At 60.4% G+C, this 55,302-nt stretch overlaps 1 protein-coding gene across 1 annotated transcript; it reads right to left on the bottom strand.

Moving 5' to 3' along the window:
- Positions 1-4,990: 4,990 nt before the first annotated feature.
- SHANK3 (SH3 and multiple ankyrin repeat domains 3) lies at positions 4,991-54,656 on the bottom strand. Its single transcript, XM_052639484.1, has 22 exons — positions 54,372-54,656; positions 53,848-54,051; positions 52,964-53,035; positions 50,945-51,053; positions 50,718-50,869; positions 50,458-50,625; positions 50,265-50,381; positions 49,853-49,930; positions 49,010-49,076; positions 43,076-43,343; positions 39,986-40,188; positions 38,860-38,973; positions 33,808-33,883; positions 33,517-33,599; positions 33,030-33,154; positions 32,805-32,937; positions 31,827-31,907; positions 28,000-28,023; positions 24,291-24,421; positions 23,502-23,586; positions 16,929-19,185; positions 4,991-7,443 (listed from the first exon to the last, which is right to left on the bottom strand). The coding sequence occupies exons 1-22, from the start codon at positions 54,654-54,656 to the stop codon at positions 6,849-6,851; spliced, it is 5,427 nt and encodes a 1,808-aa protein (XP_052495444.1). The 3' UTR covers positions 4,991-6,848.
- Positions 54,657-55,302: the final 646 nt, after the last annotated feature.

Below are 55,302 nucleotides of genomic sequence, written 5' to 3'. Positions count from 1 at the left end.
CCTGGAAAATCCCATGGATGGAGGAGCCTGGTAGGCTGCAGCGCATGGGATCACGAAGAGTCGGACATGACTGAGCGACTTCACTTTCACTTTCCCCTTTCATGCATTGGAGAAGGAAATGGCAGCCCACTCCAGTGTTCTTGCCTGGAGAATCCCAGGGACGGGGGAGTCTGGTGGGCTGCCATCTCTGGGGTCGCACAGAGTCGGACATGACTGAAGCGACTTAGCAGCAGCAGCAGCAGCTTAGAACTATGAAGCCCACTTTTCTGTCCACAAAGTCTCGCATCTTCTGCCCGGATGTCTCCAGGTCTCCTTTCTGGGACCTACGCAACGCAGAAAGTTGTCTTCTGTACCCGAGTGGCAGGAATTCTCAGCACAGATACCTGAATGTCATGAAATAATGCTGCTTCTGCTTGTCAGGAGACAGCATCTCGTGTCCCGGAACAGAAAAACGCTCCACTCACCTGCCTGGATGGTAAGAAGTTCTACCTCCCCTACAAGCGTGTGCTGAGGTCACATCTCTACCTGCTGGAGGAGCAGCCTCAGCACCTGTACCCGGGCACAAGGTCTCAGCTGGCCTGTCCGAATGGCCAGGAGTCACTCGTCACTTACGTGACGGTCACGAGGCACCACCTACCTCTCCTGCCCAAGTGTCAGGACACCTCCTGTCCTCTTTCCAGGTGTGAAGCGCTTCAGATATTCAGATGACCCCACTTCTCCTGCCTGAGCATCTTCTCTAACTGAATGTTCTAATTGCGAGGTGGGCGGATGGCATCACCAACTTGATGGACATGAGTTTGAACAAGCTCCGGGAGTTGGTGATGGACAGGGAGACCAGGTGTGCTGGGGAGTCCACGGGGTCGCCAAGAGTCAGACACGACTGAGCGACTGAACTAACTGAATTTCTCATCTCCTGTGACCTTCGTGTCACACCCCCCTCAACTGAACGCCCAGTAGGTCGCTCATATCTTACTTGCTGATGGAAGCTATCATCTCCTCCCCCTGACTGTGGGGATCTCTCTTTTCTTCCAGCTCAGGCCCGAAGACCTCAGACGGGAGAGTGACTTTGTCCCATCTTCTCTACCTGAGAACCGAAAGGTCTCACGGCCGCGGAGTGTCAGGAGGCTGCGTCTCACCTCTGTGAGTGCTCTGCACCTTCAACTGACACACTGAAGTGCTGGGGCTCCCGAGTCTCCACCTGACTGCCAGGCCGTCCCCTGGCTCCTGCTGGAGGAGGTCCTGGTCCCCCTGTCGGAATCCTAAGCTTCCATCTTCTCCACCTGAGCACCTCGAGGTCTCCTCTCCTCTACGTAAGGGTCCGAATCTCCCAACTCCACCCCGTCTGAAGTCTTTCCTGCCCTTCCTGAGTGTCTTGAGGTCTCATCTCCACTATCTGAGGGCCATGAAATCTCGTATCTCCCATTTGAGCACAAGCAGGTCTTACAGGCCCTGAGTGTCGGGGGGTCTTGTCTCCACCTGACATGCCTCATCTCTTCTGCTCTGTATCTGGAGGCCCTGCCTCTTCTCTCTGAGTGACCAAGGGGTCTCCTCTCCTGCTGTAGCACAAGCACACCTCATCTTCCCTCTGTGAGCCCTCCTCATCCCTGGGCATCAGGCATCTCCGTCTCTCCTATCTAATCGTCAGGACATCTCATTTCCTCTCCAGAGTCCAGAGACATCCTCTCATGCACTTCGTTGTCAGGAAGTTACCACTTTCTCTACATGACTGTCCCTAAATCTACTCTCCCTGCAGGCCAGAAGGTCTTGTCTCTCTTATTACAAAGCCAGAACACGCCTTTCATTTTATTTACTAGGAAGTGACAAGGACTTATCCCCCTGGTGAGAAGCAGGGTGATTTAATTTCCTTACTTGAGTTCAGTCTTCATTATTTCCCTTCCTGTCAGGCAAGAGGTTTTATTTCCCTGAGAAGAATGCAATCGGATCTCAGGAGCACCAGCTATCTGAGGGGCACAAGGTCTTTATCCCTGCCGCTGCGTGTCAAGGTCTCCTTCTCCGCACCCTGAGTGTGGGGGGATTTGCCCCCCTTCCACCGGCCTCGCTCTTAGGCACCGTGTCTGCTGGGGGTCTCTAACTTCCCATGCCTGAGTGTCACAAGACTTGTTTCTGCTACTTGAGTTTCAGGAGGACTCTTCTCCCATACATAAGTTTCCAAGGTGTCTTTCTGTCTCTCTCTCATGGCAGGTGGCCTCACCTCCTCTATCTGAAGGCCTGCAAGGTCCTATTTCACCTACCTGAGAACTTGCTTGTTTTAACTCAGTAACAGATTGTGCCTAATTAAGTAATCAGAAAAGACTTTGAAAATATAGTTCAAGAAATGGCAGCAGGAATTCAATAAGTGATGTTACAGTTTCGACTGTTAAAGATTATCCAGGTGTTTTTACAAGATTCTGATGGGCATAAAATTGAAATGGAATTTAGATTCCTGTGAATCATGTAACAGAATGATGTCACCATTGATTTTAAATGTTAATATGTACAATTTTCTGGAAGTCATAATGTTTGCAAGCTTGTTTACAAGCTTTTTAAAATATGAGATGAAAATGTAAAATAAAAGCTTTAAAACGGAAAGGGGTACCCGGATTTTCAAAACACTTAGGGCTTATGGAATAACCAAGTTTGAAGATCCGGTGTCTAGATTTTAGAAGAAAACTATTGTGTGGCTCTGCAGAGCAGCAGCCACTCCTGACGCTTAAACAGGTTCCAGCCCCTGCTCGCAGACACAGTCATACGCTGAGGGTCACACACACCGACCAGCAGGTTTAGCTGTGCCATTAAATCTAACGGGAGAGTGACTTCGTTTGCCTTCTCCACACTGTCCTGAAGAGCAAAGGAGAGACAGGAAGGTACAGGACAGTTAGGCTTCTGGGAACACAGGATGGGGTCTCCATGGCTCCTGGTGGCTTCGCTCAGGCCAAGGTGGAGCTCCCAGCACGGGGGGCAGGACAAGGGGTCCCCCCTCCTGAGGCTCCTTCTCCCCGTTCTCGAGCCCCAGCCCCGCGAGCCCCTCTCGCTTCCCCAGCCTCCTTCCCGCCCTGGCTCCCTCTGCATGCCCCCACCTGGGCCGTCCTGTGCCCACCCCCGGCCCAGCCCCAGCAGGCTCCCGCCTCACTTTTCCCAGCCTGCTAACTCCCACCCACCCGGTTATTCTCCAGCATATGGTGCTCCCTTGCAGAGCAGGACCTTCCTCGTGTGTTCAGCCTCAGTGCCCAGAGCTGCCCACAGGACCTGTAGGGTGGTCAGCGGTGAGGGCCACCCGCCAAGCGCTCCCTGCTCCATGCTGCAGACAGCGTGCTGGTGAGATGCTTAGGGCCCCTGAGGGGATAAAGCTGGGACATTCTGAGGCCGTGAGGGGGCAGGAGGAGGCAGGGAGTCCACCGCCTGAGTGAGAAAGTGTCTGCCCAGAGGCGCCGGGAGGCTGCAGCTCACTCAGCGCCACGACCCTCTGCCATCCCACCACCTGCTCCTCTGACCAAGGCTTCTCTCGCCAAGTCCCGCTCTTGAAGGCTCTGACTCACTTTCTGAGGCACTGAGGTGTCTTCTGACCCGTGGGAGATCCATCTTCTCCCCAGGACCCAGGGTCAGTATGGCAATGCCATTTCCACGCCATGATCCCACTGCCACGCCTGCTGGACGGGCCCCCAGGTCCGGGCCCGGTTCCAGCTGGACGCAGGGTCCCACGCGCGGCCAAGAGGAGGCCAACCCGCGGCTGCCGCAGCGCTTGAGCTCAGGGGACTCAGAGAGCCCCCTGTGCCTCCACATTCAGACCCTCCCAGGTCCCCACTTCCTTCTAGGCCACTTCTGTGGGACGACCACAGTTTCCAACTTGAAAATGAAGCCAAAAATGCGAAAATATGAAACTTAGAAATTGTGGGGCCTTCTAGACAGAGGGCAAGCCTCTCTCAAGGTCCCACTGCCAGTGGTCACCATCTCAGCCTCAAAAGGGCCTTTGCCTTCCCGAGCAGGCCTTCCAGACATCCACCTGCTTCTCAGAGCTGCTCTGCCTTCCTGCCCGCCCCGGGTAAAGACACCTGAGTTCACTCCCTTTCTGCACACGAGGCTTCACTCCATTCACCATTCTTATCCTTCCCGGCATCGTCTTGCTTCCCTGGAGGCATCGCCCAGGCCCCATCCTGAGTGGAGGTCTACATTTGCCATGTGTGATGTTCACGCCCCACCTTGACCTCAGCACGGCGTGGCTCTGCACACACTGCCCTCCTAGAACCCCACCAGGTGCCCAGCTGGTCTGATGGCCCGCGTCCACGGCTTCCGGCCGTCAGACCTCAGCGACGCAGCCTCCACCTCCCACGGCTCCCTCTGGGTCTCTTTTGTCCACTCGCCTGACTACACCACCCCCTTCGCTCTTTGAGGTGCCCCTGCCCGTCCTGGGAGCTACCACCCTCCCCACCAGGTCCCATACAGGCTTGGCCCCATCAGTGGCTGGTGGCAGCCAGCTCAAGGGGAAGACCTGAACTTGGGCAGGAGCTGTTGGGGCAGGAGGACACAGGCGGACAGGAGAGGGCTCGAAGACAGGAGCAGCAGAATCTAGGGGCAGCTGGACACTAGCGGGAAGAGTGGACAGAGGCCACGGAGGATGCCCAGACTTCTAGCTCAGGAGGGGTCATTCACTGGGCTGGTGAGCAGAAAGAGAAGCTTCCCGTTCAGGAAGCACGGGCTCAGGGCCAGCACAACTCAGAGAGGGCGAGCCACAAAGAAGCCAGGCACGCGGGCATGGAGGTCAGCAAAGAGACCGGGTCAGAGACAGGATCCGTAGGTCATCAGTGTAGGCGGCCAGATGCCTGCTGAGGGCCAGGGAGGTTTGTGTGACCTGTCCATAGGAGGGCAGAGTCTGTGCTTCCAGTATCTCCTCAAGTAGGCAACTGAGAAATGGTTTCATTTCTTATAAATTTATTACATAATAATATTATAATTATTATCAATAATAATAATATAAGAAACATAGATCTCTGTGGGGTGTATCACAACATCAGGGTCAGGAGGCCTCGGGGCTGGAGCAGGGGCAGAAACCCCCCAGGTGGAGCTCCGTACAAAAGGAGGGGAGAAGCGGAACTGACCCTGTAAAGTTAAAAACCCAAACTGAACGGAACCAAAACCCACAGGTGAGTGAGACGAGTGTGTATGCGGCAGCCTGTTACGGTGACTGCTGCATGGGTGTGACCTGGTCTGTTGGTGAAAGGGTTACTGGGTGTGAATCTGCCCAGGGCATGGGGCCGGTGGGCCGGGGCGGGGCGGGTGGGCACAGACCGGCGTGCCAAGCCCCTGGGCTGTGAAAACTTTTGTTTTCTGGGTTTTTTAATTTTTATTAAAAAAAGCTAGAAATATAAACAGAAACTCGTGAGTGACGTGGATGGAGCTTAGTCCAGACTCCAAACCCTAGGTTTAAAAACGTCCCGGGCCCCCCACCCCACAGGTCATTGCTGAGTGTGAGGAGTCACAGTAAGGGGGGCTGGGGCGCCCACTGGGGTCTTTGCCTCTCCCCAAGGCTCGCAGGGGCCTGACTCTAGGGGTGCCCCTATGACCCCCCCCTAGAAGCCCAGCGGGGGCGGAGCACTGCCTCCAAGGGCCCTTGGGGGCCTCTCCCAAGCAGCAAGGCTTCACCAAGAAGGCCCACTCAAGGCTCCGCGAGGCTCTGGAGGGACAGGCTACGGCAACAGCAGGTCCCAGGGTGCAAGGCGACCTCTGACTCTCTTTGGGAGTGGAGACGGGGCGCTTCCACAGCACACACCCATGCACGCACCCTGTGCAAGCTTCTGAAGCCCCCACACTAGTCCAGAGTGGCCCCCTGGGGCCACCCTCCACTCAGGCACACAAGGGGCTCCAACGCACTCAGTCGCACCCCGAGTTTCACACACTCGCACATGTGCGCACACACACACAGGGCGGAACTGGCGACTCCAGGTCTGAGGCAGGGAGGCTTCTCTGCTGTAGTCGCCCAGCAGCGCGGAGAGGAGGCTAGACCCCTGCTTGGGGTGGGGGGGGGACCCTGTGAGGGAGTCGGCCGGGGGCAGGGGCCAGGGCCCTGCGCCCACACCCGCCCCGGGCGGCGCTCCCAGGCCGCGTGACCGAGCGAGGGCCCACAGGAGTCGCCGCCTGCCGCCCCTCCTCCACGCAGCACCTGAAGGGTCGGTGGGGAACACCATAGCTCAGCGAGGGGAGGGGGCCCAGCGGGGCCCCGGGGCGGGTACGAGGACCCTGGCCAACCCCAGACCAGCTGGAGCGTCCCCTGCCCCATGTGGGGCGGCAGTGGCAGTTGAGGGGCCAGAGATGGAAGACTGGGCAGCCGCAGCGGAACCGGGGGCTGGAGGGGAGGGGAAGGGAAGCTATTAAGGACAGAGATATTTGTTCCTTTTCTTGTTCCAAATATAGAGTGGATTAAAATATGCAAAACAGGGGGCTCCTTGGCCCCCAACCGAGAACCCCAATGTCTTCCCCCCTCCCCCCAGTCACCAAGGTGTGTCTTGACCTCGCATGCTGGACTAGGTTACCCCCTCTGGGAAAGTAGCCACCAGGAGCTCAGCGGGAGATGGTCAGGCTGGAGCACCCCGCCCCCGACCCCCTCCCGCTCCAGCCCCCCCACGGCCCGCGCCCTTCCTGACCGTGTGCTGGGTGGCGCTCGACGGCCTGGGAGGGCGCTAAGCAATGTACAGGGCACGTCTCCGAGCGACAGCGAACAGGACGATTCATGCAACATTCCTGGCCCGGGCGCCGGTAGGGTGGGGGCTGGGGAGTGGGCCGAGCCCGCAGCCCGGGGCGGAGGGGGGCCCTGCCCGCAGGGCGCGGCCGGGGCGTGGGGAGGGGGCCGGGGGGCGTCAGCTGCCGTCCAGCTGCCTGAGCGCGCGCTCGATGTTCATGCGGTGGCCCACGCGCGTGACGCCCAGCTCCACGAAGTCGTCCTTGGTGAGCGCCGGCAGGTGCGCGCCCTCGATCTCGTGGTCCTCGAAGCGGTCGCGGTGCTCACCCAAGTGGATGCTCTCCAGCCAGTCGCCCACGTCGAACTTGCTCCAGAGTTGCAGGGGCTTCTGCTGGAAGGGCCGGCGGGGGCTGGGGGCCCCGGAGCCCGGGCCGGGCGCGGGCGAGGGCAGCGGCGAAGGCGAGGGCGAGCGGCTGCGCGCGCTCACGCTGCGCACCACGAACCGCACCTCCTTCGGCTCATGCGGGATGGAGAGGCTGGACGACTTGAGGATGGTGGGGGGCGCCAGGCCGAAGGGCCGCCCCGCGCCGCCCGCCCCCGCCCCCAGCCCCTCCACCCGCTCCAGCGACGCGGGCTTCACCGGGCTCGGGGCGCGCCGCGCCACAGGGTAGCGGCCGCCGGGCCGCACCGGGTAGGAGGCCCCGCCGCCCGGGCCCCCAGGGCTGCGCTGCTGCGCTGAGATGGTGCTCAGCTCACCGAGGCTGCTGAAGAGCCTGCGGAGGGAGAGGGGGTCAAGGCCAGGTGAGGGGTACCAGGCAAGGTGGGGCCGGGCGGAGGGGCGCGGGGCCAGCGGCCAGGAGGACGCTGGGGGCGGGGACGGGGCGGGGGCGGGTAGCCTTAGGGCCAGAGGGAGAAAGGAGGGTAGGATCCTGGGGCTCCTCTGGCCTGGCCCCCAGAGTCAGTCAGTGCCCTGCTGGGGGGATGGGGAGCCCTCGGCCGCATGGAGTGCGAGCCGCCCGGGCCCCCCTCCTCCCCCGGGGCTCCGAGAGCAGGCTGCCTGAGCAGGGACAGCCTCTGGGGCAGAGGGCTGACCCCGGTTCCTGACAGCCTGCGACACCGGCTCTGGACGCCGGCCCATCCACCCATACCACAGACAGTAGGACTGGCAATACCCCTCAGCACTTCCCGCTGTTATCATGAGGCCCAGAGAGACCTGGGCCGGCTGCAGGCCTGGCTGGGCCCTGATAAAGGCTGGTGGCGCCGCAAGACTGGACTGTCCATGAGGCCTGAGACAGACAGCAGGCGGCGTTCACACCCGCACGGAGCAGCAGCATGTGCAGGCAAGCACGCAGCGGCAGCAGCCACGTGTGTCGCGCACATGCAGTGGCGGCAGCCACGTGTGTTGCATACACGCGGCGGCAGCAGCCACATGTTACATACACGCAGCAGCAAGGGCAGCAGCAGCCACGTACGTTACATACACGCAGCGGCCACATGTTACATACACGCAGCAGCGGCGGCCACATATGTTACATACACGCAGCGGCAGCCACGGACGTTACATACACGCGGCGGCGGCGGCCACATATGTTACATACACGCAGCAGCAACGGCAGCGGCAGCCACGGACGTTACCTACACGCAGCGGCGGCGGCAGGAGCGGCAGTGGCCTGCCCACGACAGTGACAAGCAGCACATGTGCAGAAGCAGCACACACTCAGACACACGCGCGCAGATGGTGTTCACTCCCCAGCGTCAGCTGACCGGACCGGCCTTCAGCCCCTCTACCCCCCAGCATGGCCTCGGTGGGAGGCCCGACAGGGAGGCTCCTCCAGAGGAGAGCCGCGCCTGTATCCCACATCGCCCCCGCCCAGTCTCTCCCTATGCCCCTGCTGTGGCCAAGTGGAGCCTTGGGGGCCGTGGCACCGGAGCCCCACGAGGCCAAGCACAGCAGAGGTCCAGGCGGGCAGCGCGCGGACGGTGAGAGGCATGGGATGGGCATGCTCACTTACACAGCCGGCGCTCGGGACCACCGCGCAGCTAGACAGAGCAGCCACATGCAGATGGGCAGGAGAGAGCAATGAGAGAGAGAGTTAGCGCCAGCCCTGAGCGAGCAAGGCCCCAGCAGGACCACAGTGCGCAGCCAGGTGGGGGCCTGCTGGCCCACACCCAGGAGGAGGCTCGGAGGCAGTGGGCCGCTGCCATGGGAGGGAGCATGCCGGAGCTGCAGGGCGAGGGGAAGTGCAGGCCAGACGAGGCGGGTCTGGGTGGGCCGCTGGCCCACCTGTGCCCTGTTCTCCGCTTTGTGGCCCTCATCCACAGGCTTCACTCGGAGCCCTGTGTGCCAGATGCTCCGCAGACACCCGGCCCTGGGGGTGCTTGTGGCCTTGTGCTGCCGCTGGCCCAAGGGCTTCCCTCCAGCTGCTGGCCCGCCTCCCTGTCTCCGCCCTTGCCTGAACTGGGCTAAGGACCCCGCCCCTGGGCTCCCCCACTTTGGTGCCGTCCTGCCTGGCGCCTCCCCCACATCGCGGAGGGCGTCCTGAGCATCACTCGCCCCTGAAAGCAGGCCTGTCTGCTCCTCCCTCACCAGTGCAGGGCCAGCATCTCCCAGGAGACCCAGCTCTGTCCTACTCGACCTGGTTTCCGCTGCCTGGCTCCCTCTCCTCAGCCTCTGTCCCCGCTGCCTCGCCCAGTTGCTCAGATCCAGAGCAGAGCCTCTTGAAGAGGCCAGACCATGCTCTCCCCACCCCAGCAGAGAGGGGCTCCAGGAGCACCTGGGTGATGGCTCAGGGAACAAGCACCAATCATTAGAAGAAACCCTCTTCTCCCCCACATCTGGCCTCCGTGGTACCACCTGGATTTCGGGGCAAAGTAGGGCGGCAGTGGCGAGTGGGGTAGACCCCCAGGGGCTGGAGGGAGCCCAAGCGGTGGAGATTGCCAGGCAGGGCAGGGGGGCGGAGCTGGGGACAGCGCTCCTGTCCCCGCGCCCAGGCCCCCACACATCCCACCTGGGCCCGGGGACCTGCGCCTCAGGATGGAGTCCTGTGTGCCCACCCCAGGCGTCTCCCGGAGCGGGGTCAGGAGCCCTGGCAGGAGGCGAACTGAGGCCAAGGATGAGGGCGCACTGGCTCAGAAGCGCCAGGGAGACCCTGCCAAGGAGAGATCCTGGGTGTGGAGGCTGGGGCTGGTGCCAGGAGCTGTGTGAGGGAGGGGCTGAAGGGCCATGATCCCCTGGGGCCTCGCGGGGAGAGGGCTCCTCACGATCCGGCTGTCCCCCGAGGCCCCAGGGCCTGGCAGGAAGTGTCCAGGGATGCCGCAGCTGGGGCTCTGCTCCTCCTCCCCTCCCCCTCAGGAACAGGGAACTGCCCACGTTGTCCCGGGCCGGGACCCCAGGCGTCCCTGGTCGGGCCCACGTTTCCACTCCGCCTCTGCACAGCCGCCACTGTCTGCCACCACTCTCCGCGCTCTGATGGCCTCTCCGCCAGGCCCTGACCAGGGCACGGCCCGGTCACAGCCCCGCCAGCCTCCCAGAGGGCTTCCGGGAACAGTCTCTAACACACATACCTCACTGGGCACCTGCACCCCTGGGCGCCTCCTGGGCTTGCTCCACAGTCCTCGGCACCCTTCCCAGAGGCGTCTGAGTCTAGTACTATCTGGCCCACTCCTGACGCCCGGACCAGTGAGGCCTGCTCTCGCGCCTCCCCTCCCCTTGCCCAGCCCTGCAGTTGCCAAGGATGTCAGCAGAATCCCCTTGCTGACCTGTCCACCAGCTTCCCTCTTAGGTGCCCTTCCACTTCCTTTCTAGATGGGTCCCCCGATTAGTCCGCACTTTCTCCCAGGCCGTGTCATCCACTTCCACCCTTTGCTATAACCAGTGTGTCCACAAATGCTGTATGTCAGGCCAAGCCAGGCTCTCCTGAGCCCCAGACCTCTGCTGGGGTCCCCACACATGCTCTCCTCCCCAGTCCCTCTTGCACCAGAGGCCTTGGAGCCCCCATCAGCTGCCCCGTCTCCTCACCCACATGGCTCAGGAACGCAGGCCTTTCTCCTCATCCCCCAGCTACCTCTGATCCCACACCGTTCATGGCCTCACTCAGGACCTCTTGCCTGGCTTCCTAATTGTTAGCCTTGACTCCGGTACCTAGCTTAAAGCCAGAAACACAATATGCATGGGTGGGGGGGTGGGGGGGATGCTGTAAGGCAAGAGCAACGAGACGTGTCACTCTCAGGCTTGACTGCCTGTCAACCCAGCGGCGCCAACAGGCGAGAAGCAGCCCGGCCTGGCCCCAGCCTCTGCCTGGAACTTTCTGCCACCACACTCGTGCAGGGCAGGTCTAAGCCTGCGGCCTCCTGCAACTTGAGAGGCTCACAGAGGGAGGCAGCCCTCAAGAGGGGCTCAAACGATTCAGGCTGGGAGCACCACGAGGCCCCCTCTCGGGCATCAGCATCTCACCCTGGCCCTGCCTTCTCACTGCCCGCACCAGCTCACAGCTCCAACCTCCAACACTCCAGACGCCCCTGGGCCCCCGCCGTGACCCCTCCCCACGCCTCCAGTGGAGTTCATGGCTCTTGAGGCCCTGATCACGGCTCCTGTAAACACACCTCACAGGTCCCTCACCTGTGAGGACCTCCTCAAGGAAGGAGCACATCCCGGCCCCTGTGTCCTGCCCTGGCCGGCACACGACAGGTCCAGTTTCCAAAGAGCAACTCCTGTGGGCCTTGAGGCACTGCAGTCACGTCAGGCTCCGGCCAGACTCCCGGATGCGAGCAGGACAGGGCCCACAGCGGGTCCCCCGGGCTGGGCTCTCCATCACCGCAGAAATGTGCGTCTTCTGTGGGATGATAACTAGTGACCCCCTAAGGAGACGGTCAGACCACAGCACGCCACACATCAGAAGTTCTGAAAGTTCTGAGACGCACCGCTGAGAAGAAACCTTGCCAACTTTGTGTCCAAGAATCTTTTTAGGTAAAATCAGATGTGCAGGCTCAGACAGGAATAAAGCTGAGAGCCAGAGCAGAACCGAGTGTTGCTGTGGGGCTCAGAGACGGGCAGCCCTCAGGCCACACGTGGGACTCAGATCCAACACGGAGTCTGGAAGACAGAGGGAGTTTAGAGCGGACGTGCGGCTCTGAGAAGACGTTCTGCTTGTCAGGCCAGACTGAAAGCTAGAAGCATAGAGAGCGAGCTGGTCTGGGACCAGAGTTTCCAGCAGCCAAGTCCATGGGCCTTCCGGATGCATTTCCACAAGTTACCAAGCTTCAAGTCCTTGACATAAGGGGTAACCTCTCCTTCCCCTTCTGAGATCTTTTCAGATCTCCAGGCCACAGAGTGTCTTACAGCTTAAAGGGACATAGAGCCTGGACTGAGCTATCAGTGGAGAAGGCGGGCGGAGTGAGTACTGCTTCCCTTGTGGGGTCTGTGTGGTGATGAGACAGGCAGGCCTGGGGCCAGGCGACAAGGCTCGGGGTGTGACCCACCGAATGGCCGTGGCAACTGCCCTCGAGCTTCAGCTGGGATCAGTCCCGGAAGGAGACAGCCCCACCTGGACACCAGAACTTCCTACATTTGGGACATGTCTCCAACAGACAGTGTCAGCAGCAGCTTTGTCATGACGTGAGAAGTGAGGGCCACACTCTAGCCACTGCTGGCTGCAAAGAGCTGCCCAGCAGCCCCAACCGGCAACACACACAGCCACACGGGGGGCTGACTGCACGGGGGGCTGACTGCCTGTGGCCTCACCCAGGGCTGAGGGCAAGGAGGAGGAAGGACGAAGTGTGAGCAGGAGCAGAAGGGAACGCAGAGGGGAGTGGCTAGGGAAGGGCGGGGCACACGAGGGTTAAGGCCGCTGGGCCTGCCGGGGGCACTGACTGGGCTCAACTGTAGTGACTTCAGAATCCACGTGCTGTTTGTTATACACCGGCTGATAAACGTAGGTGCTGGTCTACAGAATGAACACAGAGGCATTTCTGCGTGAGGGGAATCATTGTTCAGCTGTGACCCCGTGGACTGCAGCACGCCAGGCTTCCCTGTCCTCCACCATCCTGGAGTTGGCTCAGACTCATGACCATTGAGTTTGTGATGCAATCCAACCATCTCACTCTCTCTCACCCCCTTATTCTCCTGTCCTCAATCTTTCCCAGCATCAGAGTCTTTCCAGTGAGTTGGTTCTTCACATCTGGTGGCCAAAGTATTGGAGCTTCAGCATCAGTCCTTGCAATGAATATTCAGGGTTGATTTCCTTTAGGATTAACTGGTTTGATCTCCTTGCTGTCCAAGGGACTCTCAAGAATCTTCTCCAGCGACACAGTTTGAAAGCATCAATTCTTTGGTGCTCAGCCTTCCTTATGATCCAACTCTCGCATCCATATATGACCACTGGAAAAACCACGGCTTTGATTATATGGACCTTTGTCGGCCAGGTGATGTTTCTGCTTTTTAATACCCTATCTAGGCTGGTCACAGTGCTCCTTCCAAGGAGCAAGTGTCTGTTAATTTCACGGCTGCAGTCATGGTCCACAGTGATTCTGAAGCCCAAGAAAACAAAATCTATTACTGTTACCATTTTTCTGCATCTATTTGCCATGAAGTGATGGGACTGGATGCCATGACCTTCATTTTTTGAATGTTGCGTTTTAAGCCAGCTTTTTCACTCTCCTCTTTCACTTTCATCAACAGGCTCTTTATCGCCTCTTCACTTTCTGCCATTAGGGTGGTGTCATCTGCATATCTGAGGTTGTTGATAGTTCTCCCAGCAATCTTGATTCCAACTTGACTCCAGCGGGCATTTCACATGATGTACTCTGCATATAAGTTAAATAAGCAGGGTGACAATATACAGCCTTGACTTACTCCTTTCCCAACCTGAAACCAGTCTGTTGTTCCATGTCTGGTTCTAACTGTTGCTTCTTGACCTGCATACAGGTTTCTCAGGAGACAAGTAAGGTAATCTGGTATTCCCATCTTTTTTAAGAATTTGCCATGGTTTGTTTTGATCCACGTGGTCAAAGGCTTTAGCGTAGACAATGAAGCAGAAGGAGATGGTTTTCTGGAGTTCCCTTGCTTTCTCTACGATCCAGTGGATGCTTGCAATTTGATCTCTGGTTCCTCTGCTTTTTCTAAATCCAGTTTGAAGTTCTCGGTTCACGTACTGTTGAAGCCTAGCTCGGATGATTTTGAGCATTAGCTATCTAGCATGTGAAATGCGTGCAACTGTACCGTAGTTTGAAGATTCTTTGGCATTGCCTTTCTTTGGGATTGGAATGAAAACTGACCTCTTCCAGTCTGGTGGCCACTGCTGAGTTTTCCAAATTTGCTGGTATATTGAGTGCAGCACTTTCACAATATTATCTCTCAGGATTTGAAACAGCTCAGCTGGAAGTCCATCACTGTTTATACTAATGCTTCCTAAGGCCTACTTGACTTCACACTCCAGGATATCTGGTTCTAGATGACAAGGCAAGAATACAAAGAACTGTATAAAAAAGGTCTTAGTGACCCAGATAACCACGATTATGTGGTCACTCACCTAGAGTCAGACATCCGGGAATGTGAGGGGAATTACTGCACGTCAACCCTGTGGGTGTCACCAGAAGGGGTTTCACGACGGAGACTCCAGATCGCAGAGGACAAAGAGCAGGGCTTGAGGTCAGATGCCACCATTCACTGGCTGGAATGGCCCTCCTCAGAACCTCAGCTGTACTGTCTGAAAAGTGGAGGTTACATTAGTATCCATCCAACAGAAAGGCGGTGCAGACGAAGTGACGTGACTCGGCCTCATCCGTGCGGAGCGTGCTCATTTCCCATAAGGACGCTGAGTCCCCCTGCTGCCCTGGCAGAGCACCTGGCCACCCTCACTATTTCACAAGCGAGAGACTCAAGTTCACTGAGGCGAAGTGGTTTGTCCAAGACTACAAACTCAGATGCAGCCTGCTGAGGGCCGGTATCCAGGGCCATCCGACCCGGCCAGCGTCAGGGAACAAGGTGAGTTGCTACCGCTGACGAACGCCACAGCACGAAGCAATCTCCTGTTTCAGGTTCGCCGGCACCGGTGCCTCTGGGAATATCCTCCGAGTCCCCTTTGGATACCGCCCCCACCCCCACTTTAGAACCTGTCCAGTAGCTGGGCTGACCACAAGCCCTGACCCCTAAGACAGCATATTACGCAGGCCTGGCCAACAGCAGCCCTGCACCTCCCTGACTTGGGTGACCATTTCAGGGGACCCAGATGAAGCCGATCAGAGCCTGGGATTTTGCAGGAGCTCCTGAGGGAAAGAGACGCACTCTGCCATGGCCTGCAGAGCAGATGGAATATAACAGCTGGAACTGCTGGCTTCGCCCTGAGCCCCACATCCAAGAAAGGAAGCACACGCAGGTCCTGATGCAACCCGGGGCCACCGGACGAGAGAGCCTTGCCATGGCAAAGGCGAGATGCCGGAGACGCGCACGGGAGGCATGGCAGGAGGCTCCTGAGAGCACCCGCTTCGGCCCCACGGCAGGCCACGGAGCGAAGGCGGGGCCTGGGCTGCCCTGAGCGGGGCTCTGGGTCCCGGCAGCCAGCAAACCTCAAGCCAGCGTCCGCCTTCTGCGGCATCTGTCCTCAGCTACCTGCCTAGGCCTCAGGTCACAAAGGGCAGCACTGGCATCCGGCAGATGCTCTATTAGGCCTGCTCTGTGCCAGGCGTGGTGCTACCCACTGTCAACGGCCTTGATTTTCATCAGGAGGGGCACAAGGGAGTGCAGGGGCTGGTGGAGGCAGGAGAAGCAGAGAGCGAAGCGGGGGCTGGTCCAGGCTGCATCAGGGAACCCCCACCTTCAAGGGTCTGTTCCCGAGAGGTCTGGGCTGCTCACTCCAACTGGACACCCCCGGCCACACGCCTAACACCCTCTCTAAGAGCACTTTAAACACTGTCCTGGTAGGAATAAGGCTTTCACATTCAACTGAGAGTTGGAAGAGGTGAAAAGTGGGGAGGGCCCGAGAGCCAGCCCGGGACGACAGGAGCTGGAGGGTAGCTCCCCAAACCACTTAGGAGAAGCATCACTAGTTTCCCAAGCCCCCACCTATCTTCTGAGTCCTTAGCTGGGAAAAGAGTAGACTGGACAAGCCCTTGTGAGTGAGACCTGGATCCCCTCGCTGCTTTGTGAACTCTGCCTTCTAAGGCTGGCAGGAGAGACTCACTAGGTTGGTCACACGGTGAAGAGGAGGAGTCAGGAGGTGGTGCCCCATGTGATACCGAAAAGCTACACGTGGGGGCAAGCCGCCAGGGTGCAGAAGGCAAAAGCGGACAAGGACTGACCGGGGGCGACCAGCGCTGACTCGGGCCAGCTCTCCCACCAGCACCCATGGAGCCCACAAGCCCAAGCAGGTCCTCTCCGGGGCAGGCTCCTGGGAATGAGGTCCTCAAGGGAGGAGCTGGATGAGCCGGAGGCTGTGGCAGCTGACTCTGAGCCACAGCAGCCCCCCAGCCCCTCGCCCACGTCCAGAGCACCACATGGCCTAGGTCCCCACCTTGTGTAGGGGGTGGGCGGGGAGGCCAGAGCAACGGGTAAGGTAGGGGGAACAAGCAGATGGAGGTGCAGAGAGAGAGGATGCTTTCCACCTAGTGGCTTCTTAATGCACTGTGAAAATCACGAACAGGAATCGGTATTTGAGGGACTCTGAGGCAGTGCTGAGAGATAGAAATGTTTCTGGGGCAAAAAACAGGAAACTGGTGGTGGGTATTAGGAGGAAAAGGATCCAGTGTACTCTAAGTTTCAAAAGGAAGTGAGGAAAGATGGTACCAACCACATGGGACAGCCACATGGCCACAGAGAGGATGGGGCGGTGGGTGGCGGTTTGCACAGGGCACCGAGAAGTCCAACAGCTGGGGGTGGGAGCAGCGGCAACTTTAGAATGGACCACAGAAGGACCCTTAATGGTAGAGGCACCTATGGTCGAGAGAGGGAGAGAGTCCTCGGGGATCCCCAGGGGCACAGAGCCTCAGGAGGGTGCGGAGGTGCTCACGCCCAGCCTTCACCGCCAGCACCAACAGGGATGCAGAGAAGAACGCCTCTGACATCTCAGGCCCCTGAAAGAGCCTTGGGTCTCAGACAGACAAGGCCAGGTAAAGGACAGAGGCTTGGACAGGAGAGCGCAGGGCGGGGTGGCATGGACAGGTCACAGAGGGGACGGGGTGGGCGGCGAGGGGCGGAGCCACGGAAGGACGGGAGGAGCCCGGGGCGGGGTGGACGGGACCCGACCCTCCCCACTGCCCTGCTCACCGAGCTGCCGCGATGGGAGACTTCTTGGCAGGGTCCAGCAGGCCGCCCAGGCCGCCGGCCGGCTCCTCCCCCAGGGAGCGGGTGTCTTTGTTCAGCTGCTGCAGGCGGGAGCTGAGCTCGGTGATCACAGTCGGCTTGTCGTCTTCAGGCCCAGGGAGCCCCCGGCTCTCGACGGGGTCCCCCCACAGCTTGGACCTTCTCTGGAAGAGGTAGCGAGGGCGAGCAGGCCCGGCAGCAGAGGCCAGCCCGGCGGTGGCGGCGTGGTGCTGCTGGGCCATGAGCTCACTGTCGGAGGACTGCTTCAGCAGCGGGTCCCTGAAGGTCACCGGCCCCTTCCCCAGCGGGGACTTGAGCTTGGGCTTGGGAGGCACTGGTGGCTTCTCGAGTAGAAAAGTATGTCCGTCAGCGAAGGAGGTGTGGGTGTCCGTGAGTTCCCCGCTCTCCGAGCTCAGGGTGGACATGCTGGACACGGTGGAGATGGTGCTTGTGGTCTCCAGGTGGGGGTCGCTGGAGCTGCGCGTGTCGGCCTCCTCCACCCCCGAATCTGCGGCGGACTCCGGCGCGGGCGGCGGCTCGCTGCTCGGCTTCCCTGAGGCCGGGCCTGGCACCGTGGTGGGTGAGGGGCCGGGGCCGGCGAGTGGCGTGGCCAGCAGGACCCCATTGGCAAACTCTTCGGGAGGCGGCACAAGCCCGATGCGCGCCAGCTCCTCTCTGGTCTCCTCATCGCTGGAGGACAGCTGGGCTGGCGGCAGGTTCACAGCGAATACCAGCTCCGGCTCCTCCTCGGAGCTGCCCTGGCCGGGCCCGGGGTCGGTGGGGGCACTGCCGGGGGCCTGGGCCCGGGGGCTCGGCAGGGGCTCTGTGACCACAGCTGACTGAGTGGGGGCCGGGGCCAGCTCCGGGGTGCCAGGGCGTTGCTCTTCGGCCCCCAGCCCACCGGGCTCGTGCCCATTGCTGGTGGCGTGCACGACGATGAGGCCGGCGGGCCGCTGCAGGGACGTGTCCAGGACGCTGAGGATCATGGACTTCTTGTCCTCCGGAGACTTGCGCTCCTCCCGGGGCGCCTTCTCGGGCTCCCTCCGCGCAGGCACGGGAACCCAGGCTGGGCTCCTGGGGGAGAAGGCTGGCGAGGCCAGAGGCCCTCGCTCCGAGTCCCGGGCCTGCACATCCACAAACAAGGGCCCGGGCCGGTCGGTGTCGGGACTGTGCACAGGTGTAGGGGACCGGGAGGGCACCTGGGAAGCCAGAGCCCGCTCGCGAGCCGCCAGGGCCAGGGCCAAGGGCGAGCTGGGGTCCAGGGGTTTCCCGGTGAGCGGGTGGATGAAAGTGGAGCCGGAAGGCCCAAGGCTCGGGCCGCTGACCAATGGCTTCAGAGCAGAGACTGGGGAGGGCAGCAGCAGGTCGCGGCCGGTGGTGGTGGCGCCAGTTCCCAGAAGGCGCTCGTCGATGGAGCGCGAGGGCTGCAGGGACGGCATGTCCGCGCTCGGAGGGCTGCCCTCGATGGCGCCCACGGACAGGAAAACGCTGGAGCGCCGCCGCTCCTCCAGCCGCCGGTCCTTGCTCGGGGCCGGGCCCCCAAACGCCAGCCCGGGGCCGTCTCCGGGGCCGTAGTCGAGGCCGCTGGGCCGAGGCCCGCGGTGCGTTGGGGAGGGCTCCCTGGCGAAGCTGCCAACGACCGGGCCGGGGCTGCCCACGGCCAAGGCCGCGCGCTCCTGCGCATCCTCCACCTGCAGCTGCTTCACCAGCGGGCTCTTGCGGCGCTGAGGTTTGGACGGCGCGAAGAGGCTGGCGCTGAAGGCGCCCAGGTTGGCGTAGGGGCTGTCGGGGCCCGGCGGCCGAGGCCGCCGCTTGGGTCGCTCCGGTGGGGTGGCCGCTGGCGGGGGCCGAGCGGCGTCGGCCGCCTCGGGCGCCGAGTCCTGGAGGATGATCATGGAGCGCGCGCGCTTCTGCCGCTCCGGGTAAGGCAGCGGGCCCAGGCCCGCGCCGGAGTCATACAGGCCCGGGGCGCCCGCGCCCAGGCGCGCCTCCAGGCCGGGTTTGAAGCTGGAGCGCACGGTGTCGTAGGCGCGGCCCGGAGGCGGCGGCGGTGGAGAGAAGGTGGGGGGCGGCCCAGAGTCGAAGTAGTAGGGGGCGGGAGGGGGCGGCGGCGCGGTCTGCGGAGGGGGCGGGATGCCACGGCCCTCGCGCACCGTGTCCTGCATCGACGTGCTCCTCGGGAAGCGCCCCTCCAGCAGGGACGCCAGCTTCTCGTCCTCCCCTGCAGACAGAGGCTCTGGTGAGCCCAGCCCTGGCACTGAGGGCCAGGGCCTGCGAGGAGGCCCCTCTGGACCCGGGCGCCTGCCCTCCCCCCACCCCCGGGGGCAGCCCAGGTCCCAGGCGCAAAGGCATCTTCCAAATCTGCTAGAGCTGCTGGCCTGCCCGCCAGAGGCTGGAGTCAGGGTGGGTGAGGGCACTAGGGTTACAGAGCAGAGGGAGACACAGGGAGACGTGGAGAGCCCAGGGCAGGGGAGTCTGAGCAAGGTCCTCAGGCTGGACTGGTCCCGGAATGCCAGGCTCTGCACCTCAAGCCGGGCGTCAGGTTGGTAGGGCTCCTGAGGACTGGCGAGAGGGATGGGTTCAAATACAGGGGAGAGGAGGGCCCAGCAGCAGAGGTTCTGAGAGAAGACTGCAACCCTGACCCATGGAGAGGCCCAAAGACAGCAGCCCCCGCCCCCCACCCCTACCCCAGCAGTGGGGACGGAACTGCAGAGAAGAGCGGAGGGTGGTTGGAGCAGGCCTTAGCACCCAAGATTGAGCAAGGCCTCCTCGTGAGCCACCAGCAGTGGAATAAGCAGGTGTCACTGGGAGGCCCTGGTGGCAACCGGGGTTGAAGGAAGGGAGACGGTCAGATATAAGAGGGAACTCTCCCAAGCAGGAGTGATTCACTGTAGGCAAGGGGGCAGCAGGACTGTGGCCAGGAAGAGAGAGCTGAGGCCCGGGTGAGTGGTGCTCTGGGAAGAGACAGGTCCAGAGAGGCTCCATCCTAGCAACTGATGGGCACTGGGCTGGGGGAGGCTGCCAGGAGGTCATGCCATAGCCCTTGTTGCTGTTCAGTCACTACGTCGTGTCCAGCTCTTGGCGACCCCGTGAACTGCCGTAGCCCTAGTGGCAGAAATTCAGGAAGGCTGGGCAGAGGAGGGATGGCAGGCTGAGCACGTGACCCACGTTTCAGCCTGACTCCTGACTGGCTGTGTAAGCCTACGCCAGGCCCTGAGCCCCTCGATGCCCCAATTCTCTTGTGGACAACACAGAGTTAAAATGAACCCTACCTCCTGCCTCACTCTGGTGTCATTAGGGTCTGTGCAAGAGCAGGGCTGGAGCACGCAGGGCTGCCCCTGTCCTGCCGCCTCGCTAGAACCTGGCGGGGCCTCCCGGGTGCCCCGTGTGCAGTGTGGACAGCTGGGCCACAGGCGCGCTCAGTTAGGCCGCAGGCGACAAACAGCCCAGGCCAAGGAGAGCAGACGAGCAGCTCCTTAGAGCCGACGCACAGGGCTCTGGGAAGACTGCTTGCGGATCTACACCTGGCCTGGCTCAGGGCCTGGCCGCGTTCCCATGCAGACCGCCTGTCCCCACCCACCGCCCCCTCTGCCACCATGGCGCTACCAGTCCACCCACACAGCGCTGCCCGCCTGTGTCTGCGGAACAGCACAGCCCGGGGCCCGTGGTGGGGCTGGGGGCCTCTGGTGCGATGAGACCTGAATCCCACTCCTGCCAGTTACTGTCTGATGTTCCTCACCTCCTGACACCTCAGTTTCCTCACCTCCGGAGCCCTGCCCCCTCCCACGGAAGTGTGACGTGGAGCCGTTTCAAGTTTTTAGCACAGGGCTGAGCACCCAGAAGCACCCGAGGAAGGCAGCTATGGTCGTCATCGGCATCATCATTTTTAGGTCTGCCTTCCACCCCCACTGCTGGACACAGATTCTGGGCCAGGTTTGGCCTGGGTCTCCTCCCTGCCACATTTCCTGCGCGGCATATAAACGCAGCTCAACACCCACCAGCTTGTGTGCGAGCTGGAACCACGCGGGACAAGCTCGTGCTCCTGGAGGGTGCAGGAGGCTTGGCACACCACGCTCCAAGGCAGGGTGAAGACAAGCCACTTGCCTTGGGGTGGAAATGGGACTCTGTTCTGATGCAGAGCAGGTGGGGCCCTCTGCCCAGAAAATAACCGTGGGCATTTCTCCAGCACTTTCTGTGCACCAGCCTCAAGATGCAGGACCTAAGCTACTATCAGCATGTGACTGCAGCCCGCTGGGAGAACCTCAGGGTGGCCTTAGGAGGTAGGTACTAGCTGGTCCTCATGTTTACGGGTCAGGTCCCTGCATTTCAAGGACTGAGATGTGTGGCAAGGGTCACATAGACAGGACAAGGGGTGAGGAGCCCCAGAGTCTTGACACCTCGATCAGAATTCAAGTGACTGACAGGTGGCAGGCTAGGGCATGGCGCATGAAAGACGCACTCCCTGTGGACAGAGCCCAGGAGTGTCCGGGAAGGGAAGCGCTGGCAACCTCCACTGAGCGGCTCACAGCCTGAGGACAGGCGCTTAGGCCTGGACCCGCGGGGGTCAGTGCTGGGACTGGGCGGGGCTGAGGGACAGGCCATCCAGAGAGAGTGGCGGCGGGTGGCTAACAGTGCGTGCGGAGCCGAGTCAGAAGGGGACAGAGACAAACATCCCCAGATGAAGCAGCAGAGGACGGCCCAGGGCCCCGCGGCCCCGCGGCGCCCACAGAGGAGCAACTCCAGGGATGCAGGGTGACCTCTGAGCTGCAGAAAGGCCCCCCTGGCGAGAGAGGCGGACTAGAGGGTAAACAGAGGGTGAAGCTGGGGCAGGCGGTCACAGGGAGACCCAAGCTGGGGCTTCAGAGACTGAGGCACAGGACAGTGAGGCCTGGCCAGGTAGGGCCGCAAGGTGTGTGAGGAAGGACACCACTCCTAAATTGGTGGGGCAGCCAGCGCATAAGGAGGAAACAAGAATGCCCAGGGCTTAGGCCAGGGAGGTGAGGGGGACGTGCTTCTTGGCTCCAAAATAGCTGCAGTCACCTGTGCCCTCTTCCCCAGCCTTCCACCTAGAGAAATGACCGTAGCAGTCTCTGAAGGACCACTGCTATCAGCAACTCACCCCATTATCTCCCGGAAACCCCCAGGCGTCCTGCATGTCTGAGCCCGCACACACACTCCCCAGGCCTTCCTGTCACCCAAGCATGGCTGGTCCTCCCCAGCAGATATGCCTGCATACCCACCATGCAACTGCTGAGCTGAGCGGTCTGCAGACAGGTCCCCTCCCCCAACCGAGTCCCCAGACCCTGCCCAGAATCAGCATAGAGTGTGTACTAATCAGCAGGGCCTTGGGGTGAATAAGGGATTGGGTTTGCAATCAGTCTGCAGCTGATTGGCCAGATGAGTGAACAGAAGGCAGGCAAGGCAGCTGTGTGACCTGGGCCAGGTCATTCTTCCCCTTTGCCTCAGTTTCCTCATCTGCAGTCCAGAGGTGCTGATGGTGTTATCTCAGGAAAGCTACTCTAAGTGTTAAATGGACCGCGCATGTAAGCACATGCTGGAGCAAGCACTGATGAGGCATTTCCTCTGCTGGGCATCAGGCACACAGGAATAAAGGCATGGACAGGCAGAAAGGTCAGCGGGTGAACAGATGGACAGAAAACTGGACGTGTCTGTGGGTGGGCGGATGGACAGGTGGGGAGGTTAGGGGGCCCAGATGCCGAGAGGGAGGGATGGTAGGGAGGGCTTCTTAGATGATCCAGCCCGGGGTCAGGAGAGGAGGTGGCCAAGGGTGAGGGGAAATGAGGCCCCACAGGTTTAGGTGCCGAAGGCAAAGAGGCTGACACAGCCTCGAGAAAGATCCACGTCCCGCAGGGGAGAGATGGAGACTGAGAACCGAGGGGGAAACGGCAACTGTCCTTGAAGTCCTAGAGGGGAAAGCTTCAAGGAGGAGGGAGCAGGAAAGTCAAGTGTGTCCCCTGGGAGGAATCCCCTGGTGGGAACAATTTCAGTTTTAAATATGGACAAAGCTGGCCTGCCCCAGGCCAAGAGGCAGGTGGGGAGACAGCAAGTAGGGGGACTTCTGCAGAAAACTGCCTGTGAAGGAGAGGAGGGGCGTAGAGACGTAGCTGGAGTGCTGGAGAGGGGAGGGGGCAGGTTCAAGGGCAGAGCAGCGTTAGCATCAGAAGTGTGGCATGCTGGGCTGCAGGGCACAGGGCACGGGAGAGCCAGGGGCGGGGACGCCGGCATCTGTGGGAGGGCAGGACCGGGGTGCCCGCCGGCAGGGAGAGACGGGGAGAAGCCTCAGGGGGATCGTTCAGCAAAGTATCTCTTGGTTGGGTGAAGGACTGACATCCCCTCGCCCCCATATACGTCCACAAACAAATGAGATTCCTGGGCTGCTGCCAGGGAGGGGCAGGACTCGGAGAGAAACTGCCGACCTCAATTGAAGGGTGGGGAGAGACAGGGGCCTCCAGCCCAGCACCCACTCCACCCGCAACCCAGTCCTCCAGCCCCATGCAGCCCCCAGCCCAGCCGTACCTACAGACTTGGTCCGTGGAATCCCCTTCCGCAGGGAGCCTGGCAGCTTCTCCGGGCCTGGGAGGCCCTGGCGCTCAAACAGTGACTGTGAGAGTTGGAGGGGCAGGGGTGTATGGAGGTTCCAGAGCACCAGGGCCCCTAGTTCCCCATCCAGCCCCACCCATCCTCCCCCTAAGCCTGAGATCAGACCCTCCATGTGCTAATTCCAGCAGCCCTGGTGCCCACGGTGGCTGACAGAAGCCAGACCCAGGTCCTGCCTCCAAGGAGCAGGGGCAGAGCTGTGGGACCCAGGCAGCCCTGGGCAGGGTTCTTCCAGACGGGGACAGAGCAGGCAGGCAGGGGGCCTCGGTGAGGCGGGGGGGGGGGGGGGGGGGGGGGGGGTGGGGGGGGGGCGGGGGGCAACAGCCCAGAAGTGGGCAGTGGGGAACAGAGGCACACCCTGCTGCGGCCTCAGCTGGGCTGGGGCCCTCGCTCCAGGGGGCACAGAGCCTGCCAAGAGGCACACCATGCTGCGGCCTCAGCTGGGCTGGGGCCCTCGCTCCAGGGGCCACAGAGCCTGCCAAAGGCGGGAGGCACCGAGTGAGCACTCGGCACGCGTTGAACTGTGGCTGTTCCGGGGGCTCAGATGGCCCCCAGTGTGTTCAGAAGAGGCTTTGGGGCCCTTCACCCCCACCCCTGAAGAGTGGATCCAAATGAGGGACCCTCACGCTCCACATGCACAAGCGGTGGGGAGGGGATGCAGGCCCCGTGCCCCCCACGCCCCTGCCCCCAGCTGCCAGGCAGGCTCACGCTGATCTCAGCGGGGGTGATCCTCCGGCTGGTGGGCCGCTGCTTGACGGTGGCCGCCCTTGAGTCCGCGTCCGCGATGTCGGGCCTCAGTGCCGGCTCCGCGGCGGCCGCCAGGATCTCGTCCGGTCTCTCTGCACAGCCAGAGAGGTGCCGCCTCAGCCACAGGGCCCCTGAGCCTGCGACAGCCCCCTGCAGCCCCAGACCCAGCCTCCCGCAAAGCTGGTCCTCCCGGGGCTGCTGACAGAGGCCGCCCAGCCCGGCCCGGCCCTCACTCCCCAAGGCATGCGTTCCTGATCCAAGACAGGAGGCCTGAGACTCGTGTCCCACCCAAGCCCCACACATGCCAGAACCAGCCCCCACTCCAGCCTGGCCTCTCCCCTCAGGGAGGCTCCAGGTGACCCCGTGAACACGGCTCCAGGAAAGCCTGGCTGGCCATGAGGGGGAGACCCACGGCAGGGGCAAGACTGTTCAGAGGCAGAGACTCCCTGAGTTTCCCAGTTTCCCACTGCCCTTTCGTTATTCCCGTCTGTACCCTCACTGCACCGAGGCAAGCAGCAGCTCCAGAACAGACCCTGGTGCATAGCCAGCGTCCATAAAGAATGTGCATAAACCAAAACCAGGGTGGGGGTAGGGAGTGGTTCACTGCCCCAGGCTGGAGACCTAAAGCATAGCTGTACGCAGATAAGGAGGCCCCAGAACCTACGGCTGGAAAAGGCAGCGCCATCTAGGGTGGGAGGTGCTAAGAAGAGCCTATGGGGAGAGGCAATGCTGAGGGGCTTCCAGCAGCCCCTCAGAAAGCTGCCCCAGAAGCTAGGAGGGAGAAGGACCAGCCTGGGGCTGAGGCCTAAACCAGATGCCCTCGGGAGGCATTCTTTTCAAATCTGTTATGAAAGAAAACCTTTGCTTGCTCGTTTCTCTTAAAGCTATTTAATATTTTGGAAAGCAGTAGTTTTGACGAACAACATGACTTGGAGATTCTGTTAAACAAGTGTGTCTGGATGACTGGAGAGAGTCCACTTAGGGCCAGCACGCAGGACACAGCAGACGGGGAGGCAGCCCCACTGTCTGCCCGGCTGCCCCCTGGCCTGGCTGTCCGTAGCCCCACTGCGACCCACCTGTCACTCAGCCACCAAACCCCCGAGCCCCACCCCCCATACAGGAGCACACATCTGGTTACGACTAGTCCCCTGATGCCCGCAGTGCCCCAGCGGGAGTGCGGTGGTCAGCCACGACACCTCCTCCCAGCACTGCTCAGCAACTGCCATAGGGGCGGAAATAAACTCCGAGATGTCCAGCTCCATCCTGTATACTGACTGTCCTGACCTAGTCTCTTTGTGACTTGATTTCCTGATCTGATAAAACAGACATAAAAAGGTGCCCGCTTCAGCGTCTGCTGTGAGAATCAGCACACTCGGCCAAAGGGCTGCAGCTGTGTCTGGCTCAAGGCAAGCACTAAGGACACACTTTCTACAACCCTTCTTGTCTCTGCACCTCACCTCCCCAGACAGCCCATGGGGAGAAGAGAGCAAACAGCCATCCATGCCTGCATGTCCTGAGCATCCAACCTAGGCCCCAAATACACGGCAGTTCAACAAATGCTGGAGTCACCAGCAAAACACACTTTTATCTGCAGACCAGGCCACTTGGCCTGTGCACAGCTCTCAGCAACCCCAGGGGCAGTGGGGATCAGAGGGGCCTTCCTTTTGCTTCTAGAATGAGATGAGTGATTTCCCTTTGGAAGCTGAATCCCCATCACCACCATTTGCTAAGTCACTTGTGGCTCAGCTGGTAAAGACGCCAGCTGCAATGTGGGAGACCTGGGTTCGATCCCTGGGTTGGGAAGATCCTCTGGAGAACCGAACGGCTACCCACTCCAGTATTCTGGCCTGGAGAATCCCATGGACTGTATAGTCCACGGGTCGCAAAGAGTTGGACACGACTGAGCCACTTGTACTTTCACTTTTCACTTGGTGACTTCCAGCGTGAGAAGAGAGTACATGATTCCTCTCATCCCGCAGCAGCCACAGGCAGAGGATACAGCTACTGTCTCCACTTCACCAGCAAGAATCTGAAGCTCTGGGGAGAGGAGCTGCCCCAAATCACAGATCCAATAAGAGACCAGACTTCACACCCAGATTATCCAGAAACCGCAGGCAGAACGACATGACCAGAGAGAAAATATTCCCATGTGCCACACAGGGTGCACGTTCACCTGAGCTGGGATCGACAGGCTGCATCTCTAGGTCCAGAAGAACTCAGTTCCAGAGACACAAAGCAAGTCAGCAACGCAAAACCACCGCTGGCCCCCAGCAAGGGGGCCTGAGGCCAGACAAGACTTATTTTCAAAAGGGAAAGAACCAAGAATTCTGCAAACTACAAGCTGGTGAGGTTGACCACAATCCCCAACAAAACAAGAAAAAAATACATTCTTAAATAAATTACTTTAGAGTCTTAAAGAAGAAACGAAGGCCATCAGGAAGCAGGCCTGGGGCCCTGGAACTGCTCAGTCCCACTGCCCGCAGCCACACCGGGTGTGGGGACCGGACACGGCAGGGACGCAGCTGGGGACGCATCTCTCTGGACCAGAACGCGAGAGGGGATGAGGGGCCTTCAGGGGCGACGAATCGCCACCACGTCCCCGACAACCGGAAGCAGCCCACGGGCCGCCGCAGAGCACCCTGGGAGCCCCGCTAATGAGCTGAGGGCAGAACCAAAGCATTCCTAGCACAGCGTCTGTGTCTGCCTCAAAGGTGCGAAGAAAAGTGTCCTCAGAGAAGACCAAGTCATCTGCTTTCTACCTGAAAAGACCCTGAGGAAAGCATTTCACCTGGGACTGGGCAAGGACTGGGAAAGTTCAGAGGCAAGCTTGCTGGTCACACGGGGAACCTGGGCTGAGGCAGGAGTGTGCCCCAAGCACAGGGAACGCCCAGCAGACCCAGGAATGGGGGGGACCAGGCACAAACGAGTCGGGACACACACAGCCAAGCCCTCGCAGGCTCCCATCCGGCGTGCACGGCCACGCAGCAGACAGGCCCACGGCCACCTGACAGGTGGGGTCGGCAGACGCGGGAACTCAGCACCCAGGCCCAGCCTCTCTCAGCCCATGGATGCTGTGCCCGGAGCAGCCAGGCCAGACACATGGACGTGCAGGAAGGAGGCTCAAAGGATGTGGGGGACAGCCTGACGGAAAGAACGGGGTGCTGAAGGCCACCCAGCCGCGGGGCCCAGATCCCTGCCCCGAAAGGATGTCAGCACTCGCCTGAACCCCACAACAGGCCAGGGCAGAAAAACAGAACCCACGCACCAGCCACAGGAGTCCCAGAAAAGAACCCAGGCTCGGGCTGAGGACCCAGGCCCCCGCCCCCACCGGCCCAGCCATTCTGTGCCCCAGAGAGCTCCTCGGCTGGCCCCCCGGAGCCCCTCCTCCGCTCCAGGCCTGGCACAGCCTGTGGCTTCCCCTGGGGGGCCCTTCTAGCTCTATCTCAGACTCCCACGCCCTCACACCGCCGCCCAGCCCGCCCGAGCCCCCAGGGCCTGTGGCTACACTCACCAGCCCAGCCCAGCCCAGCCCATCTGACCCTTCCCAGGTCTTTCTACTGTGCCCCTAAACAGGAGGGCACAGCACAGGCCTCCAGACCCCCTGACTTGACACACCTTCCCTCACCAGGGGTCAGGCAAAGCTGGGCCTGGGGCACAGCAGATGACTCACCCCCTTTTCTTCTCCGAATGGAGGCTTGGAATCAAGAAACAGAGTAAATGGGGTGAGAGGCAGACTTTGTCCCTCGGCACCTGGGCTCCACCCCCGACTGCCACCCTCCTCCCCCACCCCAGGCTGTATCCCCGTCAGGTTGTGAGTGGCACACCCACCCAAATGCCGAGCTGGTACAGGAAATTCAAGGTGGGAACACAAGCAGGGACAGTGCCGTGTGCATGCACACACACGCTCACACACACATGCTTGTGCACATCCACACACACACATGCAGACGTGCGCACGTGGATGCACGACTGAATCGTACTGGGCTGAATCAAACGTTTGTTCAGAAAAGAGGCCGAACCTCATAGAAACCCACTTCAGAGACCATCAATGGTGCAAGGGTCGCCCATGAGCATTCCTGAAGTATGTTTCCAAAACGGGCAGGTCAGTGTGTCTGCCGGACCATGGCCAGTCAGGGCGCACCCCCGGCATGGCAGCTGCCCTGACAGTCTCATCCCAAAAGAGAAAGGAACCCAGCAGTTCCAGGCTTCTTATGAGAAAGAGGATGAACCAGAGGTGCTCTGGCCCCTCGGGGCCCCTCTGGCCTCTACTGCCCCAGGATGCCCGTGGCTGGAGCTATGCGCTGAGCACGCGGTGACTGAGAGGTCCTGCTCGGCCCCCACCTCCCCCTCCTCGCTTCTTCTCACAGGAGAGTTCCTACCCAACCCCTTCCTCTTAGCCCAACTTCCGCCAGCCTCCTCAGCCCCCTCTGCTGGGACACCACCCCTAGGACACGCCTCCCTTCCTCTTCCTCCTGAGGACCCTCTGAACAGCAAGGCGCCACCTGGCCTGAGCCCCCTCCTGGCCACCTGCTGCTTCTGTGGCCTCATATTTTCATTTTTTCCCACATGTTCAGGTCCTCGTCTCGATAGGTTGCAGGACACCTAAGGGCCCTATCCGCCCTTGATGTTATGACATAAACGTAATGTGTTTATGCTGGCAAGGAACCCATGGGTCTTATTTCTACCTTTTAAAGGCACAGTGAATCATGGGATGATTGCTTAGGCACCTGAGAAGACCCTGATGCCAGCCTGGCTTTCTCAAACCATATGTGTCAGGAGAAGGTCAGCAAGTGGGCTGGCTCCCCAGAACAACTGTCTCTGGGGGAAGGAGTGGTCTTCCTGTGCTCCTGGCCACCCAGGCCCTTCTCACAACAGGGCCACAGGAAGAGCTTGGGTCCAGTTCAGCTAAGACTGTGACCCCTCACTCAGCAGTGTGCACGGAGGCTCTGTGCGAAGCTGTCCCTTCCCCTTCCCCACACTCTGTTCAGGAAAAGCTGGTGGAAGGATCTGACCTCAGACCGCAAGAGTGGGTCCCTTCCCTCTGGAAGACGGGTCTGCGGAGCAACCCTGTCAGAAGGCAGCAGAGGAAACATCCAGACCAGAGAGGAAGGAGGCTCTTCTCCCATGCACTGGTCTCTGCCGACAGAAGCAGCCCAGAAAGCGAAAGGCAGCTCTGTTCCTGCAGGTCAGAGTCCCTGAGTCCCTGGATGACAGGCTGCCCAAGCGCCTCTTTGTGCAAGGCGGGAAGGATCCCTCCTGAACGTGCAGCTGAACAGGGCCTCTGGCAGGAGACTTCTGGGAACCACCCAGCAGAGCCTAGTGTGGGGTCTAGCGACATCCACTGCTGACTGGCATTGGTCTATCGATCCATTTGGAGCCTCAATCAGTGTGATGGATCAGCTCCCCATGACTAGTCTCAGACCCCTGTGACCCTGGGGCTCAGACTCCACCCACCTCTCTCCCTTACTCTTGACTGAGGAGTTTACTGGACACGGAATTCCAGGTGGAAAAGCATTCTGACTCTAGACTTGGAAGTTACCGTCCATCGTCTTCCAGAACCTGCTGCTGCTGACGATGCCTCTGCTGTCAGTCTGACCCCTGTTCCTTCCTAAGTCATCGTTCTCTGGCAGTTAAGATTCTCCCTCTCATCTGTGGTGCCATGAACTCTTACTACCAGAGGCGGCCCTGTTTTCACTTCACTGCTTCAGACTTGGACTCCTGCAAACTGGGTTCTCATGTCCTTGTTCGATCTCAGAAAGTTCTCAGTCATCTACTCTCCAAATAGCGCCTCTTCCTCAGTTTTGTCGCCCTGCCCCCCGGGGCCTTATTCAGGCTGCCGGGCTGTCCCCCATGTCCCTTCTCTGCTCTTTGATGATTCCCATCTCCTTACCTTTCTGCGCTGAATTTTGGGCAATCTCAGATTTATCATTCAATTCATAGTTCCTTCCTTCGGGTAGGTCAGTATACTGTTCCCCAGGCATGGATTTTTTAAATCTCAGTGGCTAAACTTTGTTTCAGTAACAGTTGTTTAGGAATCCTTTCAAAATCTGCTTATTTTTCTCACTGTCCTGTTCTTGCCTTATGAGTTCTGTCAAACTTGGTGTTTAAACACCGTGACTTGTCTCTCTCACATTTTTCTATGATCCCTAGCTCTTCTGAGGCTAATTCCAGTTTGGGGCTTGGCTTTAGCTTCTCCACATCTCTCGGGCTTTGTAGCGGCATCATAGCCCTGATCCCTTGCCCTCAGGATCTGTATCTGTCCCAGGACCTCATGGATTATGGAAGCATCAGCTTCCTCTCACACTCTTGGCTCTGATTTCTCTCTTCATTTTTGAGAACTGGGAAATTCCTCTCCCTTCATTTTGAGTTGGCTGTGTATTTTTTAAAGTTTTGCTTTATTCAGAATATTTATGGGAAGACGGTCCTGGCCACGTCAGCTCAATCTGTCTTGGTGGCTGTCCTCTCCACTGAACCAAACTGCAGTCAAGAGCACCTGCTCGGAAGGGGGTGGCTCAGCAAAGGACTGGGTCAGGGGTCAGTCCATGAGGAAAGTGGGAAATAATTTTAGGGGACAGGTAAGGGCTCTTTCTACGGCTGGGGCAGAACCAAGCCTGAGACCAGGGTTGGGGCTCAGTCTAGAACCATGATCAAGGCCCTTCCTGTGCCCAGCACTGGGTCACAGCTCATCTTAGGACCAGAGTCAGGGTCCTCCTATGGCTGGAACCAGACTAGGATTGAGTCCAGATTATAGAAGGATAGAGCATGTTAGCAGTTATGTATGTTAGAACGTGCCATGATGAAGATATTCACGCTCATACAAGTTAGGGCATGACCACTATTAACTGTCCACAGGTCAGGACGTGGTCATGTATATCTGAACACGCCAATGATGAGGCTACTGCTGGCCATCCTGGGACTGTGGCCCCCACATGCCCATCAAAGCCCCAACACACTCTTCTTTGCCTCCAGCCACTCGAGGGCCTGGTCCATCACTGTACCAGCGATGTTCCCACGGCCCTGTGAGGTCAGCAGCTCACTGTAACTACCCTGCTTAGTGGATGCATAAGCAGGTGCTAAGAGGGTTAGGGAGGCACCGACCACACAGTTAGCGCCTGGAGCAAAGCTCAGGGCCCCTCTCCTCACTTGGATGAAATGAAGGAGCAAAGTCACACGGGAGGCGTGGGGGGCCAGGGGCAGCACGCGCACATGCAGGCAAGCACACAGGCGGCCAGGCCCTGCTCCCCTACCCCAGGCCTGGGCACCCCAGGTCCGTCTCCAGCCCTGTCACCCTGCCGCTCAGCCCCCAGTCCAGCCACACACCGCCTCCCTCTTCAGCCCAGTTCCCCAACCACTCCAGCACCCACGCATTTACCTCTGACCTATCCATACATCCGTCTGTCCATCCGTCCTCCCTTCTGTCTCTGCCTGAGTCTGGCCAGCTCCCCCACCCGGACCCCCACCCCGGGCTGTCTGCCCCCCACCTGCCCCGCCGCTCACCAAGCTCCTCAAGCTCTGCTGTCATGGACTTGGAGCGCAGGGTCAGCGTCGTGCTGGGGGCTCTCTTAGGGGGCGGCGGGGCTGCAAAGAAGAGGGAGGCCTTGGACCTCCTGTCTAGCAGCAGGCAGCGTGGCGTGGCCAGGTGCAGGTGCCACCTGCGCTCCACCGCCTGGATCTCCTCGTACTCCCGGGAGGACGAGTCACACTGAGCCAGGATCTTGTTGAGGCTGCGGCTGGATGCAAACTTCTTCATGGTGCTGGGAGCTCGGCGGGGCTGAAGGTCAGGCTGGGCCAGGGCCGCTGGGGCCTCAGGAGGCGGTCAGGGCCCCAGGGAGCTCACAGGCCAGCCGGCCCCCGGCCCGGGACCCAGGCTGCAGTTTCAAGGGCTGAGCGGGGGACCCCAGAGCCATGGGGTGGGGGCTGGGAGGGGTTTCCCGCGAGCCGGGCTCCTGCCGCTCCAGGGCTCCCCCAGGCCCCGGAGGCCACTGCCCCTGTGGGGGCCGGGGTGTGGGCAGCCAGGCCAGGGCCTGGGCAGGGGCGGCGGGCGGGCGGCACAGCCCGGGCGGCGCCGGCGCGGGGAGAAGACGCTTTTCCTGTTCCCGCAGGTGCCGCCTCCCCCTTCCCTCCGACAATAAGCGGCGGCGGCGGCGGCAGCGTCAACCTCACAGTTGCCATGGCAACCCCGGCCTCCAGGCAGCTGCTGGCAGCGTTGGGAAGGAGGGCTCTTCCATGCCAGGGGCTGGGGGGCACCGGGAAGGACGGGGCAGGAATCTTAGGAGGGCAACCTGGGGTCAGGGGTCAGAAGCTGGGGCAGGGCTGGCTGTCTGACGTCAGGGATGGGTACCCAGGCCACGCACGTGGGTGTTCGCCTAGGTTCAGGCCCCTGAGGTCAGCAGTCTGGGCTGCCGCGAGGAGAGGAGCGTAGGCCCGGGGTCAAAGGTCTAAGGTCAGGGGACAGAAGGGGAACCCAACACTCACCTCTGCGTCGAGCCCCATCCTCCTCCGGCTTCCTGGTCACTGACACCACCTTCATGACGAGGCGGTTCCCGCCCTGGCGGATCAGAGCCACGACCTGCTTGTGTCCGACTTTCACCACGTTCACGCCGTTCACCTGCGACGGCCAGGGCCGGGGTGGGGGTCCAGTGAGGCCTCCCGGGCTTGGAGGCCGGCACCCACGGGCGCACGGGGAAGGCCCAGCCTCACCTCGATGAGGAAGTCTCCCGTGCGCAGCCCTGCCCTCCAGGCCACGCCCTCCACATCCACCGACTCGAGGTATTGGAGCGCAGGGAAGGCCGGCGTGGGCGTGAACTCCTCGATGGGAGTCTCTGCTGTGGGGCGGGGCGGGGGCGGTCAACGCGGGCGCCGCCAGGGCAGTCCTCCAGTGCCCGGCCTGCGCTGGACGGCCGCACACAGGGCTGCCCAGGGCAAGAAGAGCCGGCCCAGCAATCCGGAACGCACCCCTCTGAGAGGCCCACCCCACACCCCACCAGAAAGGCCCCTACTCCATTAGACACCCTCAGCAGAGGCCCCGAAAATCAGGGAGGGAACAGAACTGCGTCCTCCTACCAACATCCCAAACCCAGAATAGTCACGGCGGGGAGACAGGAAGGGAGCGGGCCATGGGGGAGGTAGGGGGCAGAGGCCAGGCAGGAGGCGAGCATCACCAGCGGGACACCCCCCTGGTCATTACCTTTGGCCCCCCGGAGCACAAAACCAAAGCCTTCGTGGTCCCGTTTCTGCAGGACAGCCACCTTGTCGTCAATGACATAGTCACTGATGAAGGAAAATGGAGAGGTGAGAAGAACACCCCCCAGGTGCCCCAGACGGGGTCCATGGGCAGCGCCCGCCCTGGGAGTCGTCCCTGGACTGACCGGGGAGGCAGCAGACGCGCAGGCTGGGCACCACCCCGCCCCGCTGACTGCTTCCCCCGGGCCTCCCCCCGTCACCCTGTCGCGCGCCGGCCCGCCTGCCCCTTCCGTACCTGTGTGCAGAGAGGCTGTCATAAGAGCCCACTGTGTAGTGGCGGAAAAGCCGCTTGGTCCGGTCCTCCCGGGTTTCTGAGGGGAGGTTGAGGAGCTGACGGAGGGTCTGACCCTCCAGCTGGCCTGAACCCCCCTCACCTGAGCGGGCCACCAGCCTCTGCCCACACACATGCCCCTGGCCTGGCTGTGCCCACATGGGGATAGGGGTCCAAAGCCTGGGGTACTGGGCCCAGCAGTCCTAAGGTAAGAAGGCTGAGGGGACCATGCAGGAAAGGGTCCAGGGTCCAGAATGGGCAGGGGCTGTGGCTCACCCTTCTCCTGAGTAGCTGCACAGAGCAGACCAAACAAGGCCAGGGCAACCACAGGGAGAGCCGACAAGCCCCGAAACTCAGGGCAGAGAAGGTGAGCACGCACACAGGAGGGCAACCACAGGGAGAGCCGACAAGCCGGAAACTCAGGGCAGAGAAGGTGAGCACGCACACGGGAGTGGCCTGGAGCCGTGTCCAAGCGCTGTGTTCAAACAGGCGCATGTCTGTGTGACCTGCAGTCACGTGCAGCTGTTGTGCTCACACACATGGCAGTGGGTGTGCAGGTCTGTGTGTGCAAGCGCAGGTGTCACGCTACATACTCTTATGCTCTGGCCTGGAGGCAACCTTGTGTCGTCAGTGTGTCCCTCACCACAGGGATGCTCACCCTCATGGGGCTTCTGCTCGGGACCGTTTCTCTGAGTGGGCAGGGAGGGGTCCAGGTTTGGGGGGCGGGTCCCCCTGCCTGCCCTCACTGCCTCCCACAGCGCTTCACCCCACTGTGCTCTCCCTGCAGAGCTGGCCAGCTACCTGCTACCCCAGCTCGGCCTTGCTGATGTCCTGCAAGCCAGCAGGTCCCAGGCCACACCTCTAGCCACAACCGCTCTGCTCCAGACGGACTTCTCCCGCGGCCTGCGCACTGGACTCCCCAGTACCCTTGCGCCCGCTCCTGCTTCCGGCTTCCCAGGACCTCTGCTCCAGCTCTGCAGCCCCGCCACCTCAGGTTTCATCCCTCAGCTCCTCCCTGCTTCCCTACCAGCGTAGCATTTCTCAAGATTAACTTACTCGCTAAAGAAGTATGTCCTGAGCCCCTACTATGCACCAGGCTCTGCAAATACAGCAAAGAACAGAAAGAAGCCTCTGCGCTGCGCAGTGTACAGTCTAAACTGCACAGCTGAGGAGACAGAGGAGTCAAGGGCCAGGCACACACAGAGCATGTCGCGTGCTGGCAAGCAGGGAGAAAAAGTAAGTAGATGGGGACACGGCAGCTCCAGGTGGTCACGTGAAGGCCTCACCGTGAAGGGAGAGTCGAACAAAGCAAAGAGGGCATAAGGGAGCATCTCTTTATGTGGGTGAAGGGCCTTCCAGGGGTGGGGGTGTTCAGGGCAGAGTCACGTGCCGGGTGCCAGCTTGGGGTTTTCAAGGAACAGTGAGCAGCCTGGACAGCTGGGGCAGAGGAGTAACAGACAGCAGCGGGGAAGGAGAGCCGAGAGGGAACCACGGTTCTGACGGCCAGTCTCCTCCACTGACTGTGAGCTCCCTGCAGGCAGGAGCTGTGCCGCGTTTATTTCTGCGGTCCATACCATGCGTTCCGAGTGCTAACTGGGCAGGCAAAGTGGTAGACAGCTGACTGGCTGGCTGGTGGACGGCTGGATGGCACAAGAGACAGACAGGCCGGGTCAAACGGTAAACGCATATATGAGTGGATGGAGGGAGAGCGCAGGGTGGGGGCTTGCTGGGGGGCTCCTGGATGAGCAGCTGGACGGCAGGATGGGTGGCTGAGTCAAACAACAGAAGGAGGAGCGGCAGGACAGGAAGACGTGCTCGTGTTACCGTCAGAAGACAGATGTCGGGAAAAGCACTGGTCTTGGTTTCAGCGCCCGGCTGCTAACTTGTGTGACTCTCTGCACGTCAACAGTCCCTCTCGGCCCCCCTTACAGAGCGGGACAATTCACCGTGGAGGCCCCCTCGGCTCTGACGGCCTGTAGCTTTATCTCACTGGCTCCCTCCCAAGTGCTCGAGCCTCTCTCCCCTCTGCAGCACACCTGCTTCCACCACCCTGCTGACCCCAAAGCCAGGCCTCGCCCAGCTCTGGGGGGGCCCAGACCGCTCTGCCCTCCACTGCACCCATCTCCACACTGACCCAACTCTGGAAACGTTCACAGTGCCTGCCTGCAGAAGGACCGCCCCCACCCTCCAAAAAAGAGAACCTCTGCAGATCACTGGCCTCCTATTTTTATATTTATCGACCAAACACAGTATATTTATTACATAACGCAAATTCATTTTCCAGTTTTATTAATCAGACATGTAAAAGCCAGCTAAAATGAAAACACACAGCATGGTCGCCCAAGGACTGGAAGGAAAAGAGGAGGCGGAGCGGGGGCCAGCAGAGCCACAGCCCGAGGCCCCACACCAGCCATCAGAAGACCCAGGGCCACCCCGCCCTGCCCCAGCAGCTCACCCTCCCTGCCTGCACCTGCTCCCTCCCCCCAGACGGGCACCGTGGGAGCCGCGCTCTGCAGACCACGGGTGTCGCGTGTTGGCAGTGTCCCCTCCTTGGCCTCGAAGTCCCTGCTCCAGTCTCAGAAACAGATCCTTCTTTGGATCTGGGCCTGTTGGAAGCAGGTTTGTGTTCCTGGGCCGCCCTCTCACCTCTGGCAGAACTCAGCCCTTGGGTCCCAGACCAGAGACTCTGTCCAGAGCAGCTGGGCCAGGCCTGCAGGTGAGGACAGAGGTGATCCCCACCCGCCAGCGGGCAGCCTGGCAGGCCTGTCTCCCCGCCAACCTATGAAACGCTCCCACCTACCCAGTACCTTCTGGCACCTTCTGATTGCACAGGCCAGAGCCCCAGCCCTCGTCCAGGGGCCACACCATTGCCCAGAGGCCTACAGTCCCCTCAGCAGGCTATTCTGTGACCTCTCCCTTCTCCAGAACCCAGGCCCAGCCCTGCCCCACCCCCCAACCCCACTCCATCTCCTAAATGAATCCTAAATGAAAAGCACAATCAGGACAGCAAGCCCCTCCCCCAGACTCTGCCTCCTATGACACCGCCAGGAACTAAAGGCCCTGGTCCCAGGACCCCTGCCTCCAGCTCCGCCCCTGCCCCATTCAGGCTCACTCACACCAGAGCCCGTGCAGTGTGGCAGGTACAGCACAGACTCTGCAGCCCACTGCCTGCGCTGCAAACAAGACTCTGCTCCTCGAACTGTGGAACCCACCCTCCGAGAGATGGACTAACGACTGTCTCCACCTCCCAGGCCTGCTGGGATGGACTGGAGAACTCTTCGATGTAAAAGAGCGGAAAACCGCGCCAGGCATCCTGACGCTGCTCGGAGCACGCTGGGGGCCAGGGCGTGCAGATGCAGCAGGCCACGCCACACTCTGGCCAACAGGCTCTGCCTCACCCCGTCAGCTGACCCCCTGGCGAGCCCCAGCCACCCTCCAAGGCTCAGTCCAAACAACCCCTCTGCTTAAAAGCCCTCTCTGACTCCTTCAACCAACTCAGGGAGCCTCCCTGGGCTCACGCCATCACAGTCACACCACAACATGCCTGCTGGAGCACGGCACACACCTGCTCCTCGCTCGGCACAGAGCCAGCCCCTGTGATCCCAGCTCCCAGCACAGCATCGAGCGCATGCCAAGCACCTAAGAAACGTTGGCTGTTCTCAAATTCTGAGTTCAGTCCAGACCTCTCTCCCTTCCTCCCCAGCTTCAGACTCAGCTCCAGCTGCCCCTGGACCCACACAGCTCTCCAACCAGAACCTTCATTCCCCACCCTACGGGGGAGCAGAGGGCTCCTCCCTAGGCAGGTCTGGAGGCTTCCTCCCGCCTCTCCTATCCACAGTTGGCACCAGCGCCCAAACTGCTGAAATCATTTTCCGCCTCAACACACCACCCCACCTGCCCACCCTGGGCAGACTAGAGGGGGTCATGTCCCTTCCAGGCTCCTAGCCACAAGGAGAGCCATCAGAGCAAGGGGGTGAACAGCCAAGGGTAAGAGTAAAGAATCCTGCCCAGGAGTGGATGAGCAGCCACGTTCCACCCAGGGCAGAGGCCCAGGCCACATGGGGTGGGCTGCCCTGGGGAAATTCTCAACCCAGGATAAGGAAGCATGGCAACGCTGGGTCTGAGCCCCTCGTGTGCAGAAAGACAGATGTGTGCACCCTGGGCCCAGACACACCATTAGTGACCACCACGAGCCACCACTCAGGAGGGGGCTCCCCTGTCCCAGTAGCTCTTGGGGCCAGAAATACCCGTGGGTAGAGAGGCCTCCAGGGCTTGCAGTCAGCTCTGGCTGGGGTTTGAAAGGACCAGTTCTCTCCTTTCTACTGGCAAGATCACTTCACATCCCAGCACCCAGAGGGCTCCTTCCTGGAGGTGCAGGTGACCAGCCGGGTCACACGGAGGCTGCTCACCAGCCCCAGGAGCCACGACCTTTGCCCCCACGTCCTCCCTGCCGGCTAAGGATGTAGTTGTCCCCCACCTGCTGCCTTTAGACCATCCTGGCCCCGGGGCACCCATGACAGCCCCTCTGGGCCTAGCTGGCCTCGTTTCCTCTTGGCTGGCCCAGGCCTCCCTGCACTGCCCACTTGGACAATCTGTCCACTTTGGAATGACGCCTCTTTTCTCACAATGACCTCTTTACTTGCTTGCCAGCCACACAGCGGTCACACACTCCAAGTACCCAGCGTTGATGGGAGAACCTTGTCTGGGGAGGACTGTGGTCACGAGGGCCGCATGGGGGATCCCAGGCTGGTGCACGTTCACACGAGTGCATGCTGCGGGCATGCCACAAGTGTCTCCACAGCTGCCCAGGGTCCAGATGTGCACGAGTGTGTTGGCAAGTGTGGGCTACGTGGCACGTCTGTCATGTACACGAGTTTGCATCTACTTCTGTGTGTGTGAATTGGTTCTAGTCTTTTCTCTGTGAATATAATCTGGATTTGCCTCCAAGCAAGAGCAATGGGAAGCTGGAAGAGGAGGGACCCTCAGGAGCCATCCAGGGAAGCGGGGGTCACTCACCGTGCCGGGCCTCATACTGCCTCATCTGCACCTCCTCCACGCAGTCAGCCGGGAACCAGCCCGTGCGGCCTTTCACGGTCCCCTCCCAAAAACCGCCCTCCCCAATGCTGAGCACTGGGGGGACAGAAGCCAGACAGGCTGTCAGGGCAGGGGGGCGCAGCCGGAGCCCACCTGGCCGCCCTCCGCCCCCGACCACCGTCTCCACTATCACCACCCAACCTTCCCGTCTCTCTCCTTCTCTTCCCTCCCCTCCCTCCATCCTCCTGGCTTTTTCCCTGGGAAAATTCTGGGACCCACACGGAAGACAGGAAAGAACAGATGGGCACAGCACAGGATGGGCATGTGGGGGACAAAGAGGTGCGCAGATGGACACACTCGGGGGGGCGGGAGGCAGAGGCAGGGGCCACAGTCCTGCTCCTGCCCGCTCTCCCCCCTGCTCTTGAACCAACTCTCATCCTTGCTCTGGTGCCCATGCCAGGGGTCACTGCCAAGAGCTAAGGGTCACTGTGCTGTGGCCAGGAGACTGGGCCCCATGATGGACCGTGGAGAGCTGACCGACAGGACTGCTTCTTCCTCAGGCTCCCTGGACAGAGGGTACTCCTGAGGGGTGGACCCCAGTGGTAACAGAGACCCCATAATGGGAGGAGCTTGTCACGGCACAGGATCCCCTCATTACAGACACCCACAGAAGGGGCAGAGAATTCCACATATCACAAGCGTTTCCGATGAAGAAAGTCCCAGAAGTGACACAGGAACCCCAGAATTCAAGGAAGCTCTGTAACAGGATAGGGTCCTACGAACATGAGCACCCCGACACCGCCAGCCTCCAGAACGACCCAGAAACACCCCCGTGAGGAGAGGAGCCCTGTGGTGACATTTTGGGGAGCCCAAGACGGCGGAGGACGGAGAGGAGCCCCCACGACAGGAGCTCCGAGAAGACAAACAGCCCTCCCTGCACAGCGACACAAGGGATCCCCAGCGGCACGGACAGCCCATAATGACCGCGGCGGCTCAGAGTTCCCGGGGACACCCCTGACGACAGGCCCGCCGCGGCCGCGAGAACGCCCCGCGCCCCGGGAGGCCCGGCGCCGCGCCCCCCGCGACCCCGCCCCCCGCGCCCCCTCACCCTTCACGGCCTCGCCGCGGTGCAGCGGGATCTCGCCCTCGCCCTGCGGGCTGTGCGCCTTCACCGCGATGAACTTGCGGCCGGGGACTGCGCTGTAAAGTTTCCGCTTCGGGCCCCGGGGCGGCGGCGCGGGGGGCGCGGGGGGCGCCGGGCCGGGGCCGGGCGCGGGGCCGGGGCCGCCGGGGCCGCCGGGCCCGCTCGGGCTGTAGACGAACACGTAGGTGACGGACGCGATGCCGGGGGGCAGCGGGCACGCGAAGCCGGCGCCCGGGGCCTCCATGGCGCGCGGCCCGGCCCCGCCGCCGGCCTCACCGCAGCCGCCGCCGCAGCGCCCGCCGCCCGCCGCCCGCCGCCGCCCGCCCGCCCGCCGGGGGCCCGGCCCGCGGCCGCTCCATGGGCCGCGCCGCCGCGCCCGGCCCGCTCCCGCCAGCGCACGAGCCGCGCCCGCTCAGGGCTCCGGGGCCGCGGGGCTGCGCTCCCGGGCGCGCCGGGCTCGCTCCATGCCGCGGCCGCTCCGCGCGCCCCGCCTCCTCCGCGGCCCGGCTCCTCCCTCTGCGGGCGGCGGGCCGGGCTCCCTCCTCTCCCCCTGCGGCCCGGTCGCCGCGGCCCGGACGCGGGAGAGGCCGCCGGGCCGAGGAGGACGAGACGGTGCGCGGAGGGGAAGGCTGGGGAGGGGTCGGTCCGACGGAGGAAGCTCGGGGACACCGGGCGGGGGGGGGGGGGCGAGGCCGGCCGGGAGAGGAAGTCCGAAGGGGCTTCGGACTGGAGAAGAGCGTCTCAGAGCCGGTTCAGGGCTCGCCTCGCCTCCAGGAGGGGCTCCCCCGGCGGGCCCGCGGCCCCCCTCCAGCTAGGGCCTCGGCCACCTCACACCGTGGCCGCCGCGAGTGCTGGGCGCCCGAATCCCCCTCTGGACCTGGGTCCTCTCCTCCCGGACATCCGCCTCGGATGCTCATGCCGTCTCCACGCTGACCGCCTGGGCACCAAGCCCGAGGCCTCAGCCCTCAGCCTTCGCCTGCTCAGAGGCCTGCACCGGCTCCCTAGCACCTGGGCAGCAACGTCCACAGTCTTCGCCAGGAGCCAGACTCTCGGAGGCGAGAGTTAGCTGCACTTCAGTTATACGGCTGGTGCCTTCCCTTCTCTGTCCTGGCCGTTCCCAGCACCTCAACTATCCCACTCCTGCTCGTCTAGCCAACTGTGAAGTTACCGCTCAGCTTCGCACACAGCCTTCTCTGCCCTGCTCTGTGATGCTGGTGGGGACTCTGACATTGCAGGCCAGGCTTTGCCAAGAGGGGGCGCCACCTCCCCCACCTCTATGCCACCCCCACCGACAGCAGCTCAAACTCAAGACACTTCCTCTCCTGCAACCAAAGGTGATCTCCCACTGAGGCCCTCTCCCTCCAGAGTGCGCCAAACTTCCTCAGCCCCGTCTTGGCCGCTCACTGGGAGGCTCCCTTACCTGGATCACTCCCCACTTAATTGCTTCTGAGCCCTGGGCCCCAGCTGTCAGTGTCCTGAGACTTTTAGAACTCCCTGCTATTAGCCCCCACCACAGTTGGCACCCTAGGCACCTACTAAATGTTTGTTGAAAAAAGAGTAATAAAAATCCTATTCTCCCCACAGAGCAGTCAGCTGCAGCCCCACCCAGAGCAAGTCTTAGTTTGTGTTTGCTAAAAGGATGAGTGAATATACAAAAACCAAATGAAAGCAGGGCTTCCACACAGCTCCAACTCAGGAGCAGCCTCTGCAGAACTGAACCATCCCAAAGCTTGTTCTTTTAGCCACAGGGCTATGCAAAATTTGAGGGGGGAGAACTGAAGTGCCTTGGGGCAGGACAGATAGCCTTGCAGTCTGGGTAGGCACACAGAAAGACAGACGACATCACAGGTCAAGGCTGTATGAGCGGGGACAGCAGCAGAGGAAGAAATGGCTTTTATAAGCTCCTGTTGCACCGCAAGCCCTCCGCTGAACGCTCCCACTCAGCAAGTCTGGGAATCAGGTCTACCTGGGGGCAAGTTAAGCTGCTCCCTAGCTCTGTGGCCTTACCCGACCTGAGTGTGAGGACCCTCATCTGTGAAATAGAGCACAGCCTCATACAAGGTCAAGGTTAAGTGAGAGGATACACACTATGCTGCTCAGCCCAGCTGTCACTGAGGAAACAAAGTGCTATTTATGTAACTCTCTCATCCAACATGTCTCCGGAGCACCTTCTATGTGACCGGCTCTGGGGCAACTGCAGCTCCTTCCTTGAAGGTGTGGGGAGCGGAGAGGCCTTAATCAGCAGCGCCGGCTTGTGCTGTGGGCCAGGGGTCCAAGTAGGGAGCCTTCACTACCAGGCTCCAGAAGGCTTCCCAAAGGCAATGTTTTGGGTAGGATCAGTCACGCCTAACTGATGAGAAACCCAGGCACAAAGTGGCTCGCTCATGTGCCCAAGGCCACACGGGCAGCGGGTGCAAGCAGTGCGCTGGACTCCGACCGTCTGTAGAGCCAGTAACCACCTTTCACTCCCACTGCTCGGCTCAGTGGGCTTCCAGCCCAAGAGTCTAGTGGGGCTCGAGCCCAGGCTTTTTGCTGTGAGTTCTGGGAACGACAAGTCCTTGGTTCTCAGGATCCCAGCACTCATGGTGAGGGTAAAGAGGAGAACCATGGAGGCCAGAAGGGTTGGGGAAACACCAAAACTCTCCTCTGGGAACACGGTTGGAGTCCACCTATGGATTTGGAGCCTGCATGGAGAGGACGCACCAGTCCCTAACCTCTTAGCACAGCTCACCCAGCCCTGGCTCATCCCAGCCCTCATCCTCCTCCCTGGCATGAAGTTTTCTAAACCACAGGTCTGACCAGACCCTCTCCTCCCAGCACCCTCCTGCAGCTGCCCACTGCCCTCAGCACAAGTCTGACTGCAAATAAAGCTCAGTGTGGGGGAGCCTGCCCCAGGCCCGGGGACCTCACCACCTTCCCTTCCCCACCCTGGGTGGCCCCCACCCAAGCCTCAGCTCATCCCTGCAGAGCCCGGCCTCTGCAGAGAGCAGGCCTCTCCCTGCCACTCGCCCGCCCCAGGCCGGCCCCTCCTGGCTCAGGCCCGCCTCCTCCTACCTGATCTTGCTCTGGCTGCCCCTGCCTGAGGCAGGGCCGCCGCCGTCCTGCTGGTCCCCATCCCGGTCCCGGTCTCTCTCCTGCAGTCGCTGGAGCAGCAGCTGGTGGGGGAGGCTTCGCAGCGAAGGCCCAGGAGAAGCTGCCGGCTGCACCTCGCCCTTCAGGTTGATGTCACTGGCTGAGCGCTGCAGGGGCCGAGGCGAGGCCAGGGCGCTGGGGCCAGCCAGCCGCCGCCGCTTCGCGTAGCTGGGGGTTTCCCTGAATGGCACTGGGGTGGGGGGAGGGGGAACAGGTGAGACTCCGGGCGGCCAGATTAGGGAACCAGCTTCTCCTGGTTTGCCTGGTATCTCCAGATTTCAAAAGTAAAATCCTCTGTCCCAAGGACTGCCTCAGTCCCAGGCAGAACAGGTCAGTTGATCACCCTATGGACTGAAGCTGGGATGGGTGGGAGAGGGCAGGGTCACATACCAAGCTGCCTCTAACTCTAGCTTCAGAGGTAAAAGCCTGCCCTTCCTGTCAGCCAGATGAGGTCTCGGGACTGCTTAGATCTGCTCTCGGAACTGCCCATCTCACAGGCTTCCAGAGAAACAAAAAACCGGCCACATGTGACAAACCTCAGCAGACTACCGCTCTATGGAACTATTTGCAGTTGACTATCACCAGAGAAACTGTGAAAGAGATATTCTAGACCAGGGGTTGGCAAACATCTGTAAAGAATCCGACAGTAAACATTTCAGGCTTTGCAAGCCATTCAGTCTCTGTTGCAAGGACTCAGCCCAGCCACTGCAGTGTGAAAACAGCCTCAAATAATATAGATGAGCAAATGGGTGTGGCTGAGTTCCAATAAAACTTTATTTAAATAGCAGATGGTGATTAAAACATGACCCAACTATATGCTTTTACAAAACAGTCACTTTAGACCCAAAGACACAAGTAGGCTTAAAATAAAAGGATAAAAGAAAATATCTCATGTAAATAGTGACCAAAAGGGATCTAAGTAGCGACATTAATATCAGACAAAATAGACTTTGAAAGTATTAAGAGAGAAAGAGGACATTATATTTGATAAAAGTGTCAACTGTCAACTAGATTAACAATTATTAACATATATGTAACATAACAAGGCATCAGGATATATAGAAACAAACATTGATATATTTGGAGAAATAGACAGCTCTACAGTAATATTTAGGACTTCAACACCCTGCTTTCAATACTGGATAGAGCATCTAGAGAGAAGGCCAGTTAGGACACAGAAGACTTGAACCACTTAGACCTATCAGGTATATCTAGGACACGCCACAAAACAAAAGCAGAATACACATCATTCTCATTTGTGAGGTCACCAAAAAAGTCTCAATCAATTTAAAAAGACTGAAATTATACAAAGTGTCCTCTGCAGAGACAATGGAGTGAAGCTCAAAATAAATAGCAGGGGGAAGAAACCCGGAAAATGCCCAAATGTGTGAAAACTTAAACAACACGCTGAAACAACCAATATGTCAAAACAGAAATCATAAGAAAAATTGAAAACACTTTGAGAAAATAAAAACAAAAATACGACATACCAAAACTTATGAGATGCAGCAAAAGTGGTATGAAAAGGGAAATTTATAGCTGCAACACCTACATTAAAAAGGGAAGTCTCAAAAATAAAAGGGGGGGGGGTCTCAAATCAATAACCTATTTAAGGAACTAGAAAAAGAGAAGCGAACCAAACCCAAAGGAAGGAAACAGCAGAGATGGCATGAGATGAACAAATCAGAGAGTAGAAGCACAGAGGGGTCGATGGCACCAAAATCTGTTTCTTCAAAAACACCAATAAAGCTGACAGACGTGTACCTACACTAAGGGAAAAAACTAGAGAAGGGAGACACAGACAACTGAAAGCAGAAGTGAAGATGGGAATGTCGCTACCTGACGTTATACAAGTAAAAAGGAATACAAGCGGATACTACGAATAATTGCATGCCAATAAATTAGATGAACTAGATAAGATGGACAAATTTCTAGGAAAACGCAAATCACCAAAACTGTCTCAAGAAGAAATAGAAAATCTAAACAGACCTATAAAAAGCAAGGAGATGGGATCAGTCATCACAAATCTCCCAACAAAGAAAAGTCCAGCATCAGGTGGCATCACTGATGAATTCTACCAAACATTTAAAGAGGAATTAGCGAAATCCTTCTGAAATTCTTCCCAAAAAAACAGAAGAGGAAGGAACACTTTCTAATGTATTCTATGGGCAATTTTTAAATGATCAAAGAACTTGACATTTCTCCAAAGAAGATATACAAACATCCAATAAGCACATGAAAAGATGCACCAATAGCTGTTAAGAAAATGCAAGTCAAAACCTCAATGAGATACCCCTTCACTTGGACTAGAATGGCTATATATACATATATATATATATATATTTTTTTTTAAGGTAATAACAAGTATTGGTGAGGATCTGAAGAATTTAGAACCATCATGCATTTCTGGTGGGAATGTAAAATGGTGAAAAACAATTTAGCAGTTCCTCAAAAAATTAAATATAGAATCATCATATGACACAGCAATTCTACTCTAAGTATGTACCCCAAATAACTGAAAGTAGTATTCAAACAAATACATTTCACACATGTCCATATACAATATTCACAATAGCCAAAGGGTGGAAACCACTCAAATGTTTACCAAAGGGTGAATGGATACACAAGATGTCACAAGCAGTGGAATATTATTCAGCCATAAAAACTACTGAAGCAGTGATCCCTCCTACAATATGGACTAAGTTGGAAAGCATGCTTCAGTTTGTTGAAGGAAGCCAAACACCAAGCGTCATTCCACTTACATGGAATATCCAGAGTAGGTAAATCTATATAGGCAGAAAGCATGTTAATGTTGACAGGGGCTGAGGGAGAGGGTAGCCTGGGATAATTGCTTAATATACACAGAGTCTCCATCTGCGATGATGAAAATCTTACGGAATTCAATAGAGTTGGTTGTGATTGTCTTCACTACCACTAAATTATTCAATTTAAAATAGTTAATTTTATGTTACATGAATTTGATTTTAACTGAAATTTAAACGTTGATTTTAAAGCCTCGATTAAAATAACAGACAGAAGGCTGGATTTGGCCTGGGCACATTGTTTGCCAAGCCCTATTCTAGAGTCTGGTTATGCAGACCAGCAGCCTCACCTCCAGCTCCTTAGGAAATCTCGGGCTCCACCCAGACCCTCTGAGTCAGAATCTACATTTAACTAGATCCCTGGGTGACTCAAATGTACACTACAAAGTGAGACGCACTTTCCTAGGGCACTCTTCAAAAGCAGTCTGGGACAAGTCAGTGAGCAGTGTGCTTCAGAGTGTGTACACCAGAGCTGGGAGGAGAGCCTGAGGACCCAGAGGCAGCCCAAGGCAGCAGGGAGGGAAGCAGAGGTCGCTGCTCCCAGGCAGAGCCCCTGCTTCTTGCGGGTCAGTCTGGGGGCGGGGGGGGGGGGGGGGGGGGGGGGGGGCTGCCAAGAGGCTTCCAGGAGACCTGTCCCCTGAAGAGTGACGACAGGGCTCAGCCTACACGATCCCTCCAGGCGGCTTCGTGCTGGAGGGAAAGGAAGTCTGGCTGGGCAGAGCCTCCCTGCTGCTCCTCCTCTGTGTGCAGGTCCCACCTGGGTCCCCAAGCTGAGGTGAGACACAACCTCTGACTCCGGAGGGAGCGTGCGCCGAGGGGAGGGGCGGGGAACGAGGGTGGCTCTCTGGATCGCTCCGGTCTGAAGACAGGCTCTGCTATTAACCCTCTGTGCCTGGGGCCTCCTCCTCTGTAAAAGTGGACTAACAGCACTCACTCACTGGGGGCTTGTTGAGAGCGTTCTCACAAATGCTCAGAATGTGCTCCCCTGTAACTCAGGCGCAGCTGGCTGTCATCTGAGTGTATGTGTGACATCTGAGCAGGTAAGGGCGCGTGGCGAGCAGAGCCGATGCCAACAGTGGGCCTAACTGATGTGGCCTCTCAGCTCAGCCACAAATGCCTGACCCCAGCCAGGTGAGCACACCCTGGATCAGAAAGACAGAAGCTGATAATGGTGACCACAGGGGCCCCAGCATCTCTGTCCAAAGATGAGGGGCAGTGGAGGCCTTCCTGACTCCCAGCCTGGACCACAGACAAGCCCCCACCCTCCCTCCAACCAGCTGGACCAAGGCTACCTGCCAGAGTCCAGACCCGTGGAATCGAACGCTGCATAAGGTCAGTGGGGGAAGGAGTAAAGAACCGTAAAAGACTTTATTTTACCTAAGGAAACTGAGGCACAGAAGTCCCAAGCCGCTTTCCCAAGGTGGCATCACAAGCAGCAGATAGAGCCCCACACATCCAGAAACCGAGCTGGTCCCAGGCTGGCGACCTCCTCCAAAATAAGCGGCAGCCCCAGCCAGACCACCACTGGAGCCCCTGCTCTGCCTCTCAGCCCAGTTCAGACCCCAGGCTTCACCACGGTTCTCTCCCAAGCAGAACCCGGACCGCAAGTCGGCACCATTTCATCGGTTCAGTCACATGCTCAACACGCGTCGGCTGCCGCTGCTGGAGGGCACAGGGTCTGCCCACTGTCACAGACCGCTGACCCTGCTTGGAAACGAGGGGCTCACAACCAAGCCTCACTGCCGGCAGGCCTGTTCAGGGGAGCCTATATCCAAAGACTCCTTAAACATGAACTTGACCTTGTCCTAACCATAACCTCCCATAACCTCACATGAGAACCAACAAGGACTCAGACCCTGGGACCAGCCTTAGCCCTCTGCTGTCCACTCTCACTTTAAACTTTGTAAAAATGGAGGCATCAGATTCTGCAGTCCCAACAGAGAGGGAAGCCTGAGAGTCTATGTTCCCAGGAGGGCCGTGGGCAGAAAGCCTTGTCCACCCAGGACAGAGGGAGCAGAGCCAGGGCTCGCTCTGCGGCCACATGGCTGGAAGGGGCAGCCTCTGGCCAGAAAATACTCTCTTCAGGAGGAGAGGCCCACCCCCAGCCACTCCACATGGGGAGGGGAGCCTCAGGATTTGCAGGACAGCTTCCCGGCCAGCCCCACAGGCAACGCTGCCCTGGGAGAGGGTGGCCCCTGAGGCCTGAGGTTCAGACTAGACAGCAGCTCCTGGGTTCCCTTGGGGACACGTGCTGGGCCCCCCGAAGCACTGGCTGCTGAGCGCTCAGAACCCCTTGTCCCGAGACGGCTGCCACCTTCCCCGCACGCATCCCTACCACTGCACTCTGACTCCTTCACACAGGCATACAGGTGGTCCTGTTGTATAGGAAGGTTGCTGCGGGCCACTCAAAGTGCCTTATGTTTCCGGCTGACGTGAAGCACCGAGCGTCTGCGGCGGCGCTCCTCTACCACATGTCCCCCGCTGGCCCTCCGCACGACCTCACAGGGAAACAGCTTGACCTAACTCCAGCCCCGCTTCCAGTCTAAGCTGACCCCTGCCTCCAGAGGGGTAATGATTACGATTGAGGGCAGGAGGGGAAGGGGACGGCAGAGGATGAGATGGCTGGATGGCACCACCAACTCAATGGACGCGAGTCTGGGTAAACTCCAGGAGTTGGTGATGGACAGGGAGGCCTGGCGTGCTGCAGTCCACGGGGTCACAAGGGGTCGGACACGACTGAGCGACTGAGCTGAACTGAACAATTACAACCATAGCCTTCACGCTGGCCTGACTAACCGCAATGCACAGCCTTCACCTAACCGTGACCCTCAGCTGCTCCTCTGTCACCTGCAGAGGCCCTCCGCTCAGCACACCCCCTGCCCCTGCAGGGCCCACTCGCGGGGCCACTGGGAGAGCTGGAAGAGACGCTCGGGGTCAGGGCTCCTTTGCAACAACCCCACTCCCTCTTGCCCTGTTGGGCCCCGACAACCCCCACAGATCCACACTGGCAGGGCCCTTGGTGGGCAGAACTCACCAACGTCCGAATCTTTGTGGGTCTTGATGACCTCCGCGAGCTCAAAATTCCCGGCTATGATGGCCACCTGGGGGCGTGGGGGCGGGGGGAGAAGGGAGGCTCAGCAGCACAGACTCGCCTCCCCTCAGCCCTTGGGGCTCCCTGAACACCCAAGCAGGCTCGGCCTCGGCCGGGGGCCCCAGGCTCAGACCTTGGCCCCTGTCTGACCCACCACCCCAGTCTGTGTGGGACTGAGGGGTCTCCGGGGACACAAGAATTTCAGAGCTAAAGCTGGAACACACTGGCCACCCTGCCCATTCTCGGAATGGCCCCTCCACATGCCTGCTCTCCCCACGTGACCCGTGAAGGCCCCTGAATGGACAGTCACGGGCCAGGCCTGTTCCCCCACGTGACCTGTGAAGGCCCCTGAATGGACAGTCACGGGGCAGGCCTGGTCTCCACCACGTGACCCGTGAAGGCCCCTGAATGGACAGTCATGGGCCAGGCCTGTTCCCCCACGTGACCCGTGAAGGCCCCTGAATGGACAGTCACGGGCCAGGCCTGTTCCCCCACGTGACCTGTGAAGGCCCCTGACGGGACAGTCACAGCCCACAGCTGTTCTCCCCTGGCCCCAGAGCCTTCTGACCCTCCTCTCCTCTCCCTGGAAGGGGGACCGAGGGAACTGTTCTCAGTGAGCACCCCTCACAGGACCTGGGCACTGCCCTGGCTCGCTCCCTTCCTCCACCTCACCCTGGGACGGCCCTGGGCCCCGAGCCCCCTCACTGCTTTACAGGGAGCAGAGCAAGGCCCAGAAAGCCCGAGCCACAGAGACGGAGAGGCGCGCTCCTGCAGACAGTCACGCACCTGGAAGGCCGTCTGGCTGTTGTAATTGCGGATATCCTTGTTGGCTCCACGGAAAAGCAGGACACGGGCACAGCTCTCCTGCGGGAAGATTGGAGGAGGGGTCACGGCTGGGGCAACACATGCACACACGGGGCCCACGGCGACCCGTGCACCACACACACGTGTAGCACGCGCACGAGCAGGTCAGTCTAAGTGTGCAGGTCCTGGCTCAGCAGGCCCAGAGGCACATAGTGCGCGTGTATGACACACGTGTTCAGGGGAACGACGACACACAGACCGCAAGGCCACCCGGCTCACTGCAGGAGGCGGAACACGCAACTGTGGTGTGACTCACAGGGTCAGACATGGGCACACATGTAGTCACTTACAGCTTCACCCGTGTGCACACGCGTGTGCAGACATGCAGACCGACCTGGTTGTAGAGAGCACAGATGTGCAAGGCTGTGTTCCCAGAGGCGTTCTGAGCCCCCATGTCAGCTCCGTAGAACAGGAGGTGCTCCAGGTGCTGCACGTGCCCGAAGCGGCAGGCCTGGGGGAGGGGCGTTGCTGCTGGAGCCCGGACCCACAGGCCGACCCCGGGGCCCTGCCCCTGCGCCCCCGCCTACCTGGTGGACTTCCTGCCAGCCGTTCTCGTCGGTGGTCCCCAGCTGAGCATGGTCATGCAGGAGCAGCTCGCAGCAGAGGGCGTCCCCCCCACCCAGGGCGCTGTGGTACAAGGGCGTCAGACCACGGCTATCCTTGTAGTCCGGTGAGGCGCCCAGGTCCAGCAGGGTCTGAGGGCAAGAACCTCAGTATTCATGCCAGGCCAGCCTCTCTCCGCTCCCGGGCCACAAGACGCTCCGGCGAGGGCCGGGCCTGCACTGACCGTCAAGGCGGCCGCGTTCCGCTGGCGCGTGGCGCAGTGCACAGCCGTGAGCCCGTCTCGCGTGCGGAAGTCCAGGTGAGCGCCGCCGTTCTTCAGCACCTTCAGCAGGTCGGTGGCATCGTCCAGCTGGGCGGCCAGGCTCAGTGGACACTCTGGGTTCAAGGGACAGGCGGAGGTCACAGTCCTGGCCATTCCCAGACGGTGCCCCTCCCTCATCTGCTTCTCACCTCCTGAGTCAGGATCGTGGAAATTGGGGTCCAGCCCCTTGTCCAGCAGACGGGCCACCTTGTCCGTGCTGTGCAGCTGGACGTATTCCATAAACTTCTTCAGGTTCGCCTGGAACAGCCAACCATCCTAATCAGCCCACACTTGACGACAATCCTCTGGCCATCACCCACGTCACCCAGGGAACTGCCGCGCCCCTCAGTCGGACCTGCCAGCCTACACCACGACCTTCTCCCTTTCCCACGGTACCCTGACCATACACTTCCACTGCAGCCCCAGTCCCAGCTCCACTGGGCCCTTCCCCACCCTCCCAGCCCAGCTAAGTGAGGCCCTCCCTCAGCCTCAGCCTCTGCCCTGGCCTCTCTCCCTGGCCCTGATGCCCCAAGCTGTCCAGCCTGGAAAAGCCTGAAGCCACGTGGGCAGGAGCCGGCCAGGGGCAGCACGCACCCCGCTCCCAGGGTAGCATGCTCCTTCTCCGGTGCGTCTTCCTTGCGAGCTCACCCCGCAACAGGGCCCAGCTCCAGGGCCCTCCTCTATTGCCAGGTGCCCCTCCTGCAGGGTGATTCTGACTGCTGTTCCTTCACTCACCCAGTCGCGCCCCAGTGCACTTGGCAAAGCCTCACTAAGCTCCCGCCGCTGCTACAGTGCTGCCTGCAGCAGGCAAGGTGCCCCGGCCTGAGGCCCCTCCAGAGACAAAACGCATCAGAAAGAGGACAGGTGCCGTGGGGACAGCCCCACGCGAGGGCATGCCCTCTGGCGGGTTAGGACGACGGGATGGGAGGAAGGACGCTCAGAGCGGAAAGACCTCGGCCCCACCGGCATGAGGGGCGGGAGGCTTAGTGTGGAGCTGGGGGCCGGCCGGAGACCAGGCAGGAAACACGGGGCTGTGGCACAGAGTTGAAACTCATCCTAAACTCAAGTGAGACTCACTGAAGGTCAAGAGTCATCGGTGTCCTGCGGGTCACTGAGGTCAGCTTTAGAGGAGAGGTAACTCTGGGAGGAGTCCAGGGTAAAGGGTTATGCCAAGACCAGTGAGGGAGTCTCTGCCCAGCCACGGAACCAAGGCAGCAGAGGGGTCTGGCCGGAGACTCCGGGGTCACAAGGGGGTCACTGGGGCACAGGGGGGAATGTGCAGATCCCTCTCGTAGGCCCCAGAGACTGTCAATGAAGCGTCCAGCAAGCAAATGCCCACGGGAACCGGGGGTGGGAACTCAGGGAGTCTGCCTATGGAAAGGGCCAGGGTACCTACCCTGCCCCTCCTACATTCAGAGGAGGCAGGGAGGTGACCCCCAAAGAGCATGTGGGGTCAGACCCTCCTAGCAACAGTACCCAGGAGTAAATACCCCACAGGTAGGCCTAGGAATAGGGCCCCAGAGTCAGAAGATCTGGGTTCAACCCCAACATCTCTGGATGCAGAGGTGTAAGCAAGTCACTTAAATTGTCTGGGACTCAGTATCTTCATCTATGAAATGGGATAATAATAGTTCCTCCCAGGAAAAAAAAATAATGAGATGCCTAATTTCAAGTGCCTCGCACTGGATGACCACTAAGTCCCAGATGCCCTGTTCTCCCCACCCCAACCCAGCTCCCCTCAACAACCACATCTGCTCACGTCGCCCCCGCAGAGACACTGCACCCTACTGCACTCCACCCCGTAGCCAGGGGCCCACCAGAGGGGTCAGCGAGAGTCTGACCTGAGTGGAGCCCATCACCAGACCGACCACCCCAAAGTCATGGTGCCTGGAGTCTGCATCCGGCCCTCTAGTCGCCCCCAACACCCACTCCGGTTCCCTGATGACAGGAGAAAGCAGACTGAGCCAAAGCTGGCCAGCCCAACCAGGCTGGGGTGGCCATTCTGGGGACAGGGGGAAGGCCTCAAGAAGGGAATTTTTCAAGGACATTTTTGACATCACAATATCCGGCTAAGGCTGAGCTAGGGGAGCATGGGCCATGGCAGGGAGGGGACTGGAGGGAGTGCAGAAGATCACCTTCGAGCACCCTCGCTGTGGCTGCCTCCTTACCTTTGTGTGAAGCTTTGCAAACTGCTTATCATCAATGAGGTTCTGGGCATAAACTCGCCTCTTGTATCGAAACTGCTCAGGTAAAGACAAGGCAGAAAAAGGCACCCACCTGGACTGAGTAAGTGCAAGCAGGCACGGAATGGAGTCCTGCCCACTGCTGTGTGGCCAGGGCCCCACTGCTCATCACCCCATACTGCCCACTGCTGTGTGGCCAGGGCCCCACTGCTCATCACCGCATAACAAAGCTCCTGCCGCCGGCCTCTCCAGCCCATGCACACACCATGGACACGACCTGCACCGAGGGCAGGTGTGCCGCACGCCCAGCAGTCCCTCTGCCTGCTGTGCCCTTCCTGTCTCACCCCCACTCCCAGGATTCCCTGGAAACCTCAGTCCTCTTCCAAGACCAGGTTCCAGGCCTACTTTCCTAGACGCCCCTCTCTGGACAGAACTGTGCCTACCTGTGCCTGTGCCACCAGGGAGGCCCAGTCAGCTGAGCTCAGCGACATGACGCTTGTTCCAAAGCCCATTGCACTTGCCACCCCCACCTCCAAACTGGATGTGGTCCCCTTGCTCACAGGGTGCTCAACAGCCTTTACATCATGAACAGGTGAGCAAACGAGGAAGGCTTAGTCTGTCCTTAGGACAGCTGCACGGGCGGCGGCAGGAAGACGAGACACACATGTGCACACAGCCCGCGGCGGGCGTACTCCACGCGGCGCTCTGGGCAGTCACGCCCGCTCACACCCCGCCGCACGTGCTGCTGACCGCGCGCCTGCACGCGGCTCACTCACTCGCCCCGTACGCACTAACTCCCCGCGTTCGTGCCCCTCGCTGCCGCGCCCTCTGGAGCTCGGGGGCTCTGCCCGTCCCCGGCCGCTGCTCACCTCCAGGTAGGGCAGGGGCGTGTCCAGGTTGGGCGGGTATTCCTGCAGAAGCCGCTCCTCGTCCAGGAACTTGCCGGCGCGGCCCCGGGAGGGCGGCTGGAAGAGCCCGTAGTTGAGCGCGTCCTGGAGGCTGTGGTTGAGGGCGCAGAGCACGCGCTGCTTGGCGGCCCAAACGGGCGCGGCCGGGTCCAGGCGCAGGCACTTCTGCAGCGGAGCGCGGTCGTGAGCCGATCCGGCCGCCCGGCCAGCGCGGGGCTCGCAGGCCCGGGGCGCCGCCCGCGTCCCGGCGAGGGAGCGGGGGCCGCGGCCCCCCGCCTCCGCGCCCCGCTCGCGAGGCCTCGCCCCGGGGGCGGTGCTTCCCCGGGCCCCGCCCCCGCCCGGCCGCGGGGAGGGTCCGGGTGGAGGCGGCGGGGGAGGGGCGAGTGGCCGGGGCCGGGGTCTCCGGCGCACGGCTCGCGGAGCGCGGGGGGGGGCCCGCGAGAGCGGGGCGAGGGTGCCGCCGGGACCCGGGCGGCGAGGCTCACCGTTTGCTGCAGGTCTGGGATGCCGACGCGCACGATCACGGCGCTGGCCCCGGGGCCGTCCATCCCCGCGCCCGGGCCGGGGCCGCTAGCGGCCGGGAGCTGGGCGCCCCGGGGCTCCTCGCCGCGCCCCGGCCCCCCCCGGCCCCCCACCGGAGCCCCGTCGGCCGCGCTGCGCGGGAGGGGGCCGGGGGGAGCCGGGGCCGGGGCCGGCGCCGGGGACAGCGGCTCCGAGGGCTCCGCAGGGGCGGCAGCGGCGGCGGCGGCGGCGGCGCGGCTCAGCTGCATCGGCCCCGGCTCCGCTCGGCGCCTGCCTTCCCCGGGGGCGGGGGCGGCGGGGGGAGGGGGCCTGAGCCGGGAGGGAAGCGGGGGTGGCAGGGGGCTGAGCCGGAGGCGGGGGCCGGGACGCTCAGGGCCGGCGAGGGCGAAGGCGACTGTCTGGGGTCCCGGGGTGGGGAGGGGGGGGGTCCGTGAGAAGGGCGAGGGCCGCGCAGCAGGGTGGGGACCCTGGGGGCTGTGCTGGGGGTGTGGGGACTCCTAGGCCTCGGTGTGGGGGGAGTGGCTGAGCAGCGAGGACCGCGCCGCCCTTCGGCTGCGGAAGAGCATCCGTGGACCACCGGGGAAGATGCGGCGAGGAGGGGGTCTTGGAGCTGGGGTGGGGGCCGCTTTGGGCACTGGGACCAGAGAGAGGGCAGGAAGGGGAGAGAAAAACTGGAGAATTAATATCCGGGGGTGGCGGCTTCTCCCCACTCTACCGACCCCCTCTCCCCACCCTGCTCAAGACCCGGGGATGACAGGGACCAGCCCGGTCCCAGTCCTGGGGGTGGGACGGCAGGGACCTCAGAGCCCTGGGGTCTCTCCCACCGCCAGAACCATTTAACCCTCCAACTTAACCCTTAGGACCTCGCCGAACTGTGTTCAGCGCGGCTGGCGG

Source organism: Budorcas taxicolor, chromosome 5 (assembly GCF_023091745.1).
Source record: "Budorcas taxicolor isolate Tak-1 chromosome 5, Takin1.1, whole genome shotgun sequence".
Lineage (NCBI taxonomy): Eukaryota > Metazoa > Chordata > Mammalia > Artiodactyla > Bovidae > Budorcas > Budorcas taxicolor.
This window is presented reverse-complemented; position numbering and strand designations above follow the sequence as displayed.

Bases quoted from the DNA above. Each gene is read 5' to 3' on its own strand.
- SHANK3 (XM_052639484.1), bottom strand. From the start codon at position 54,656: ATGCAGCTGAGCCGCGCCGCCGCCGCCGCCGCCGCTGCCGCCCCTGCG. The intron at 40,189-43,075 runs GTAGGAGGAGGC...GTTCGTCTACAG, and splicing joins GGCAGCCAGAGCAAGATCAG to CCCGAGCGGGCCCGGCGGCC. The intron at 33,884-38,859 runs GTGAGTGACCCC...ACCTCCCCTCAG, and splicing joins GCAGTATGAGGCCCGGCACG to AAACCCGGGAGGACCGGACC.